This window comes from Rutidosis leptorrhynchoides, chromosome 1 (genome assembly GCF_046630445.1).
Source record: "Rutidosis leptorrhynchoides isolate AG116_Rl617_1_P2 chromosome 1, CSIRO_AGI_Rlap_v1, whole genome shotgun sequence".
Lineage (NCBI taxonomy): Eukaryota > Viridiplantae > Streptophyta > Magnoliopsida > Asterales > Asteraceae > Rutidosis > Rutidosis leptorrhynchoides.
Window position 1 is genome coordinate 551,561,156 of NC_092333.1, and position 72,089 is coordinate 551,633,244.

At 32.0% G+C, this 72,089-nt stretch overlaps 3 protein-coding genes across 4 annotated transcripts; 2 read left to right on the forward strand and 1 right to left on the reverse strand.

The window, feature by feature from the left end:
* Positions 1–17,062: 17,062 nt before the first annotated feature.
* On the forward strand, positions 17,063–18,027 carry LOC139843555 (uncharacterized). The gene is made up of 3 exons (XM_071833666.1): positions 17,063–17,245; positions 17,354–17,576; positions 17,744–18,027. Exons 1-3 carry the CDS (start codon positions 17,063–17,065, stop codon positions 18,025–18,027), a joined length of 690 nt encoding a protein of 229 aa, XP_071689767.1.
* Positions 18,028–22,434: 4,407 nt separating this feature from the next.
* LOC139879561 (nuclear transport factor 2-like) lies at positions 22,435–28,250 on the forward strand. Of its 2 annotated transcripts, none has more exons than XM_071865430.1 (11): positions 22,435–22,576; positions 22,682–22,758; positions 23,429–23,566; positions 24,834–25,101; positions 25,202–25,431; positions 26,116–26,293; positions 26,429–26,550; positions 26,625–26,684; positions 26,826–26,892; positions 27,416–27,775; positions 27,899–28,250. In XM_071865430.1, the coding sequence occupies exons 2-10, from the start codon at positions 22,702–22,704 to the stop codon at positions 27,700–27,702; spliced, it is 1,407 nt and encodes a 468-aa protein (XP_071721531.1). In that variant the 5' UTR covers positions 22,435–22,576; positions 22,682–22,701; the 3' UTR covers positions 27,703–27,775; positions 27,899–28,250. The 2 variants fall into 2 exon arrangements, with proteins under 2 accessions (XP_071721531.1, XP_071721532.1); XM_071865431.1 differs by having other exon boundaries at positions 27,416–27,771.
* Positions 28,251–29,715: 1,465 nt separating this feature from the next.
* On the reverse strand, positions 29,716–32,065 carry LOC139879587 (galacturonosyltransferase 8-like). Its single transcript, XM_071865432.1, has 3 exons — positions 31,773–32,065; positions 30,405–31,658; positions 29,716–30,314 (listed from the first exon to the last, which is right to left on the reverse strand). The coding sequence occupies exons 1-3, from the start codon at positions 31,947–31,949 to the stop codon at positions 30,039–30,041; spliced, it is 1,707 nt and encodes a 568-aa protein (XP_071721533.1). The 5' UTR covers positions 31,950–32,065; the 3' UTR covers positions 29,716–30,038.
* Positions 32,066–72,089: the final 40,024 nt, after the last annotated feature.

The window sequence follows — 72,089 nt, forward strand, 5'->3', positions numbered from 1 at the left end:
CTTCTTTATGTTGCATGTTAGCCGCTTTTTCTAAATCACGAAGTCCTATATTCGGATATACTGAGTCAAAATAATTTCTTAACCCGTTGCGTAAAATAGCATTTGGGTTCCCCGCAATATATGCGTCAAAATAAACACATCTTAACTTATGGATTTCCCAATGTGATATCCCCCATCTTTCGAACGAAAGCCTTTTATAAACCAAGGCATTCTTGGAACGTTCTTCGAATGTCTTACAAACTGATCTCGCCTTAAATAGTTGTGCCGAGGAATTTTGACCGACTCTAGACAAGATTTCATCAATCATGTCTCCGGGTAGGTCTCTTAAAATATTGGGTTGTCTATCCATTTTGTGTTTTTATACTGTAAAATAGACAAGAGTTAGATTCATAAAAAAAATACTTATTAATACAAGCAATTTTTACATATATCATAAAGCATAAGCACACTATATTACATATATTACACCACACAAATACAACTATCTTATTCTGACTCGCTCGTTTCTTCTTGTTCGGTTTTGGTTCGTTTTGCCAAGTTTCTAGGGATATATGATGTTCCCCTAATACGAGCCGTCGTTGTCCACATTGGTTTAGAAAAACCTGGTGGTTTAGAGGTTCCCGGGTCATTGTTACAACTTAAGGACTTCGGGGGTTGACGATACATATAAAGTTCATCGGGGTTGGAATTAGATTTCTCTATTTTTATGCCCTTTCCCTTATTATTTTCTTTTCCCTTTTTAAATTCAGTTGGGGTAATTTCTATAACATCATCGGAATTCTTGTCAGAATCCGATTCATCGGAGAATTGGTAATCCTCCCAATATTTTGCTTCCTTGGCAGAAATACCATTGACCATAATTAACCTTGGTCGGTTGGTTGAGGATTCTCTTTTACTTAACCGTTTTATTATTTCCCCCACCGGTTCTATTTCTTCTTCCGGTTCCGATTCTTCTTCCGGTTCCGATTCTTCTTCCGGTTTCGACTCTTCTTCCGGTTCCGATTCTTCTTCCGGTTTCGACTCTTCTTCCGGTTCTGACTCTTCTTCCGGTTCCTCTTCGGGAACTTGTGAATCAGTCCACGAATCATTCCAATTTACATTTGACTCTTCATTATTATTAGGTGAGTCAATGGGACTTGTTCTAGAGGTAGACATCTATCACATAATATTAAACACGTTAAGAGATTAATATATCACATAATATTCATATGTTAAAAATATATAGTTTCCAACAAAAATGTTAAGCAATCATTTTTAAAGAAAACACGGTCGAAGTCCAGACTCACTAATGCATCCTAACAAACTCGATAAGACACACTAATGCAAATTTTCTGGTTCTCTAAGACCAACGCTCGGATACCAACTGAAATGTCCCGTTCTTATTGATTAAAAACGTTCCATATTAATTGATTTCGTTGCGAGGTTTTGACCTCTATATGAGACGTTTTTCAAAGACTGCATTCATTTTTAAAACAAACCATAACCTTTATTTCATAAATAAAGGTTTAAAAAGCTTTACGTAGATTATCAAATAATGATAATCTAAAATATCCTGTTTACACACGACCATTACATAATGGTTTACAATACAAATATGTTACATCGAAATCAGTTTCTTGAATGCAGTTTTTACACAATATCATACAAACATGGACTCCAAATCTTGTCCTTATTTTAGTATGCAACAGCGGAAGCTCTTAGTATTCACCTGAGAATAAACATGCTTTAAACGTCAACAAAAATGTTGGTGAGTTATAGGTTTAACCTATATATATCAAATCGTAACAATAGACCACAAGATTTCTTATTTCAATACACATCCCATACATAGAGATAAAAATCATTCATATGGTGAACACCTGGTAACCGACATTAACAAGATGCATATATATATAAGAATATCCCCATCATTCCGGGACACCCTTCGGATATGATATAAATTTCGAAGTACTAAAGCATCCGGTACTTTGGATGGGGTTTGTTAGGCTCAATAGATCTATCTTTAGGATTCGCGTCAATTAGGGTGTCTGTTCCCTAATTCTTAGATTACCAGACTTAATAAAAAGGGGCATATTCGATTTCGATAATTCAACCATAGAATGTAGTTTCACGTACTTGTGTCTATTTTGTAAATCATTTATAAAACCTGCATGTATTCTCATCCCAAAAATATTAGATTTTAAAAGTGGGACTATAACTCACTTTCACAGATTTTTACTTCGTCAGGAAGTAAGACTTGGCCACTGGTTGATTCATGAACCTATAACAATATATACATATATATCAAAGTATGTTTAAAATATATTTACAACACTTTTAATATATTTTGATGTTTTAAGTTTATTAAGTCAGCTGTCCTCGTTAGTAACCTACAACTAGTTGTCCACAGTTAGATGTACAGAAATAAATCGATAAATATTATCTTGAATCAATCCACGACCCAGTGTATACGTATCTCAGTATTGATCACAACTCAAACTATATATATTTTGGAATCAACCTCAACCCTGTATAGCTAACTCCAACATTCACATATAGAGTGTCTATGGTTGTTCCGAAATATATATAGATGTGTCGACATGATAGGTCGAAACATTGTATATGTGTCTATGGTATCTCAAGATTACATAATATACAATACAAGTTGATTAAGTTATGGTTGGAATAGATTTGTTACCAATTTTCACGTAGCTAAAATGAGAAAAATTATCCAATCTTGTTTTACCCATAACTTCTTCATTTTAAATCCGTTTTGAGTGAATCAAATTGCTATGGTTTCATATTGAACTCTATTTTATGAATCTAAATATAAAAATTATAGGTTTATAGTCGGAAAAATAAGTTACAAGTCGTTTTTGTAAAGGTAGTCATTTCAGTCGAAAGAACGACGTCTAGATGACCATTTTAGAAAACATACTTCCACTTTGAGTTTAACCATAATTTTTGGATATAGTTTCATGTTCATAATAAAAATCATTTTCTCAGAATAACAACTTTTAAATCAAAGTTTATCATAGTTTTTAATTAACTAACCCAAAACAGCCCGCGGTGTTACTACGACGGCGTAAATCCGGTTTTACGGTGTTTTTCGTGTTTCCAGGTTTTAAATCATTAAGTTAGCATATCATATAGATATAGAACATGTGTGTAGTTAATTTTAAAAGTCAAGTTAGAAGGATTAACTTTTGTTTGCGAACAAGTTTAGAATTAACTAAACTATGTTCTAATGATTACGAGTTTAAACCTTCGAATAAGATAGTTTTATATATATGAATCGAATGATGTTATGAACATCATTACTACCTCAAGTTTAGTAGGTAAACCTACTGGAAGTGACAAGAAATGATCTAGCTTCAAAGGATCTTGGATGGCTTGAAAGTTCTTGAAGTAGGATCATGACACAAAAACAAGTTCAAGTAAGATTTTTACTCGAATTAAGATAGTTTATAGTTATAGAAATTGAATCAAAGTTTGAATATGAATATTACCTTGAATAAGAAAGATAACCTACTGTATATAACAAAGGTTTCTTGATCTTAGATGATTACTTGGAATGGATTAGAAAGCTTGGAAGTAAATTAGTAAACTTGAAGGGATTTTTAAAGTGTTCTTGAAGTGTTCTTCCTATGATGATTATAGCTTGATTCTTGAAGTGATTTTTGATGAAGATGATGATTAACTACTGGAAAAATATGTTCATAATAGTGTGTGTGTATGTGTTGAGAGAGAATTAGAAAGAGAATTGGAAGTGAAATGGAGTGAATGATGAGTGGTAATTGGTGAGTGGTGAGTGGGGTTAAAAGGAGTTCTAGTTAGTTGACTAGCTCATGGTAGAAGTTAAAATTGATTAGTTATACATGACATAATCAAGAGTGGAATCCCATGCTAGTTACTATTGGTATATACTCATAGTAAGTACGTTTTGAAGCTGTGTATAATACGGGTAAGAATACGACTAGAATTCTTGATGAAAGAAAAGAATGGAAAAGTAACTGTAACCATTTTCATTAAGTATGAGTGTTTTGATATATGTCTTGAAGTCTTCCAAAAGTATTTTAATACATCTAAATACACTACATGTATATACATTTTAACTGAGTCGTTAAGTCATCGTTAGTCGTTACATGTAAGTGTTGTTTTGAAACCTTTAAGTTAACGATCTCAATTAATGTTGTTAACCCATTGTTTATTATATCTAATGAGATGTTAAATTATTATATTATCATGATATTATGATATATTAATATATCTTAATATGATATATATATACATTTAAATGTGGTTACAACGATAATCGTTACATATATGTCTCGTTTCGAAATCCTTAAGTTAGTAGTCTTGTTTATATGTATATAACTCACTATTAATATACTTATGGAGATACTTACTTATCATAATCTCATGTTAACCATATGTATATCCATATATATATATCGTCATGTCATTTTTACAAGTTTTAACGTTCGTGAATCGCCGGTCAACTTGGGTGGTCAATTGTCTATATGAAACATATTTCAATTAATCAAGTCTTAACAAGTTTGATTGCTTAACATGTTGGAAACATTTAATCATGTAAATATCAATCTCAATTAATATATATAAACATGGAAAAGTTCGGGTCACTACAACATTTGGTTACATTGCGAGGTATTTGACCTCTATATGATACATTTTACAAACATTGCATTCGTTTTTAAAAGACAAACTTTCATTACATCGAAAGTTGACAGGCATGCATACCATTTCATAACATATCAAACTATCAATGACTTAATAATATTCTTGATAAACTCAATGACTCGAATGCAACGTCTTTTGAAATATGTCATGAATGACTCCAAGTATTATCTCTAAAATGAGCAAATGCACAGCGGAAGATTTCTTTCATACCTGAGAATAAACATGCTTTCAAGTGTCAACCAAGAGGTTGGTGAATTCATTAGTTTATCATAAATAATCATTTCCATAATTTTAATAGACCACAAGATTTCATTTTTCATAAACATCATTCTCATATCAGGCATTTCGCAAACTGCATAGAGATAAAAATCATTCATATGGTGAACACCTGGTAACCGACCTTAACTAGATGCATATAGAATATCCCCATCATTCCGGGACAACCTTCGGACATGATAAATTCGAAGTACTAAAGCATCCGGTACTTTGGATGGGGCTTGTTCGGCCCAATAGATCTATCTTTAGGATTTGCGACAATTAGGGTGTCTGTTCCCTAATTCTTAGATTACCAGATTAAAAAGGGGCATATTCGGTTTAATAATCCAGCCATAGAATGTAGTTTTAAGTACTTGTGTCTATTTCGTCAAACATTTATAAAAGCAGCGCATGTATTCTCAGTCCCAAAAATATATATTGCAAAAGCATTTAAAAAGGGAGCAAATGAAACTCACGATACGATAATTTGTAGTAAAAATATGCATACGACGGAACTGCACAATGCAGGGTTGGCCTCGGATTCACGAACCTATATCATGTATATATATTAACATATATCACATTTAATCAACTGAGTTTATTTATATTATATAATGTATTAAGATTAATATCTTTATATATATATATATATATATATATATATATATATATATATATATATATATATATATATATATATATATATATATATATATATATATATATATATATATATATATATATATATATATATAGGGGCAGGATCAATGGGAAAGTAACTAATCGGGGGGAAGCGGGGGTAAGCAAAAAAAGTTTTTTTCGTTTTTTTTTTGAATTTTTTTTTCCGGCATCAAGATAACACGAAAATATGAACATTTAGAAAAGACACTTCATGATGAATGTTATTATTTAGGCGGAAAAACGATCGACAAAAATAACATTCAAGATAATATTGTTTGTGAAGAATATGAATGTTTTTTTTCTTCATGTTTTGTGAAGTAAAATTTAGCCCGATTTAGAGTTTAGAGTTTAGGGTTTAGGGTTTAGGGTTTAGGGTTTGGTGTTTTGGGTTTATTCCATAAACCCAAAACACCAAACCCTAAACTCTAAACCGTTTGTGTTAAAAACTCAATATAAATCCTAAATCTAAACCCTAAATCTAAACCCTAAACCCTAAATTTCTAAACCCTAATATAAACCCTATAAACCCTAATATCTAAACCCTAATATCTAAACCCCAATAGCTAAAACTTCAAAATACGCTCGAAAAACACGATAATTGTTATATATTACTTCTTCGAGCGTTTTCCCGCCAAAATAAAAACATTTATCGCAAAGTGTCTATACTAAATGTTCATATTTTCATCTCATCTATAATGTTCGTGAACAAAGTTTTTTCAAAAAACGAAAAAAAAAAGTTTTTGCTTCCCCCCGAATGGTTACTTTCCTATTGATCCTACCACTATATATATATATATATATATATATATATATATATATATATATATATATATATATATATATATGATTATATTAAGATATGTTTTTATATAACTACTACTTTATTTGGTAAAATAATATTTATAATAGAAAGTTGTAATATTTTTATAATAATAATAATAATACTAATAATAATAATAATAAATAATAGTAGTGATAGTAAAAATAATGATAATAATATATAAAAATCTTGATAATGATAATATTAATAATAATAATAATAAGTTATTTTATTTTTATAATAATATTGATAATAATACCTAATACTAATACTGAGTAATAATAATACTAATTATGATAATAATGATAAAAGTAATAATTTTACTAATAATTTTAATCTTAATAAAATGACAATTTTAGTTAATAATAATGATAATAATAATACTTACATTCCTAATAATGATATGATAATAATAATAATAATAATAATAATAATAATAATAATAATAATAATAATAATAATAATAATAATAATAATAATAATAATAATAATAATAATAGTAATAGTAGTAATAATAATAATAATAATAATAATAATAATAATAATAATAATAATAATAATAATAATAATAATAATAATAATAATAATAATAATAATAATAATAATAATAATAATAATAATAATAAGAATAAGAATAAGAATAATAATGCTACCTTATAGTAACACGGTAAAAAAAATAAACGCCAATGCTTGGGCTCGAACCCGCGACCTCTCGGTTAAACACAAACACCCTGAACCAATGAACCACTAATGTTTTACTGTATTAACTTGCATTACCAACTATAATATATATCTCGATTCAAGTGGCCCAATTCTAAAAGCCTATTAAATCCACTAAGCCCAATACTATCCTAGGTATCTTTAATCACCACGGCCCAAATGAAAATAAAATCTCGGCCCACAACAAAAAAGGGATTTCGATCTTTTTCTTCCTCTCCTTTTTAACCGACAGAAGCAGGAAAAATTACGCAATCATCATCCTCTTGTCATCAATACCACATCTTCCATTAACATAATCATAATAAAAACAGCTCACGGCAATTTAAATAACATTACTTTGTGTGAATAATTAAGTATGATCACGAGTATCACTTTCAATTATATTTATCATCATCGTTAAATAACAGAAACAGACCGATTGGATAGCCGCACCGGTTGGTTGTGGTTCGAGAGTTATTCAAATAAACAAAACGAAGGTAGTAGCTGTTCTGGGGTGTTGATCGAAGTATAAATCGAAATGGAACAGTAACAGAGATGGAGACTTGTGGTGGCGGTGATCGATGAGGATGGTGAGGGTTTGGGTTTCAAATAGAAAGTTGTAACAATGATGTTTGGATTGCTTTAAGTCTTCGGTAACAGAAACCACAACGTGCAGCACTAATATGGCAGCTTCAAACGTACCAGGTAATGGCTCTATGTGATTGAACAATAACAGCAGTAACAAAGCTTATTTTAATGGTGTTTTGGGTGGTCTTAATGTCTAAACAGAAACAAGGTGTAACTGTAGTATGATGAATGAAGTGAGGGTGTTTGGCAACAGGTTACATCACAGAAGAGAGAACTAGATGAGATAGAGAGAAAGGAAGGTTCATGGTGGATGTTGGGTTAGTGATGATTGTTTTGAGTTGTTGTTAGTTGCTGCAAATACAAGTAGTTGTGATCGATTTCAAGTCTTTTGCGGACAAATCAATTGATTCGATTCTAATGTTCATCGAGCAATAGCAGTTAGCGATGAAAAGGATACTCGCATGATGAAGAACTGATTGAAGAACAAATTCAGATATTATAGTTGCAACTGAATGAATGAATTTGCACACCTTGATTCTTCGAACACTGTTTGGAGTGATTGTTCTTTATTCGGACGCACAAACAGTTGCACATTCACAGTGACATGAGTAGGAAAAATAATATAAACGAAGATGATAATGATGAGGTGACAGTTTGGTTGGGTTCTTCAAATAGGAGGAGAAGGGTGGCGGATGGTTAATGGTTGCTGGTGGTTAGTTGTGGTGTTTTGTGGTGGGTTTACTAGTTGGTCTTTGTGGAAACAGAAACACAAACAGAAGTGGGTTTCGATAGGTACATGGTGGTGTGAAAGTGATGGTGGCTCGAATGATGAAGGTGGTGGTTATAGGTGGCTAGGTGGTGGATGATTGGTGGCGGGTGGAGGTGTTGTGGTGGTGAAAGATGGTTAACCGAGTGGTGACCGTTAATGGGGGTGTATGGTGACTCCGGTGATGTGGGTTTGATGGTTGATTGAAACATAGAAGTCGATACCGCAGCAAAAAAATTAGTTTGAAGGTGATGGGTTTAAATGAGTTTACAATGGTTATGGTGGTCGATCATGGTGGCTGTGAAACTTAGGTGGTGAAGAGAGATTGATCATATGTTAGTGTATGTGTGTATGTAAATGTATGCATATGCATATGTTAATAATAGATATAAATCAATGAATGGACAAAAGAAAAATAGTGGCTTACTTTCATAATTCACGGGCATATTACTGTCACTCTGCCGACAGTTTATCACAGATTAGATTTCGTACTCCATTGGTAATTAGTGGCAAATAAAAGTCTTCAGAAAAATTTCATATTTTTAAATTAAATACCTTTAATTATTTTGGTCATTATGGTATAAATTTGGTCATTAATTTATTAAATAAAAATTACATCAAATGTCTCTCTCATTTCTGGATAAAATATAAAAAGTGTTAAAACTTAACAAATAGTTCCTAAATACATTTTTAATAAGCCTAAAATTTATAGAACTCATTTTCGTATCACCGTTTATTTTAAAATTACATAAGTTTGAATTTAACTTGCTTAATATCAATCGAAACATCAAACCAATTAGCCATCATCAATTAATATTTATTTTTAATATACATTATTTATATATAGATATATATTTTAAATAATAATTATTATAATATTCTATTTTTATTTTATTAATTTTTAATAATAACAACATATAATACTTCAAATTATATTTCGAATTATTATTTATATATACATACACACATATCTATTTACAATTAATTGTTCGTGAATCGTCGAGAGCAGTCGAAGGTCAATTGAATATATGAACATCGTTCCAAAATTTTCTAGACTCCACTTTACATACTTTACTTATCGTATCGAAATCATATAAAGATTAAGTTTAAATTTGGTCAGAAATTTCCGGTTCGTCACAATTAAGTCTTTTCGTGATGAGTTTCTTACAATGCCAAAAATGACTATTAGTGAAATCATTGATGCAACAAAGGTATCAATGGCAAATAAAATCTATATACATTGTTAGTTTTTACTATATAAGTTTAGTAATAATGTTTAAAAATGTAAAATTTTGTAGCCTATTACTTGTGTTGTGCTTGCTACCATAACATGTGTGGAGCGGATGTGTGGTTGGTCGTATATTGCCTGTAGAAAGTGTAAGAAGAAAGTGATTAAGAAGTCTGAACATATTGTTCTAGAAAACAAAGAGGATAGTGTGGGAAATTTTTTTGAAAACGATGGTAAATTGTATTGTCCTAAGTGTGAATGTTACGCATCATCAGTATTTCCAAGGTAAATGATACAGAATATAATTAATTGTGAGCACAATAATTAAATTAGAAATTAAATATACACATTTGTTTTTTACCAGTTTCAAAATTCAAGCTCGAGTTCGGGATGGTTCTGGTAATGCATCATTTGTAATGTTTGAAAGAGAAGTTACTAAGTTACTTAGAACGACTGCTGCTGAAGTTCATGAAAAGCAAGTATTTCACAGATGAATTCAAGTACCTTTATACAATTTTTATAGAGATTATATGTGTACTGATAACTTTACTTCTTTACAAAACTAAGTTACAAGATGAAGATTTTGTTGTGTTAATTGATTTTGAAAAAATAAATTACTTGAAAGGTATACTATACATAAATTTAATGAATAAACTGTTTTTAGTTATATGCACATACAATTGATGTTACTAAATATCAACTTTTGATGATTGTTTGTTTTCACAGTTGCAACAAATTGTCCAATCGAGGATGCTTTCTTTGGTACAAAACTATTTAGTGATCAACAGTTGCCTCAAGTTATGGATTTTAAAGAATTTTTTACTTTGAGGATTACTCCTGCTAAATCTTTCCAAGATGCACGTAGTCTTCCATCCAAGATTAAATCTTTAGTAAAACTTTTGGACACCCACAATTGTTCATAACTGTCATCGTCAATTCAAATTGGCCTACAATACCCTTTTTCTTAAAAAATAAGATTATAGGAAGCAAGGACAAAAAGAGATCTTATTTAGGCTTTTTAAAGTGAAGCTAAATAGCCTCATAAAAGACTTAAAAGAAAAACATGTATTGGGTGAGCTTGAAACAAGTACTAATAATACTTCTTTTCATACTTATATACATTTAAATATTTAAATATTTAATATCTATTTGCTATTTGTCTTAACTTTTTAAATTGTCAATTTTAATTAATTTGTACATTTTCATTGCAGTTGTTTACACAATGGAATATCAAAAAAGAAGCCTCCCACATGCACACATTTGTATGTTTCTGAAAATTTTGTAGAAGTTTCAAATCGGTGATCTTCACAAGTAATGAGCTTCCTACTACAAAGAGGATTTGATGATTTTTAGAAGTAATGAATTATTAACATCCTTTTCAAGTTGTTTGTTAATGTTTTGTAACTTAAACACTATGCTTTTGGATTTCTCTTTTTAATTGTCGTTCTAGCAAGTATTTCTTTAAACAATGTTGTTTTCTATCTAATATTACTTGATGAATTTTGTTAGTTTATCTGCACGTTGCTTATATAACGTATCATTAAAAAAATTCTTAAAAATCCCGTGAATCCACGGGTCTTTACCCTAGTTATGACATATTACCCCTCTAGTTGACCCACATATATTGCCATCACTAGGTTTTTTTTAACGGTCTTGCCATCACTAGCTAAACTAGCATATATTAGATGTATCCCATATTTTGGATTTTTACAATTGAATTTAAAGTTTTCTACTTTCAAGTGAACCCCTAAATGATTTTGTTGATGATATTGTCATGAGAAGCATTGGAAGTATTCTTTCAGGACTTAATTTTTTTTATTTATTATATCCCATGTTTGATTGAGAGTCGTCGTATAACGCACATGCTCTTAATAATAATATACACCCTTTATACTAAATGTATGTGATACCATTTTAATTGTCGTACTACTTTGAAACTACATCCATCTTTCCATAGTGAAGATGTGTTTATAAACATATTAGGTGAACGGTGGACCGTACATGTGTGAGATATATGGTTAATGACAACAACTTTTAAAAAGGTTAAAAAATGAAATAATAAATCATTCAATTTGTGGTCTAAAGGTAGAGATGAGAGAGAGAGAGGAGTGAGGGAGAGCGGAAAACGACGGCAACAGGAGGAGCACGGTGGCGGTGCATGACGGCTACAATGATGGCTACTACTGATTGGATTCAAAGACGAGAAGACAGCAAGTTACATCCTTCCTGTTCTATAATTATCCTACTTCATGGGATGTTCCAGATCTGTGGAGATTTTTCAAAAGACATGGTAAGCTAAACGAAATTTACATGGCCAAACGAATTAGTTTTAATATTATATAAAGTATGTATATAAAATAAATAAAAACTTATATTTTAAAAAAATACTTATTAGTTTTAATTTTTAACAAAAGAAAAACAAAAATATAAACTTTTTAATTTAAATAGAAATATATTTTTCTTTTATATTTTTGTATTTTAAAACTTATATAAAATTATATTTTTACAAAAATAGCTTAAAAACTAATTTTTTTTTTAATAGCGTTTCGCTTTCGGCGTTGATGAATTCCCCGGCAGCGGCGCCAAAAATACTTGATGTTAAAGCGAATGGGTACAAAATACTATTAATTTTTACTACGAAATACTATTAAATACGATACAATTTTACACAAGTTATTTATTTATTTATAGAGTGGATATACCTAAACCTTGCTACAACACTATAGGTAGTGTACCTAATCGTACAGTAGTGTAGTTTTTAGTAAGTCTAGTTCGTTCCACAGGGAGCTAGCCAAGTTTAACACTATATTTTTAAAACTATATTTATATATATATAAATATATATATATATATATATATATATATATATATATATATATATATATATATATATATATATATAAGTAGTATTAATATTATAAAAGGGGGTTTTACCGTTTAATGACCGGTTTGTCGATTTTAAAACTTTAGTCGCAATGTAAAATATTAAAAATAAATATAACTTAATTTAAAGCGTAAAGTAAATGACAATAATTAAAGTGCGATAAATTAAAGTGCGATAAATAAAATGACGATAAATAAAATTGCGATAATTAAAAAGTACATTAATTAAAAAGTGCGATAAATAAAATGACAGTAAATAAAAGTACGATGAGATATAAAATAAAGGAATTATGCTTATTTAAACTTCCGTAATCATGATGTTTGACGTGTTGATTTTAGTTTATTACCATGGGTTAATTGTCCTTTGTCCTGGATTATTCGATATGTCCATTTGGTTTTTGTCCATAACAGTCCATCAGTCATAAATATAAAGTGCGAGTGTCCTCGTCAAATTATCCTTATATCCGAAGTCAAATATTCCAACTAATTGGGGACTTAAACTGTAATAAGGTTTTAATACTTTATTATCAATTACACCAAGTATCCTTGCATGTAATCCACCCCTGTTTTAATGAGTCCATTGACTATTAATCCATTCCCGTGTCCGGTCAAATGAACGATTATTAGTACTTATAAATATCCCGCCCATCGTGTCCGATTGAGTGTATGTGGTTATTTATAATTACGTCCAATTGTAAATCTTTATATTAAATTAATGAACTATCATTCAATTAAACAAATATAAAGTCCATTAATAGCCCATAGTCTAATTTCCACAAGTGTCATTCTTTTGTCCAAACCCTAATTATGGTACAAAGCCCAATTACCCCGTCTTTAATATTTAGCCCAACATCACGATTACTTCGATTTAAATAAGCATAATAATAACTTAGCTACGAGACATTAATTTAAAAAGGTTAAACATAACTTACAATGATTAATAATAGCGTAGCGTTACACGGACAGAATTTCGACTTACACACTTACAATATTCGCTAACATAACCTTATTATTATTAATCTTAAATTAAAATTAAAATTATAAATTATATATATATATATATATACATATATATATATACATATATATATATACATATATATATATATATATATATATATACATATATACACATATATATATACATATATATATATATATATACACATATATATATATACATATATATATATATATATACACATATATATATATATATATATACATATATATATATATACAGATATATATATATATATACATATATATATATATACATATATATATATATACAGATATATATATATATACATATATATATATATATATATATATATACAGATATATATATATATATATATATATATATATATATATATATATATATATACATATATATATATATATATATATATATATATATATATATATATATATATATATATCGTAGAGAGTGAGAGATTGAATTATGTGTGTAAAATTCGGCCAAAACATGCGAAATTTATAGGACCTGACCTAACTTTTGGGGCCATGCGATTGCATGGGTTTTGTTCTTCCAGGCCATGCGATCGCATGGCCAGCTGGATCCAGCCCAAATGCTTTTGTTTTCTTGTTTGTCGACGGTTTTAATATATAATATAATATATATATAATTTTAAGAATTAATTATATATTATATTATATTCATGTGCATAGTTGACTTGTAATTTTTAGTCCGTTGCGTCGCGCGTTGAGAGTTGACTCTGGTCCCGGTTCCGAATTTTCGAACGTCCTTGCGTACAATTTAATATCTTGTACTTTACGTTTTGCGGCTCGTACTCTTGTAATTTCTAGATGTTTCTCATCAATAATTTGAACCACTTTGATTGTACCTTGTACTTTTTAGCTTTTTGGTCATTTGCGCCTTCAAATCATCGAATCTGTCTTTTGTCTTCACCTTTTATTATTTAAACGAATATCACTTGTAAATAGAACAATTGCAACTAAAAGCTTGTCTTTCTCGAGGGATAATGCTATGAAATATATGTTCGCTTTTAGCATTATCAGTAAGGAAGGTGAAAAGGCAAATGATGAAAATAGCGCAAGAGTTCAACATCATGCCAGTCGGCAACCACCACCACAGCACCCCTTCAACCATTATGAGTTTCCACCCCTTAACAAAACTTCTAACCATCCACAACACTATCATCACACTCACGGCAACCTCCACACTCATGGTAACCCCTACCCTAAAACGTCAAACCCTACACACAACCACATTCACCTAAACCATCACAACCATACCAAACCTCCTTACACGCCCTTCCGGCAGCAACCACAACCACCACACCCTCACAGAAGGCAACCACAATAACAACAACAACCACCACCACCTAATAATACAACCAACCACTTCAACTCACGCCAAACCCCATACCGACAACCTAAACCACCTCAAACACCTCGAAACCATCACCAACATCACAACCTAAATCCCCCAAATGTTACAATCCCACCGAAAACAAACACCAACATACCCAAAGAGAGAGTTGTACAGTTGGTTGATGTAAACACAACCAACCCATTTGACTCAAAAACCCTAGTTGGGGAAACGACCAATGTTGACACCCTGGAACACATTCATGACCTTTGTTTAGAAGAGCATCTTTCAAACTTCGTGATCAGATATCTTGGTAGACTCACTATTATGCTCACATTTGAGAATGATACAACGGTGCAAAATATCCTTGATGAAGAAGCACATGGTATTAGAAGATGGATTCCAAACATATCCAGATGGAACCCAAACCGACCAAACCTTGGTAGGTTGACATGGTTGAGTATTGTTGGCGTACCACCACCTCATTGGAATGAACAGAACTTTGATAAGATAGCTTCTTGGTATGGTAGAATATTGAAATTCGAAAATTGTTCACTAAAAAATCAAAATCAAAACCTGATCTCTGGTAAAGTCCTGGTAAATGTTCGGGGAAACTTAACTATCCATGAAGTTGTCAATGTGAAAACAGAAAATGGTATCTTTTATGTCCATGTCTCAGAATTGGTAAGAGATATTTGTCAATTGGATTTTGATGGGGATGAGTGCAATGATGAGTGGCAGACAGAGAGCAACTCACAATTAGATATGAGCTCCGACGACGAATCGGTACCGGAAACGAATATTCCGGTGAGATCAAACAGGAAAATGGCGGAAGACAGATCATCAAAGTGCATGGGGACTAATGAACACTTTAGCAGCCATAATAATGAGGGTACAACACACGAGGGAGATGTTAACCTAGGAAACTGTAATAGGGTTCATGAAGAGTCGCCAAATCAAGTTAAAAATCCTATAGGGCCCACCAATTCCATTTCTCCAGGTAATAATTCTTCGTATCCCTTTTCGAAAACCAATGCTACCCTGTTGCATACCAAAAGACCTAAACCAAAAACCATCACACCTAATAGCCCAATTTCGCCCACTACCCATATCCCAAGCCCACTAAGCCCAAAACCTATGAATCCATCACCTAAAAACACCATCCCAATACATCTTCCAAACAAACAAAAATCTTCTTCCCCTATAACACGCTCAAGCCCAATTCTTCCCAATATGGAAAACACAATTGACCCCAAGCCCAATTCTGTGCCAAGCCCAATACCTAAATCCACACTAAAAGCTACTAACCCATCAACCTCCCATCTCAGTCCAATTCGCACAATCAATTTACAAGAAGAATTGTTAGTTGATTCTACAGCAACCAAACTTGACCATAACCTGCAACCTAAATCTATCCCTTCAGAGCCAAGAATAATCAACTCCAAAGTAATTGTTGATGTCCAATCGAGTCCCGAAATTTGCACTAACCAAAATCCTAACAAACATCGAAATCCCAAAACCCATTCCAACCCCATTCCCCAACCTTCCAAACCTTCATCCATTCACACGAAAACATTCCCTACCTCCACCTCCAATCCAAAACTGTCAGGATCTAAAACGTGCTCTATACCAAAAAATAAATCACGAGTAGAGGTTTGGAACACCATTGGTAGTTGGAAAACATCATCCCGATTCCTCCAACTTAAAATATTAGCAAGACACCCTCCGAAAAACAAAAAATCCACTTCCACACAACAGCAGAGTAAACCCCTCTCCAATCAAAACACCATGCCAAACCACCCCAATGCCACTGCTAACCAGTTACCTCCACTGAACCCATCCACCTCAAACCAACCCAGACGCCCACTTAAACCAACTAAACATCTAATGCAATCGAAGAATACCTCCCACGAATCATCGGCCAGTGTAGGACTCAAATATTTTGGTGAAAGATTAGGGTTACGTTGGGAAGAAATTTCCCAATGAACACATAGTTGTCACTCACTCGCTCCCTCTTATTATTTAATGAAGATCATGTCATTAAACATTCGTGGATTCGGGAAAAGGAAACCCAGATTAAATAAAGTTGATTGGTTTCGAAAAATGAGAATTGATGAAGCTTTGAACATTGTGGCATTACAAGAAACTAAACGAAACTTAGTTGACGATAGTTGGGTTGAATCGATATGGGGCTCCTCTGAATTCCAATACATCCAAAAACCGAAAGTTGGCAAGGCTGGTGGTATGCTATTAATCTGGGATCCTCTTGTGTTCGAAGTGAACGAGGCAATCGAAAAATAATTCTTCCTAGCTATTAAAGGTAAATGGAGAGGAAAAACAAAAGAATCAATAATTGTCAACGTATATGGCCCTCACAATGATGATGTCAAAAAGAAATTTTGGGAAAGCCTCGAAGGACTGTTCTCTTACAAAGACGCAGAATGGGTCATTGGGGGTGATTTTAACGAAGTGAGAGAGGAAGATGAAAGACAGAATTGTGAATTTGTTATTAGGCGAGCCAATATGTTCAATAGTTTCATAAACAACTACAACTTGATTGAAGTTCCGTTGATAGCTAAACGTTTCACAAGAGTAAGTGACGATGGTGCAAAGCTTAGTAAGCTTGACCGTTTCCTCGTGTCGGAAGAATTCTTTTGAATAGTTGGGGTGATGTTTCCACCATATGCTTAAACAGATTCACATCGGACCACTGGCCGATAATACTCCGGGACAAAAATAATGACTTCGGCCCAAAACCCTTCAAGATCTTCAATGTTTGGCTAGAATCTATTGAGGTAGAAGCGATAATAACTGAGGCATGGAGTAAAGATAGCACATCGAATAGGCCTGACTGTATATTTAGAGACAAATTAAAAAGTGTTAAAGAAGGGCTGCGGTTATGGAGTAGGCATAAATATGGTAACATCGATGGAGAAATTGAGGAATGGAAAAATATAGTCACGGCAATGGAAAGCAAGGCAGATTTAGGTCCAATCACTGAAGAAGAAAGATTAAGCTGGGTTGATGCTCGGGCTAAATGGCTGCAAAAGGAATGCGATAAATCATAGATGTTGAGACAAAAAGCACGACTCAAGTGGGTTTCCGAAGGGGATGCTAATACTTCCTTCTTTCACTCGTCAATCCGCAGGCGTAACAACAGAACTAACATCAGAGGCTTAAATGTGAATGGATCTTGGAACGAAAATCCGGATATAATCAAATCTACAATTCTTGATTATTACAGGAAGAAGTTTGAGCTTACGGGTGACACTAGGGCAGATTATGAATGTCTATCCAACTTAACCCTTAATCGAATCAGCGATAATGATAGAACCTCTCTTGAGGAACCGGAACCGTTCACTGAAGAAGAAATTTGGATCGCAATCAAAAACTGTGACTCCTCAAAAGCACCGGGCCCGGATGGTTTTAATATGGCGTTTTACAAAAAAAAAAAAAATTGGTTAATAAAGGAAGATTTAAAGCGTGCAATCGATTGGTTTTGGGCTAACGGTAACATCTCGCATGGATGCAATGCCTCCTTTTTTACCTTGATTCCTAATAAACGTGATCCGATAAATTTGGGGGATTATAGACCAATAAGCCTAATAGGAAGTTACTACAAGGTGATCTCGAAAATCCTCACAAATAGAATGCAAAGAGTTGTGCACAAGTTAATTGGAATCGAACAAAGTACCTTTCTAAAAGGTCGCTATATCCTTGATGGCATTCTTGTGGCTAACGAGGCAATTTGGGAACTCAAGCAACAAAAAAGGAAAGGACTTGTTTTTAAAGCCGATTTCGAAAAGGCTTTTGATAGCCTCAATTAGGACTACCTAATCAAAATAATAGAGCTAATGGGGTTTGGAGATAAATGGTGTTCATGGATAAATTTGTGTCTTCGGTCCGCCTCAATCTCTATTTTTGTTAATGGTTCACCCACCAAAGAATTCATGCTTCAACGGGGGGTATGTCAAGGAGACCCGATATCCCCGTACTTATTCATAATTGAGGTAGAAGGTCTCAATGCACTAATGAAACAAGGAATTACCACCAAGTTGTTCAAAGGGTTAGAAGTGGGGTCAGATAAGATAGTTTTGTCGCATCTTCAATACGCCGACGATACAATACTCTTTGGAGAATGGAGCAAACGGAATGCGGGGAACCTCTTCAAGATCCTAAAATGCTTCGAAATTTTCTCCGGTTTGAAAGTAAATTTCTCAAAGAGCTTTCTTTACGGTATTGGGGTTCACATGAATCGGGTGGTAGAATTTGCAAACCATATAGGATCCCAAGTGGGTACACTACCATTCACCTATCTCGGGCTACCAATTGGAAGGAAAATGAAAAAGACTAGCGAGTGGTCGAGTGTGATAGAAAAAATGCAACACAAACTAGCCGATTGGAAATCGAAAATGATGTCTTTCGGGGGTCGTCTCACTTTGATAAAATTGGTTCTTAGTAGCCTACCGTTGTACGCTTTCTCCCTATTCCGTGCACCATCCAATGTCATTAATTCGCTTGAAGGTATGAGAAGAAAATTCTTTTGGGGCAGGACGGGTGATAATTCCAAAATCGCATGGGTTAAATGGGAAAAACTTCTTTTACCTTATGAAATGGGTGGGTTAAATGTGGGTACTCGCAAAGCAAAAAATCTTTCACTATTAGGCAAATGGTGGTGGCGAGTGAAAACCGAACCCAACGCATATTGGGTAAAAATTATCAAAAGCATATATGGGTGGGAAGGGGGGTTGGGAACTCACGATTTATCTAATTTTTGGAACAGGGGTTCAACTTGGGATGGCATTCGAGAAGCAGGATTGACAATCAACAACTTGGGCATCAACCTCACTGATTCGTTTGTGAGGTCTGTCAACAATGGAACACACACGCGACTATGGGATGATATTTGGATCTCAAACGTTCGTCTTGCAGACCAATTCCCCAGGCTGTACAGGCTCGAATGCAATCCGCATTGCTTGATTAGTGATCGACGTAATATTAATGCGAATATGGATCCTAACGGATCCTTCAGGTGGTGCTGGATTAGAACTCCAACTGGGTGAACGACAACTGAACTCAACGAACTAGACAACCTCCTTCAGATAATCACTTTTTGGGATGATATCGATGATGGTTGGAAGTGGAAACTAAGCCCAAATGACCAATTTTGCTCATCTGAGCTCACAAAACTCATCAATAGCAAAATCCTATCAAGCGAAAACAATTCGGGAACCACGTTATTGAACAAGCTCGTTCCAAAAAAGATTGAAATATTTGTTTGGCGCGCAAGGCAATCCCGATTACCGACACTTTGTGAACTGGATAAACGGGGTATTGACTTGGATTCACTCCTATGTCCGGTTTGTGGAAATGTAATCGAATCACTAGAACATGCTCTTTTTAAGTGTGAGATATCGGAACAAATTTGGAGGTGTATCTTTCAATGGTGCAATGAAACAATGCCAAGAGATCTTAACCTTCAGTCCATGCTACAAGGAAAATGACTTGGATCGAATCCGAATGATACTTCGAACACCTGGAAAGCAATAGAGTGGACAACCGCACATGCAATCTGGCGTAACTGAAACCATGTTGTCTTCAAAAAGACAAAGTGCTTCGCTACAACGATCATAAACGAAATTCAAGTTAAATCCTTTGAATGGATTTTCAATCGCGGATCAGGGACTAAACCTATTTGGTCACAATGGCTCATAAATCCAAATGTTTATTTCTAGCAAATGTTTTGATAATGCCATAGTATTTTCGTGTAGTTAGGATTGATCTCAATTCCTTTGTACGTCATCCTCTCATGCCAAATGTAATTGTTCGAGTTGTTTAATAAAGTGTTGCTTTTCTAAAAAAAAACATTTATAAACATATTAGTTGGACACACATGTTTCACATTCTACAGTTCATTACAATATTTGTAATATCTTTTATAATATTTACATTTTGCATGTAGCTTCTATATCATAAGTTACAAACAAAAGATATTAAATTGAGTACTTAATGTATAACACATACAATATGTATTAATATTAACGTATTACTATACCAAGATTTTAAGCCACTTGTTACACACATACTATTAATTTAATTTATGAGTTTATAATAAAGGAAAAATATAGAGATTTTCCGATAATCATAAATCAAATGAGTGAATTACAACTTGCATTTTGTAATTTTATATTTATAAGACTTAATTACACGAATGATCACTGTGGTTTGTCAAATTTTGCAAATTTAGTCACTATGATTTTTTTTCTTGCAAGTTTAGTCACTAGGGTTTCAAAAAATTACAAGTTTAATCACTCAAACTGACTGACGTTAATTTTGTTCGTTTAAACAGATCATGTGCAGCTCACATGAGGGGTAAAATCGTCATTTACTGCTCCATCCTTTTTTTCACCTAATAAATCAGAAGATCAATTCAAACATTTATTTCTCCATCCATCTTTTTTCCTCAGTAACTTCTAATTTCATCACCTGTAACTTAAATCCACAAAAGTCACAACAAAATCCACAAAGTATGTACTCTTTAGTTTACTTATATTCTTAAATTGAAAATCAAAGTTACCTCTGTAACTTCTAGTAAGAATTCTTCACAACAAAAAACTTCACAACAAAACTCATGAAAGCTAACAAAGGTCTGCAACGATTTCTGATGCAAAGATGTACTAGTTGTGCCTCACAAATCAAATAAGAAATTTACAAAAAATAATAGCAGCAAATTCGCCTGAATCATGGGATAGATCTTGACGGCGACGTGGGTGGTCATCTCTGGCCAGATCTGGTGTCGTAATTTCAGTTATGGTGCAGGCGGTAATTTCAGATCTAAACAAGAAAATACACTAGTTAATTAATAAAGGCTAGAAGCGGTGGCGGAGAGAACTAATTAGACGGTTGTAGAGGGCTGTGGTGGTACCGGAAAGCCTGGTACGGATCTCGCCAGAAAGCTAACGGTGGTGCAGAGGGACAAATTTGACGGTGGTAGAGGGTTATATTATGATAAGAATGTGATTTTAAATTTATGATAAATGAATTTTTGATTTGATTTGATTTGATTTATATTATTATTATTATTATATTATATTATTATATTATTTTGAGTTTTAAGTTGAAGAATGATGAAAAAAATTAGGGTTTTGCTAGAGAAGTAGGTGAAGAAAGTATGAAGCAGGTAAGGAAGAAGATTAAATGACGATTTTACCCCTCATGTGAGTTGCACATGATATGTTTAAACGGACTAAATTAAAGTCAGTCAGCTTGAGTGACTAAACATGTAAATGTTTGAAATCCTAGTGACTAAACTTGCAAAAAAATAACCATAGTGACTAAACTTATAAAATTTTACAAATCACAGTGACTATTCTTGTAATTAATTCTATTTATAATCAAAGATCTAACAAACTGATTTACTTAAAAAAAAAGTGTTTTGTTATTAGTCGACAATCCTTACTATATAAACCCCTAAAAACCTGAAATTCTTTTGACACAGACTACTCATTCTATTCACCAACAAACCCTAAATCAAAAGAAGTAGAGAGAGATTAAGAAACAGGATCATACATATTTAAATTCTCTCTCACTTAATACACACCTCGATCCGTGATTCCGGTACGTATTAATTAATTTTTTTGTGAACATATACTTACATAGAATATAATAGATACAGATGTATTGCTTTGTTTTAATGCTAGCGTTTTATTTTCGTCTGGTTAGGGTTTTGATATCGATCTATAATGGCGGATCAGGCAGTACCAGCGGCACCGGCACCGGCACCTGTATCCGCTCAAGTTGTATGTATCGACTTCTGTATATTATTTGCTTGTTTTAAATTTGCACTTTCAAATTAGTTTATATATGTAGTATTATCTTAACTGTTTTTGAGTAGGATGTCTCGATTTTACAATTTTAATCATGAACTTCAGTAACGCTGAAGGAATAATTTGTTGTTGAACATGTATTAATATTAATTATTAATAATTATAAAGAAATTGTGAGCCTTAATTATTTTTAATGCGGTTCGAGGTGTTGCCAGAACTTTTGTACTAAACTACTGAGAAACAGGAATCTGATTTTTGAAGATTTATTTGCTTTATAATGTACCATTACCTGCAGAGGTGTCCTCGAGCATAGGCATAGGCAGGCAACCGACTAGGGCCCAAAATTTTGAATATGTAAATATTATCCTCAATATATTGAATTAAATCAAATAAAAAATTGTCAATTAAAGTTAAAATACCTTGTTTTTAATAGTTAAATACAATGTAAGTAAATAGATAAATTGTAGTATTATTTTTTTATGCGTAGTAAAAAAATTTAACGTATATGTGGGCCAATTAATATTTTCGTCTAGGGCCTTTAAATTGTTGAGACGGCCTTGATTACCTGATTGTAAGCATTATCTTTAGTTTATCCATTCTGATTAACATTTTAATGTATAATGTATGTATTGTGAATAAACAGGTTGGGGATGCATTTGTTCAGCAGTATTATCATATACTGCACAAGTCCCCTGGGTTGGTTCACCGATTTTATCAGGACACCAGTAAACTTGGTCGTCCCGAAGAGGATGGTTCTATGAGCATAACCACTTCCATGGAGGTATGCTTGCTTTCCTAGTTTTTTAATCAATAACAACGTGAGAGACTTATATATATATATATATATATATATATATATATATATATATATATATATATATATATATATATATATATATATATATAGGGGTAGGATCAATGGGGAAGTAACCAATCGGGGGGAAGCGGGGGGAAGCAAAATTTTTTTTTTTTTTTCCGTTTTTTTTGAAAATTTTGTTTTCCGGCATCAAGATCACACGAAAATATGAACATTTAGAAAAGACACTTCGTGATGAATGTTATTATTTAGGCGGGAAAACGATCGACAAAAATAACATTCAAGATAATATTGTTCGTGAAGAATATGAACGTTTTTTTTTCTTCATGTTTTGTGAAGTAAAATTTAGCCCGATTTAGAGTTTAGAGTTTAGGGTTTAGGGTTTAGGGTTTAGGGTTTAGGGTTTAGGGTTTGGTGTTTTGGGTTTATTCCATAAATCCAAAACACCAAACCCTAAACCCTAAACCCTAAACTCTAAACCGTTCGTGTTAAAAACTCATCTAAATCCTAAATCTAAACCCTAAACCCTAAATTTCTAAACCCTAATATCTAAACCCTATAAACCCTAATATCTAAACCCCAATAGCTAAAACCTCAAAATACGCTCGAAAAACACGATAATTGTTATATATTACTTCTTCGAGCGTTTTCCCGCCAATATAAAAACATTTATCACAAAGTGTCTCTACTAAATGTTCATATTTTCATCTCATCTATAATGTTCGTGAACAAAGTTTTTTCAAAAAACGAAAAAAAAAAGTTTTTGCTTCCCCCCGCTTCCCCCAATGGTTACTTCCCTCTTGATCCTACCAATATATATATATATATATATATATATATATATATATATATATATATATATATATATATATATATATATATATATATATATATATATTGGTTTGTTTATTGCTTCATGAGTTTCTTTTTGATGTGGGTAATGTATACCCAATAACTTTTCTTCTTATTAAATTTGAAAGCTGTCATTAAACTGTTTACAATCTGCTTCAAACTATAGACCTTTAAAGAACGGATTTTATGTTCTTTGTTTGCTTGTTTCTTTTATTTTCTTTTCAGCTTCATACTTGGTTAGAATTTCATCAATGTAGTTACCTAGGTACGAACTTAGTAAAATATATGCGGGATTAGTATAAACGACTACTGATTATATATCTATGAAAGTGATTTGGAATTATTTTATGTTTGTCATAATGTTGGTTCTTGCGTGCAGGCAATCAATGCTAAGATATTGTCTCTTAACTATGTGAATTCCAAAGCTGAGATCATATCTGTTGATGCACTAGACTCGTTGAACGGTGGAGTCAATGTTCTAGTGACCGGGTATTGGACTGGTCACGACAATTTTGCACAGAATTTTACTCAATCTTTCTTCCTTGCACCTCAAGACAGGGGTTACTTTGTGTTAAATGACATCTTTCGTTACATAGGAGACCATGTTCCCACTGAGAATGTGGTGGCTCCTGTAACTTCTGAGCAAGGTGACGAAAAAAAATACGTTTTTAGCTATGATTGATGTTTGATACTAACTTGGAAACTGTAGAAGTTCTTATATATTTCTACAAATTGATTTATTTGTAGAACCTGAAATTGCTCCAGTGGAGAGGAATTATATTCCCGAGCAAGCTGTTGTATCCACAGAGGAATCTCAAATAGAAAAAGTTGTTCCTGTGGAGAATGGAGAAGTGACCACTGTAGAAGATGTGGACCCGGTTCCTGAGGTGGTTGATGACGTTCAGGATTCATCACAGGTGGCTGTTGAGACGAACACTAAAATTGAGGATTTGCCAAAGAAGTCTTATGCATATATTGTAAGCACACCTTAGAGCACTTTCCTATGGATATATTGTCGTAGCTAAGGCTGTAAATGATCCAAGCCGAGCTCGAATTCGGCTCGTTTAAATTTTAAAGAGCTCGAGCTCGGCTCGTTACAATTTTTAAAAGCTCGAGGTCGGCTCGTTTAGGCTTGTTAAGTTTATGATTATAAATTTTGTTGTTAATATATACTATAACAATAATAGATTAGTATTATTTTTTATATACTTTTATCGTGTATAATATAATATAATTTACTTATATTATAAAAATATAAATATAAATTTATTGTATTTAAATGAAAAATTTCGTTTAGGCTCGCGAACATGTTCGAGCTCGATATTGAAAGCTTGAGCTCGAGCAACGATCTTTGAAATGTGTTCAAGCTCGGGCTCGAGCTCGTTTAGGCTTGGCTCGAATCGAGCTTCTAACGATTCGAGCTCGAGTAGCTCGGCTCATTTACAGCCCTAGTTGTAGCACATAACACGCTGATTGTTCTGTGGGAATATGGAGAATGATAAGTATACGTTTACAATGTACTTGAGTAAACTAGAGGGCTGTTCAGTAAAGTCCTCTGGTTTGATCTAATTTGGTTGATGAGTTTTATGCATTACTTGAAACAGATCACATAAGCAAAGGCTATTTGCTGTTGTTAATGATATGTTGTGTTGTTGCTTAAGGTAATGGATCTGAAGCAGAATGGTGTGCCTTTTTCATCTGGGGCACCTGCAGCAAGGAAACCTCAACCAAGGAAACAGGAACAACAACTGATTAATGCTGTTAAGGCTACTACTATAGTTGCTGAAACAGCAGCTGCCAATGTGGATGCTGTTGAAAATGGCATCCAAGAAGAAGAATGTATGTTTCGTTAGTCATTGAAATTGGATGTTGCTAGTTCTTTCTAAAATTAGATGTTTACATTAGATATGGATTTAAAGTCTGTTTAGTATTCATGTGTAAATCGTGTATAATATCGTATTTCTGTCTGTACAGCTGAAGGTTACTCCATTTATATCAAGGGTCTCCCAATGAGTGCAACACCTGCAGTGTTGCAGGAGGAGTTCAAGAAGTTTGGACCTATTAAGCCTAATGGAATTCAAGTTCGAAACAATAAAGTATGTTATAACTTATTCTTTCAGTTCAATTTCAATTTTTTTGACTCCCCGAAACTCACTTATAGCAGCAACAGGGTTTTTGTTTTGGTTTTGTCGAATTCGAGGTGCCTGAAGCCGTTCAAAACGCTATTAAGGTATGTTAGTTGGTAATGCGATGTTCTCTTTTACTTTGCCGATTATAAATAAATGTATGTACCGTATGTATTTCTTTCTTGTGTAATTGTTATGCAAATATATTTAGTTTATTTCATAGAACGTGTATTTATGATATCCAGGCTTCGCCAGTTACAATCGGTGATCGCAACGTTGTTGTTGAAGAAAAACGATCTACATACTCCAGAGGCATGTATTATATATTTATATAGAGTGGTTCATTTTTTTTAAAATCAGTTATTGACTTTTATTTGTCTTAACAAAAGTTATAGTAAAAAATAACTCTGTTAGAAAAGGATCTTAGTTTTAATTTTACCAACTAATATTCGAAAGCAAAATTAAGTCTTACTGTATTTTTTTAATGTGGAGTATTTCTTTTGGTCTCTTAAAGACCCTCCTTTAGTATCCCATATTTAAGGGTATTGTATTGAACTTCTCTTCTTCAGTATAAATTTCGAGATTAAGTGCGTACTTATCTACTACTAGTATAAATCAGTGGTTCTGATAACATTGTTTGTTTTTGTTTCAAAACTGGAATAATTGCTTAACTAAAGTGAAACTTTCTAGATCGTGATATGAATTGTTAATTGTTAATCTTCTTATGCAAGTGAAATAATACTCATTATCACCTATTTCTCAACGAGTTAATTAAACTGATTAATGTTTTGTATTTGAATCTCGTATCTTAATGACTTGCAACTAAAATATACAGGAGGAAGCCGGGGACGATTTGTAGGTGGAAGAGGACCTGGATTGATGAGGAACGACAGCATGAGAGGAGGTCGTGGTGGTTACGGCGGTGGCAGGGGTTACAATCGAAGCAGTGATATTGGCGGTAACAGGAATGATTATGGTTACCGAGGTAGCAGCAGCAGCCGTGGAGGAGCAGCTGCAAACCGTGGTGGTGGTGGCGATGAGGGATATCAAAGAGATAACAATGGTGTGCGTGTGAACCGAGGGGTTGATGTTAATAGAGCTGCAAGAAATACACCACAGTGAGTACAACGGCAAGATGGGATTTAGTGGATTATGAATAGCTGGTTCTCGAATTCACATGTTAAAGTTCCGGTAGGTGAGTAACATTATTAGGCTGTTTATTTAAAGTTCCGGTAGGTGAGTAACATTATTAGGCTGTTTATTTGCTGACTTATTTTAGGATTTTTTTAACCATTTGTTTTTTTAATTCTCCCTGTAGGTGATAATGGAGAGACGGTTAGATGGAGGTTTTTCATTTATTTTTTGATTATTTTTATGGTATTTTAGTATTAGATGTAGTCGCGATTTATCTTGTTCTCTTTTGGAGATTGGTATTCGGTCGAGTAATTTTTACCAACAATTGTCATTGGTTTTTATGAGGGATTTGTGAAAAGTCGATCATGATAATATGTTATGTGCAGACGTTGAGTGTTTGTTAGTTAATGATGATGAAAAAATTATGGATTTGTACCAGTTGTACCCTATTTGGAAGAGTATGTTTTAATGTGCTATTGGATAGTTTTTTTGTTTCAACTCAGAAGTTGGCAAATATCTGATTTGGCCATGGCCATCCCTCAAGTTCTTTTGCACAATTGTAGTCTCATTTGTGATAAATAATGATTTGAACAAAGCCGTGATCTTGCTATAGTGGATTCTCATAATGTTTATAGGCTTTTTTTTCAGATTTGATTATGGTAGTTATGATCCATGTTTGTTAATCTGATTTCGAAAATTGTTTCTCGTGGTCATCTACTTTCCAGCAAAAAGTTTCTGTATATAAATCTGAGTTTACCTATAGAAGTTGGTGGTGTGAAAACAGATCAAGGATTTTCTGTATAAGAGGATTGCACAGTTTTGGTAAAGCACTAAAATTGTACGTTTGTAACTCAAAGACATTAGGCGTGATGGTTGGTCCAAAAATTCTGATTTGGATTATGACCCTGTTTGAGACACCAAATTTTCATAGTTAGTGGAAAATTTCCAACTACATGATCGTTGTATGAAAACTGTGGCCATAACCGGAAATGTGCCATCGAGTGGCCTCTCCCATCTTCCTTTCTTTCTTTACCAGCTATATAAAGAAGTGCACAAGTCATTAGATGCGAGGTGGTCTTAATAAGTTTCACTTTTCGCTATATTTTATCGTCAATAAAAAACACACAAATATGTAAAAAAAAAAATTTTAATAAAAAAAAAGTTATTTTCTTTCGTTGTTGTGAATGTAAAACTTTTTAAAAGTATCTTTTCCACTTATTTTCTTTTCAACTAGGTACTCCTTCCTTCATACCGAGTACCATTTTATTCTATTTTCTACCTTTCCGAAAACCAAAAACAGAACAAACACCAATTGGTATTTATTAGATTGATAAATGAGGTGACACTTTATGCTATCTTCATAGTTTGTTTTACCCTACTACAGTTGTATCAACTAAGCTATATATAAATTACGTGGAACTCCATTACGTTTTAAGAATTGGCATTACCATTAAAAAAAAAAATACTGTATAAAAAAACATGAATTGTCTTGTTACAATTAGAAGCATTTGACTAATTAAGTTATTACTTCACTGTCAACTGCCCAATTTTTTAAAAGGCAAACTCACACAACCTATATGAAAATTTCCAGGAATAATGGAATATATACATGTCCATCACTGACTTGAACCACAACCATGGGTTTACCTCAATACCACTAAGCCAATTACCCTATGGTCAAGTGATGACCCATTTTAAAATTTAGTGGACTTGAACCGGAACCCTCGGGGTTACCTCAATACCACTTGGCCAATTGACCAATAGTCAAGTGATGACCCATTTTGAGATTTAAGATAGACTCATAGACCAGAATCATAATCATCAGTCTTAGACGACACCATGACTATAACATAAATTCAGCTATGAACATTTGCCAAAAAGAAAAGAATTGCATGGTGATATACGAATCATCACAAAATAGAAATGGCCTCAACTTTATATCAATTAGCAGCCTAGGAGGCAACTCTTAATAAACCGTCTTCTATAATTATGCTTAGTGGGTATTGAAAACATTAACCAAGATTAATAGTATATAAATATATATTGTTCTAATGTTATTAATTTAATCAACAAATAACAAGATAAATTAACTCTGAAACTATAAACACTTTTCAGGTATACATATCAAAACTAAGACAGGAAAGGATCATGCCATACTTGGATTTAGAACCATCTGAACTCAACAGCTTCAGATAAATCGTCAGCTTACGTGTAAAAGTAATCACAAAGAATATCCTCCAAGTAGAATGATTATTGTTGAGTAGTACGGAGTATTTTGCAAAAACTTAAACCATCGCCTACTATTTCGCCATGACTTAATTTGTTCAGTGACCAAAATTGCAGGCCTGGACAAACTCCATATCGTAGTCAACATATTTGGTCCAAAGTGGGCGAAACTGATTCATAGCAATGTCAAGCCATGGTTTCATATTACCATTAAAATGAACAACTGCAGCATTATTGATCTCTTCCATGCTTATGCTTGGATTATAACCAAGTCCCAACACATGCCAAGACTTCTCTAATGGTTTAGTTGTGGAATAAAATGTAATCAGACCAGGTGGCAGTGTCCCCAGTTTCCACAAAGTCCGGTTTTCATTCTGCAAAAACAGAAGTTTAAAGAAAAATTGACAGCATATACAATTATACGCAACATTCAGTAATTTATTTACTATATGAAGCTATCTTACCAGATTTTGCCAGTAATGATACTCCTCAGTACACTTCTCCCTCCTCCAAGCATCTAAATCAAAGAAGTTCATTCCATAAGCCCATGCACAGGCTTTGGGATTAAACTTCTCTTTGATCAGTGGGTGAGAAAAATTCATGTATTGGGAATATCGATGAAATGATCCAAAACAAGTCTCAACGGCTCCATTCACCTTCCCATCCATGTCTATCTTCCAAAGCCCGGTCAAATCCTTCTGAACAATTATATCATCATCCAAGAACAGAACCCTGTGCAGGGTCGGATACATCTCTGGCAGATAAAACCTCAAATGATTCAATATGGAAAGATACTTAGGGTTCCTAAACTTCATATTGGTTGTATCCTTTGTTGCATTTTCAAGCTTATTCTCAAAGTAAAACCTTTGCAGATTTGTTGATTCTAGCTGTTTCAATACAGGAACGTACGACGAGTTCAAAAACTTATAATCCTCCACCGCCTTAATTTCAATATGAGCACCATTATATTCTTTCATCTTAAACATAACTTGCATTGCTCCTAGATTCATCTTATCAGTCACAACATGAAAAACATGCTTCCATGGCTCTTTAGTATTCTTAACAGCCGAATTAACCACAACAGAAGCAGCAATCACGTTATCAGAAAATATAGCATAGTGATAAAGCTTTGGATCATCAAATTCAACCGGCCGCTCCTTTCCTTCATCTGAATACTTATCCGGATGTGCAATTCTCTCTTCCATTAACCTCATTGTGAGGCAATGCAAACTTTTAGGTATCGATTTCGCAGCAATTAAACTTGAAAACGCACCTTGTTTCTTCGCTTTTGTTAACTGCTCATTAACCGAGAATATTGAGTCCTTCAGCTTCTGAATCTTAAGCTGATTATCAAACGACTCTTTCGCCTCAGCAATCACTTGTCTGGTCACCTTAATCCGCTCCTTGACCTCCTTCTCAAACAGCCGCAGTGTCGATTCGTCAATTGAACTTGCATCAGATGTATATAATGCTTTGTAAGTAGGTTTAGATAACAGATCTGTATAGTTTCGCGATAGATCAGCGAAAATCCTAACTAGTTTCGAGTTTTCGAGCTTCAGTTTTCGAGCATAAGCAGCGTAAGCTAAAGCAAGCGATCTATGATCATCCGCTTGCTTCCGGATCTGATCAAATCTAGGTTTTAAAGGATCTGATTTCAATGCAAGTACGGATCTCCGATACGATCCAGCCACATTCTTACTAAATGAAACACCTAATTTCTACAATACACACATCAATGAATCCAGTATTATATAGGCTGTCAATAATTTAAAAGAATTTACAGTACAGAATTAGGTCTGAGGATAATTCATAAGAATATATGTAGTACTTACATTGATGTGATCGAATGAAACGTCGTCGGATGATGAGGTGAATAGGAATGAGACTGTGAAGAAGATGAAGACAGCGACGGAGAGAGCATATGCGAATTGTTTGAATGTAAGGGCGACCGGTGGACGTGTTAACGAACGGTGAGTTCGAGAGCTCCGGAAACTACCGGAGATCGCCATATGTAGCAGAAACAGATAAGATATCCGGCGAAAGAAAGCGTGTTGTTTGGTGTATACTGTATACTAACACTGAAATATAATGTAAGTGGAAGAAGGGAGGCTGGGTGTGAACGTGATTGGGATAGCTAGATGTGCGAGATGTGACGGTGGAATAGAAACGGCATGATGCCAGTTTTTATTATTTAATTATTTATTGATTCGTTAGTTAATTGTAGGATGTGATACTCACACACCTATTTTTGATCCATACACACCTTTTATCACAAAATTTACAATTATGCCCTTAAGTTTATTTAGAGAATTGAACCTCTATTATTGTAAGTAAGGACATAATAGTAAATTAGATGTGTAGATTAAAAACTAGTATGTGAATATCACCTCCCCTAATTGTATGTGTTTTTAACACCAGTTTAGGATTACCCATAACTACTAAACCACTCAGGCGAGCTTAATTAGTTATTGACTTATTGTATATTTGTATGTATACTCTTTTCCGTCTCACTACAAGTGCCACATCTTGATTTTTTAAAGTCTTAAATTGTCAACTTTAACTTTAAAACATTTTAATTGTGATATATAATATTTAAGAAAAAATTATATGAATAAATTGAATTTTAAATGTGTTTTCATATATATATTTTGATCAAATATTATATAATATAAATAAAAATATTTATGGTCAAATTAGATAAAGAATAACTTTAAAAAAATTAACACGAGATACTTGTAGTGAGACAAATAAAATATATGTTATCAATACCTTAAGACGCGGGTATTCGTGCCCCAAAACAAACGGGTAGAAATTCAAATAACTTGGGTAAAATTTTGTCAATACGGAGTATGTCATACTTTCTACGGGTGAATTCAACATGTGTGTTTGTCATACATGTTTAAGTAAATTGCGAGTATACCCATTAATCGGCATGCATATACGTATCTAGTTACACAATAATACACACTTATATTTTAACGTAACCCTATAATAATGTGCGGGTTACCCGCATGTCATGGGTATTTGTGTGCACAATATTTGATATGTAATTTTTCTAAATCTGTGGGTTTGTTCACGGGTCATGGGAGTTGGGTCACGGGCACGAATGAAAAGATTAATCGTTGACAGGTAGACGCGCTCGGACAAATAGAAAATATTGACGAAAAAGTCACGAGTATAAGAAATTACTATATTAACTATTAGACAAAAATGATGAATAGTAACAGGGGCATTTTCGTCATTTCTACCTTTTTTTTAAATTCCATTTCACAAAAAGCCTCCCCACACTTTGTTCAAAAATTAAAATCCCCCCCTCCAAAACAGGGGGTAAAGTGTCAAATCAACATTTTCATAAAAAAAAATCTTAAATAAACTCCACTCAAATATTCAACGGGTCATATCTTCTCGCTCGCAACGAGTTAAATTTTTCCGGCACCATCGTTAAACTCGAAATAATTTTACGAACACAATGTCACTAACTATACGCAAAACGGATTCTTTTTAAGAAACGCTAAATATTTGGGGTACTTTTCATACATGTTGATTTTTCACTCGCAGGCTCCGTAACTATTTTTATCTATTAACAACAAACACATATGGGTCTTATTATTATTTTTTAATTATTTAGTGATTTTTTGGATATATCTCAGTAAATCTTATACTCTTAAATCATACGAATTGTTAATATAAGATAACGGCTTAATTGCGTTAAATTTTTAAAAGTCAACAATCTCATAGCGAAACGCGGAGATACACATATATTGTTAATTTAAAATAACATTTAAATCTTTGACGGGTTACACCTTTTAGTTCGACTCAAGTTGCGCTTCAACGACATCATCGTTAACCACGAAATAATTTTACATACTAAACGCAATAAAATATATTGAAAACCGAACCCGACGCGAAGCGATGGTTCGAAAACTATTATCTAATAGACATTTAATGAACTTGGAACATTAATGATGAACATTTAATGATCTTGGAACATTCAATTTCCGAATCATCAAACTTCATTTATGAATTTGGAACATTAATGATGAACATTTGATGATCATTCGACGAGAATTTAGTTGTTGTAAATGATGGATTTGATTGATAATATGTGTTTAGTTGTATTCCTTATTAAAATACCTTTTCAACGATGTATGGTATGCGTTTTGAGTATTTTCGGTTCATAAGTTGTGTTTGAAAGAAGTTTGGTTCGTGCACTTGAAAATTTCAGCACTTCAGCACCTGAAACCAGGGGCCTCGCTATAGCGAGCCCTGGTGTGCACAACATCTCGCTATAGCGAGAATATCTCTGTCCCAATTTTTTTTGTGTTTTTCACAATTTCGTTCCCGCTTACTCGCAACTCCGATTAACATGAAACTTGGCCAACATGCTTATATATGACTACTTATTGATGAATAATAGTCGGATACCCGACTCGACCCCGTTGACTTTGACTTTGACCATGTTTGACTTTTAGTCAAACTTAGCCAAAGACTTATGTAATCATTCTAACCTTCTTTTATACTTATATCTTGCATGAAACTTGACAACTTGACTCACATGCTATATAATCGAGTCGTAACGAGCCATAGGACTAATTGAACAACTTTGACCGACCTCGTATTTTACCGATAATGATATAACTTACTTGTTTAGGTCAAGACTAAACAACTTTCATTGCACAACGTTTAAAATGAAGTACTTTGGCGTGCAACTACGGTGAGATCATAGTCCCACCTTTTCAACAACTTTTACTCTTTAAATTATGGGATGAGAAACATATACGTTTTATACTTTTATGCTTTGAACACAAGTACGAAAACAAACATTCCACATACGAGTTAGAACAAAAAGCCTCAATTCAATTCAATTATCATTAGTTACACTTGCAGGGTGTAATCAAGAACTTATGTTGTGTGGATCCATACGGGCTTGACGAACCCTCATTCAGACGGTTCGCTACTGTTGGCGAATGAAATATATTTTCGGGTATAGCGTATGTTCTAACACTATGATGCAGAGGTTCGTATACAGTTAAGTCTTGATAATTGGGTGCTCGTGATACAAACAACAACTTTTGGAATGTAAACGATTTGGATTATCAACATTATGTGTGACGATCGCTCCAAATCCATATGGACGAACACGTCATTCATTGATCTCATTGCGAGGTATTTGACCTCTATATGATACGTTTTGTAAACATTGCATTCTTTTGAAAAGGCACACAATAAATGTATATTTAAATCAAAGGTTTTCGACATCTGATGATTTCTACATATAGACAATCACCGTATATAATAGTTTACAATAGTACTTCCGTTGACAATGCAGTCAAAATAAGATACATGGTGATGAATTGGTGAATGCAACGTTTTCTTGAAAAATATGCCATGTAAGACTCCATGCACATAGCTTGTATATCATATAAGCAAACAACGGAAGGCTTCTAGTAACCTGAGAATAAACATGCTAACAAGTGTCAACACAAAGGTTGGTGAGTTCATAGTTTTATTGTTGCGCATAATCTGTATATAAAGATGGATCACAAAATTTCAGTTGTTTCATCCAGAAACGTTTATCAAAATATTCTACAAGATTGAGCACCCTGGTAACTAAACTTTAACGTATATCTAATAAGTACCCCTGTTTTAACATACATGCAATCAACATGTACAATACACGCAAACCAACGTGTACTAAACTCAAATAGCATACGTCTATTTTATAGTTCAGGCTAGGGTTTCTATACCTGGAACAGACGGGGATGTCAAGCCCTATGGATCCATATACCACTATTCGCGCCCACCAGTTCTTATAACCGGCAGTTACTAGTTACCAAAGCTAAGGGATTTTCGGTTCAAACTCGGTGTAGAATTTAGTATGTACTTGTATCCATTGCGTTTAAAATAAAGTGCATGTATTCTCAGCCCAAAAATATAGATTTCAAAAGCATTTAAAAAGGGAGCAAATGAAACTCAACTTAGCAGCATATAAAGTCGTTCACCGAAATGTGATCAATACTTGTATTATCAAATAACCGTAGATCTCAACCTAAAGAACGTATGTTGGTCAATAAATGTCTATCAAGCTAGGTCAGGTCATAATGTATCACAATCCTAATGCTCGAGATTGACATACAAAAGTTATCCAAAGTCGTTTTAAAAAGTCAATTTTGATAATAGTTCAACAAAACGAGACGTACCTTATTTAAGAATTCATTTACTCGGTTAGTAGTATTTAAAAACCCAATTTGTTAATCTTGTAAACAAGTTGTTTAAATATCAATTGCAGATTCAAAAGCAATTTCAATTAATGTCAATCATAATTCAGTTGACCATATCTTTTGATTCGTTCCTTGAAACTATTCGATATCTAAATGAAAAGTTATTGATTTTTTGCTAGCTTTCTAAAAACATGTATATCATATACCTTTTACCAGTAATATATGTATTTAATTCGTGATTCATTATAATTTGTTTAATGACAAAATTTAGCATACAAGCATGTATAAATATATACACTCGAGCACTAGTATGTATACACTATTAATTTATAAAATATAAAATATAAATGCTTACTTATTATTATTGTGATTCAATATTTCAGAAAAGTACGTAGATGTAACAGAGATGATAAACACTAGGTTTGACTTATGAATATTACCCACGAATATTACCCCTAACCTCCATAGCTATAACCCATAGTTTCCTTAGCTTTATCCCGCTCGAAAAACTTGTTTTGAAGTGACACGCTCATGACCTCGTCGTAGTATTTTATGTATAATATTAATTAATAATAATACTACTAATAGTATTAAAATTAATTATAATATTAATTAATAATAATAATAATAATAATAATAATAATAATAATAATATATAAATATATATTGCAGAGGGAGATAGATGGATTGGTGTGTGTGTGTCTCGAAGCAAAACGAATTCAATTTATAAACTTTTCCTGAAATCTGACCCCATGCGATCGCATGGGTTTTATGCCTATTTTCCATGCGATCGCATGGCTCCAAAATCCAGCTCACATTTTTTTGTATTTTTGTTTGTCGACATAATTATTAATAATATATATAATATATTTAATTTATATAATTAATTATATATTATATTAAATTCACATGCATAGTTAACTTGTAATTTTTGTTCTGATAAGTCGTACGTTGTTACGCGACTTATGTCCCGATTTCGGTTTTTCGAGTGTCCCTTCGTACGCTGAGAAAACTTGTAATTTACATTATGGGACACGTATCTTTGTCAAAATATAGCCTTAAATTATCCCTAAATTATACCACCCAAAGTATATCTTAAACTTTCGAGTATTTTGGTCATTTACTTCTATAAATCATTGTCTCGTTATTTATTAATATAATAGTATTTATCAAACGTTTCATAACCAAGTTAATATCCATTCTCAATATTTATAAACACGTTTTAAAATACGTATCGCAAGTTATTCATATAATTAATTCTTAACAGTTAATATTCCTTATTATTGTATGTGTCCAAATTACGTTATTTAAACAAATAATTCACCATTTATTCCGAATACCGTTAAAAATGAATGATTTCTCAAATCAACGTGGACCTCTCAACAGAGACACGTAATAATATCATAATTCTTAAGAGACTCAGTAAATATCTTTTACTTGAATCGTTTGGCATAATCTTTTAACTCTGTAGTTAAATATATCAATCAAATAATCAAACCAATAAATTTAATGCACATTATCATATCATCAACACTTTGTTACGTTTTCAAGTTATAGTATATGTATCTATATATAATTGTTCGCGTTTCGTTGAGAATAATCGAAGGTTAATTGAACAGTTCAAAATTTTGAGATTTAACTTCATAGACTTTGTTTATCGTGTCGGAAACGTTAATCATACAAGATTAAGTTTAAATTTGGTCAGAATTTTCCGGGTCATCACAATACCTACCCGTTAAAGAAATTTTGTCCCGAAATTTGAGTGAGGTTGTCATGGCTAACAATAAAAATGTTTTTATGACGAATATGAGTCGATAAATAGAGTTTTATCACCGTTGAATAATATGGATAAAACAATCTAATTACTTGAAGCGTATGAGGGAAGTTATCATAACAAAGTGAAATAGAGAATAGAGATGCGTCTTATCTCTTGACGTAGTAACGATTGATTTCCAGAATTTAAGGAATAGAAAGTCTTCATAATCTAAATAAGATTTGATTCTTCGAGAATTAAGGAGATTAAGGTCTTCTTTAATTATTTGCGGTCATCTGTCTTGATTGCTCTGTCTATTATTTCGCTATAAATTGACCTCTTCCGTTTCATTATTTTCACCACTCCTACATCTTCTTCTTCATTTCATACTTCTAAAAGATTGTGAAATGCTTTATCCAGTTCTGATTCTTGATATACTCCTAACTTTTATATCTGTCATTCTTCTTTTTCATCTGCCACCAGAGGAAGTTACTTTCTTTTATCATTACCTTGGGGTTATAGTGTTTTTCATTCTCCCGTGTCTTTATATTGCTATACGCATTGATATACACGGTTTGTAAATTTCGGAGTTGTTATCGGGCTTATATTCTCCTTTTTATTTCAGAGCTCCATGCTTTCGATTTCTCTTCCCGACCTTATGTCAAGCGGATAATGGTCCAGAATTTGTAGGTATGAATTTCGGATGAACATAATTAATGTTCTAAGAAAAAAATTGTAATGGCATGATCTTGATTTGTCAAATTACCAGAATATCTGGAAAAGACCGAATTATCAAGAAGTATATTTTCTTGATATATTTAGAGATTATATAGAATGAAAGAGTTAGGTAACATGGTTCATGATGAGGGTGTGATCTGTGAACCTTTATCACTTTCCATTAGAAACTCAGCATGACTTACTGTAATATATTCACGTTGATCAAGTGTCATTATATTATACTAATTCATGCTTCAGTTCCCAATACTACTTCAAAACATTCATATTTTAAATTCGAAATTTTTTTCATAATTTAGAAACTAACACAGTCTCTGTTATGATGTAGCACAGATAGCGTGAAGGAATGAATAATTTCAGATAGTCACGAAATTATCCTCAGAAATATTGAGGATATTTGTAATGGTAGATATGATGATATCTTAGAATATTTAAGATAATGATGATGATGAAGAATATTGTCCGTAAAGGTTTTAGAGTAAGGAGTAAGGTATTTGCTAAAGACTTCATCAGAAACAGAATTATCAGGATTCTTTAAATACAGAGTTTGGTTCTTGTATTTATCCTTGGTCTCCTTTATGGTCTGCTCAACCCGTTTTCCAGTTCCAAACCTTCTCTTTTTCTCAGCTTTACCACCATACCTTTCTTTATCATCAAACTTTTGACTGTTAAAGTCGTTTACTGTTTTTGCTGCTTTATCAGCATTTCGAGAACTAGTTCGCAGTTCAGGGTATTTTTCAGAAACTTCACATTCGAAGTATGTAAGTCCAGGAGGTAGACGTTATATGTACTCATATAACTGTTGGCGTAGACGTGCTGCAAGATTTCAAAATACTGATTGCTAATTCCCGATAATTCGTATGACCATTATTGTTACTAGATGTGGATGAGTACATGATAGGGTTTCAATGAGTATAAGGATTTTTCGAAAGGTCAACGATAAATGAAATTGTTGGTAAATTTACTACTAATGTGGTGGAACATGAAAGGTTCCCCAGTAACAAGAACGTATATGTCAAGGTTACAATAAGGCTAATCTGAAAAATCAAAGTTGACTAGTTGAAGTCAAAATATAGCTTTGAAAGATGTAGAGATCTAAGAATGATGTTTACTGGTTCAGAGTTATGACTTGGATTCTGATTCATCAATATCAGAATATGTAATTGAACTTGTATGAAAACGATTGTATATCGTTGTGAAGATAGTGAGTATAGTTAATGATTTTTGAATCAAAATTGAAGAATGTACAATGTAACATATTAATTGTGAACTTATATATTTTCCGAGTGTTACCTACCCGTTAAAGATTTCACAATTAATATTTTGTACAAAAGAATTTTCATTACAGTCTTTATGAAAATATCTGTATGTATATTTTCTTCGGATGTAATTCGGATTTAATGAATTAATATCATATTAAGCTCATTTGATTTTTGGCTTGACTTAGAAATGAATAATCTCTAAAATATTAAAGATTACATAATCTTCGCGGAGTAGTAATGAAATCAATACTTCATTATTTATTCTTATTCCTTGGTGAAGGATGTTGGCGCTCGTGGAGTTTTTGTAAACCATACAAGGCACAGATGATGTTTTCTGGAAAGTTTCGAGTACATCGAAAATGAAAGTGTAAAATCAAACATTTATTTGAATATTACACTTGATTTATAATGAAATGAAATTCATTGAATTGAAACAGAGATTGTAGTTAACGATGGTTAAGTTGTTAATGAAGAATGTACATTAAGCATATTAGTAATATGAATTAACCGAGTAGTTAAGTTCCATAATAGCTTAGTACGAAAAGATTTATGATAGTTTTTAAAATTTATATATATAAGATATACGTATAAATTCTTCAGAGAAATTGAGTTAATACTTCATAACTCATTGATACAATATACTCATTGTTGACTCGTAATGATTTCCACGGTGCTTTCTTGAACTGGCGGAGCTTGTGATGTTAGAGGTGCTGCTGATTCTAACGATGTTGACAGCACTGACTGTGTTGGTGAGGCTAAGGGTACTGTTGATGTTGTGATATAACAAGTCTAACTTGTAAATCATACCTTATTCCGATCAAGTTTTCTACACTATCTGATTTATGGTTAAGGCTAGAATAGATAATCTCTAAACTTTAGAAATTACATAATCGCCGTAGAATGTTTCTCCGATGAAGTTATGAATCCATACTGCATTGTTTGTTGTTGTTGATACTCCTTGGTATCTATGGTGCGTATGATGTTGATATCCGAGGTACAGATTGTGATATTGAGGCGTGTGATGCTGATGTGGTTGTTGGTGGTGGTAATGATATTGTTGGTGTTGATGATGGTGGTACTGGTTATGCTGCTGGTGCTGCTGCTGGTGTTTGTAACCTTCACACCATATTCTCTAAAGCCACTACCCGAGCGCGAAGCTCGTTGACTTCTTCTATTATACCGGGATGATTGGTGGTTCGGACGATTGGGTAAATAAGATCTGAAATTCGAGATAGTATATAGTCATGACGAGAAACTCTGGAAATGAGAGAGAAAATGGTATTACGAACAGGTTCACTGGTAAGTGCTTCAAGTTCTTCGCCAAGAGGGAAATTTGGTGGATGGAAAGGATCACCTTCTTCTTCTCTCCAATGATTTAGTAGACTACAAACCCATCCCCAATTCATCCAGAATAGATGATGGCTAATTGGTTGATCCATTCCGGTTACGCTGTTTCCGGAGCTTGAGTGGAAATCCATATCGGAATAGCTGCCGGCATCTGAGGAATTCGAACTAGATGCGGAATTCATCTTACACGGTTTGGATAAAGGATTTTTGATATGAAATGATTTTTGGATATAGGATGATATTCTAATTAAATAGAATACCTATATATAATACAAGGGGTCCGTAAATTACGGAGGAACTTTTCGAAAGCTGTCAGGCAAAGTTTACAGTAACATATACGCTGAGATATAAATTAGCAGATACGCTAAGATATGAATTTTGTCCCTATATACTATTCATGCAATCAATGCAGTAAAACGTGTCTTTGACTAGAAATGATAAGCAGGTAATTTCCAACAAGAAATGATAAGTAATACTTATGACATGCAGACACAGTCGAAGTCCAGACTTACGAATGCATCCTAACATCTATCAGTTAGACACATTAATACAAGACCTGATCCGCTACGACAAACGCTCTGATACCAACTGTGACGATTGCTCCAAATCCATATGGACGAACACGTCATTCATTGATTTCATTACGAGGTATTTGACCTCTATATGATACGTTTTGTAAACATTGCATTCTTTTGAAAAGGCACACCATAAATGTATATTTAAATCAAAGGTTTTCGACATCTGATGATTTCTACATATAGACAATCACCGTATAAAATAGTTTATAATAGTACTTCCGTTGACAATGCAGTCAAAATAAGGTACATGGTGATGAATTGGTGAATGCAATGTTTTCTTGAAAAATATGCCATGTAAGACTCCATGCACATAGCTTGTATATCATATAAGCAAACAGTGGAAGGCTTCTAGTAGCCTGAGAATAAACATGCTAACAAGTGTCAACACAAAGGTTGGTAAGTTCATAGTTTTATTGTTGCGCATAATCTGTATATAAAGATGGATCACAAGATTTCAGTTGTTTCATCCAGAAACGTTTATCAAAATATTCTACAAGATTGAGCACCCTGGTAACTAAACTTTAACGTATATCTAATAAGTACCCCTGTTTTAACATACATGCAACCAACATGTACAATACACGCAAACCAACGTGTACTAAACTCAAATAGCATACGTCTGTTTTATAGTTCAGGCTAGGGTTTCTATACCTGGAACAGACGGGGATGTCAAGCCCTATGGATCTATATACCACTATTCGCGCCCACCCGTTCTTATAACCGGCAGTTACTAGTTACCAAAGCTAAGGGATTTTTGGTTCAAACTCGGTGTAGAATTTAGTATGTACTTGTATCCATTGCGTTTAAAATAAAGTGCATGTATTCTCAGCCCAAAAATATAGATTGAAAAAGCATTTAAAAAGGGAGCAAATGAAACTCACCTTAGCAGCATATAAAGTCGTTCACCGAAATGTGATCGAAACTTGTATTATCAAATAACCGTAGATCTCAACCTAGAGAACATATGTTGGTCAATAAATGTCTAACAAGCTAGGTCATGTGACAACCCGGAAATTTCCAATCAAATTTAAACTTTATCTTTATATTATTCCGACACGATAAGCAAAGTTTGTTAAGTTAAATCTCAAGAATTTTAAATTGTGTTCATACATTCATTATAACCTCGACCAAATTCTGACGATTCACGAACAGTTATATATAAATAAATATGTATATATATGTATATATATATTATAACTTGAGAATATTAATAAAGTATTAAACGTATAATACTTTACATGATCATATTTGTTTCAATATGTTTATCGATGGAATTAGAAGATAATATCAAATTATTGATTTATCAGATACATTATGATATGATTACGGGTCTATGTTATGAGGTCCACTGTGATTTAAGAAATCTATTCTTTTTGACAACATTCGGAAAATGGTAAAGTGATTTATAAGTAAGAACGTGAAGTGTAAATAACTTAGATGTTGGGATATCGACAAGTTAAGTAACTCGACATTTTTCATTAAGATGATTTCATACGTTTATTTAACCTTTGAACTTTATCCCATGCTTCACCAACAAACTGTAATTTAAAAACTTGAAACCTATTATGAATATATATGATTCTATTTTTTTAAAACATTTTATGATATAACGATTTCCATTATTTTAACCTTTAAACAAAATGATTCTGAAAAATATATTTGGTTTTGGAAAACAAAATTATTATATTTATTTGATTTAGTTTCAAACGTACAAAAAAACGTTTTCAGTTTAAAAAGAACTTTATTATTAAAACGTATATAACTTTTATAAATATCTAGAACCACTTTTGACAACTCATTACTTAACCAGTATGATAAAGATAACGATATTTATATTTTATTTTATTAAATATATATAACGATTTAAATTAATAATATATATATATTTATACGTGTATTATACGTACATAGTTTTATACTTTTACTATACTTAAATTTTACCTTTACTTTATTTTTACTTTACTTTAACTTTAATAATTCACTTTAATAATTCATACTTTAATAATTCACTTTAATAATTCATACTTTAATAATTCATACTTTAATAATTCACTTTAATAATTCATACTTTAATAATTCACTTTAATAATTCATACTTTAATAATTTACTTTAATAATTCAAAAATCTATTATAAATAGAATTCAATAGGTTTCATTATTTCATAGAAACTTGAAAATATTTTTCTCTAAACTCTCTCAATCGATTTACATATATATATTTACTCCGTATTATTTCAAGATATTATTAGTATACATAAAATATTACGTCAGAGTGCTGTCCGAGTGATTTCGAAATTGTTTTTCGAGTGGGATTGGATTAAGGAAATTATGGGTTATAGCTATGGAGGTGATTGGTATGGTTCGTGGGTATGCTCGTGAGGTCAATATAGTGTTTATCATCTCCGTTGCGTCTACGTACCTTTCCTGCAATATTGAATCTCAATATTGATACGTGAGTACTCATAATTTAACTTTTACATACTAATAGTGTATCCCTGACTAGTGCTCGAGTATATAGGATTATGCATGTTTGTACTTTTGATATTGCCTTTAGTTAGGTTATGTTGAATCCTGAATTAGTTATATATGCGACTGAGATAAGGTATAAGATATGCATGTCGTTGGAAAGCTAGCGAAAAATTAAGAACTTTTCATTTAGATATCGAATGATTTCGATGAACGGATTTGAAGTTATAGTCCATCGAATTTTTGTATTATTATTAAAAATGATTATTATTATCATCGTTATTATCGTCGTTCTAGTTTTATCTTATTATTATTATTCTTATCTTTATCAATAAAAGGATTTATCATTAAAAATTGTTATTTTTTTTATTATTACTATCGTTAAAAGTTATAATTAGTATTATTATTATCCAATTATTATTATTATTATTATTATTATTATTATTATTATTATTATTATTATTATTATTATTATTATTATTATTATTATTATTATTATTATTATTATTATTATTATTATTATTATTATTATTATTATTGGTATTATTATTATTATTATCATTATTAATATATATATCATTATTTAAAAATGGTTATTGTTATTGTTATTATTATTATTACTATATTATCATTAAGATAATTATTAGTATTATCGTTAATAATGTTATAGTAACTATCATTATTAATATTAGTGTAATTAAAACAAATATTTGTAACACCTAATTATTTTGATTACTATTATTATCATTATTACGAACACGATATAAAAGACGATTAAAAGCTATTAAACGAAACGATTAGGAAATAATGGGTAAGAGTATCATGATGAAATTAAAATATTATAAGATATTGATTTAGATAAAATTATCGTTCTTATTATTTCTATCATTACTATTATTATTAAAATTATCGTTAGTATTAAAACTATCATTTTAACAAAAATTATCATTTTAATAGAAATGTCATTGTTACTATAAAATATCATTATTATTATTATTTTAAATAGAATTATTATTTTAAAGATAATATTAAAAATTATCGTAAATATTAAAGTTATCATAATTAGAATTATCGTTTTATCATAATGTCATCTTAGCAATTATAAATATTGATATTTTTATAATAATAATTATTATTACAAAATAATACAACTTTTACTTACTATCATTATAGATATTATTTTATCAAATAAATATTTGATACAAACATATTTTACTACGTGTAATAACTTACTTTAATAATACGTATCATATTATCTTTATAATATTAAATGAACCCTATAAATTTTATTACTTAATATATATATAAGTATATTTTATTATATAAATATAATATAAAATTTTATTTATTAATAAATAAATTATATTATTTACTCTAATAAATCTTTTAAAAATATTTAAAAATATAAAACGACGATATTTAAACTATATATTAATCATGTATAAATTTTTGGAAATTATTTTGAGTCAAATTTACTTTTGTTGACTTTTGCATATTAGTCTCGAGCATTAGGATTGTGGTACACTATGACTTGACCTAATTTGTTAGACAAATATTGACCAACACATAAATATATATAATTAATTTAGGTTCGTGAATCCGACGCCAACCTTGCACTTGTTCAATGACGTTATATGTATTTTTACTACGAAATACAGTATGGTGAGTTTCATTTGCCTTTTTACCCTTTATATTTTTGGGACTGAGAATACATGCGCTTTTATAAATGTTTGACGAAATAGACACAAGTAATTGAAACTACATTCTATGGTTGAATTATCGAAATCGAATATGCCCCTTTTTATTAAAGTCTGGTAATCTAAGAATTAGGGAACAGACACCCTAATTGACGCGAATCCTAAAGATAGATCTATTGGGCCTAACAAACCCCATCCAAAGTACCGGATGCTTTAATACTTCGAAATTATATCATGTCCGAAGGAGGATCCCGGAATGATAGGGGATATTCTTATATGTATCTAGTTAATGTCGGTTACCAGGTGTTCACCATATGAATGATTATTTTTTGTCTCTATGCATGGGACGTATATTTATGAGAACTGGAAATGAAATTCTTGTGGTCTATTAAAATGATGGAAATAAATGATTATGATAAACTAATGAACTCACCAACCTTTTGGTTGACACTTTAAAGCATGTTTATTCTCAGGTGTTAAAGAAATCTTCCGCTGTGCATTTGCTCATTTTAAAGATATTACTTGGAGTCTTTCATAGCATACTTCGAAGAACGTTGCATTCGAGTCATTGAGTTCATCAAAGATTATTATTAAATAAATTTATAGTTGGATAGTGGATATTATGAAATGGTATGCATGCCTGTCAATTTTTGATGTAAAGAAAGATTGTCTTTTAAAAACGAATGCAATGTTTGTAAAATATATCATATAGAGGTCAAATACCTCGCAATGTAATCAACTATTGTGAATCGTTTATAATGTATATGAACGGGTCCTTTCAGTTGGTATCAGAGCGGTGGTCTTAGCGAACCAGGTCTGCATTAGTGTGTCTAACTGATAAGTCATTAGGATGCATTAGTGAGTCTGGACTTCGACCGTGTCTGCATGTCAAAAGTTTTGCTTATCATTTCTAGTCGGAAATCATCTGCTTATCATCCATAGGAAATTACCTGCTTATCATTATTAGTCTAGACACGTCTTGCTACATTAATTGCATGAGTAGTGTATAGACAAACTTCATATCTTAGCGTATCTGCTAAATCATATCTTATCGTATCTGTTACTTTAAACTTTACCTGACATACCCCGCAAATTCCTCCGTAATCTATGAAATCTTTTGATCTCTATATATAGATATCCTATGTAAATAGAATACCACTCGATAGCCGAAAAATCATTTTTATATCGAAAATCCTTTATCCAATCGTACGAAATGGAATTTGTCATCAGTTCAAGTCACTCGGATTCTGAAATGGAATCTCACTCAAGCTCCGAAAGCAGTGTGACCGGAATGGATCAACCAATCAGTCATCACCTATTCTGGATGAATTGGGGATGGGTTCGTAGCCTCCTCAATCATTGGAAACAAGAAGAAGGCGATCCTTTCCATCCACCACATTGCCCTCTTGGCGAAGAACCTGAAGCACTTACCGGCGAACCTGTTCGAGACACCATTTTCTCTCTCATTGCCAGGGTATCTCGTCACGATTATATACTACATCAAATTCTAGATTTTATTTATCCGTTCGTTTCGACCGACAATCATCCTGGAATAATAGAAGAAGTCAACGAACTTCGCGCTCGGGTAGTGGCTTTGGAGAATATGGTGCAGAGATTACAAACACCAGCAGACAGCACCAGCAGCATAACCAGTACCACTATCATCAACGCCAACAGTACCATTACCACCTCCAACCACAACCGCGTTGTAAACCTCAACTTCACAATCTGTCCCACGAGCATCAACGTCATACGCACCATAGATACCAAGGAGTACCAACAACAATAACTGACGAAGTATTAATTCATAACTTCATTGGAGAAACATTCCGCGGCGATTATATAATCTCTAAAGTCTTAGAGATTATCTAATCTAGCCCTAACCATAAATCAGTTAAGCGAACCAAAATGATAGAAGGAAGAGTAGAAACCCTGACAAAAATGGTGTGTGATTAACAAGTTAAACTTGTTTTACCAACAGCATCAACAGTACTGTCAACGTCACCAGCATCGTCTGTACAGTCAACATCAGAATCAACAACACCTATAACATCACAAACTCCGTCAGTTCAAGAATCACTGTGGACATCATTACGAATCAATAACGTGTATATTGTATCAACAGGTTATGAAGAATTAACTCATTCCCTCTGAAGAAATTATATATATATATATATATATATATATATATATATATATATATATATATATATATATATATATATATATATATATATATATATATATATATATATATTTTGAAATAAAAAAATAAATCTTTCCGTGCTAAGCTATTGTGTGTGAATCTTAACTACTCAGTTAATTCATATTACAAATATGCAATAATGTACGTCCCTCACCCGCGACTTAACCATCGTTAACTACAATCTCTGTCTCAATTCAACAAATTCCAATTCCTAATAAATCAAGTATATATTTGATTTTACACTTCATCATTGATGTAACCGAAACTTTTCAGATAACATCATTCGTACTTTGCGAAGTTCACAAGAATTTAACGAAAACCAACATCACATCTCAACAAATAACGAAGTATTGATTCATAATTTCAATATTATTGAAGAAATACTTATGTAACCTCTAAACCTTCATGGAATTATTCAATTCTAGTTCCAACCGTAAATCGAATGAGTTTAATTTAGTATTAACTCATTAAAATCTATGTTACATCTGAGGAGAATATATACATATATATTTTCATAAAGACTGTAATAAAATTCTTATGTACAAAATATTAATTGTGAAAATTTTTTAACGGGTAGGTAATACCCGAGAGATATATATAAATTCACAATTAATATGTTACATTCTTCGAATCAGATTAAGCAAATTATCAATTATACTTCCTACTTTCACAATAATATACATTCTTTCATAGAAATCAAAACAACCATACTCATTCAAACCCAATTACGTATTCTGATTTTAAAATCTCAGAATTCAATTCGAGATATAACCGGTACCATTACTTTTAGATTCCTACATCTTTCAAAGCTATACTTTGACTTCAAAAGTGTGTTAGAACATCAAATGTATACAAACGATTACAATCTATGTTCAAACCCTTCGAAAATCGCTGAAGACACTTCAAATAATGAGCAATCGAGATGATGATCCAACCACATATTACCCACAGTTATGTACTTAAAAAGCTCTCGAAACCAAAGTCATAATTCAACACATATCTGTGTCAGATCTTTTGGCATTTATTAGCAAAAATAACCTTGCAATTCCTTTGCAAAGTAGCAAATTATATCACAGCTCCAGCAAGACAACTTCGATTTTTTCATTCGGAGTAGCCTTATCATAATTTTGATATATGTGATTACCCTTTTGTTACCGGAGAACCTTTCATATTCCACCACATTAGCAATAAGCTTACCAACAACTTCACTGATCTTGGGCATTCTGAAGAATCTTTATATTTATCGAAACCTCATCATTTACTCATCTGCCTCTTGTAACGAGAATTGTCATACGAATCATTGGGAGTTAGCAATCAGTATTTTGAAATCTCATAGCATGTTGACACCAACAGTTATACATAACGTCTATTTCCAAGGCTTACATACTTCGAATGTGAAGTTTCTGAAAAACACTCTGAACCGCGAACTAGTTCTCGAAATGCTGATGAAGCAACAAAAAAAATGTAAACGACCTTAGCAGTAAAAATTTTGATGATAAAGATTAGTGTATTAACAATGCTCAGAAATAGAGAAGTTTTGGAACTGGAAAACGGATTGAGCAAAGTATGAAGGAGGCTGTAGACAAATCACAAAGACTGAACCTGCCTTCAAAGAATCCAAATGATTCAGTGTCTGCTGAAGTCATTAACGAATACCTTGCTCCTGACACTAAACCCTTACAGACAATATTCTTCATCATCCTCTGATATTAGAAATTCTAAGATATCATCGTATCTTTCATTATAAATATCCTCCATATTTCTGAAGATATTTTCATAACTATTCTTATCTGGAATCATTTATCTCTTTGCGCTATCTGTATTACATCAAAAAGGAAACTGTTTAGTTCCTATACTCTGTAAACCTTTGAGTTTAAAATATGAATGTTTTTGAAGTAGTGTTGGAAACTGAAGCATGAGTTAGTATAATATAATGACACTTGATCAACGTGATTATATTACAGTAATTCATGCTGAGTTTCTAAATGGAACGTGATGATTCACAGATCATAACATCATCATGTGCCATGTTATACAACTCTTGTATTCTATTTAACCTCTAAAATATCAAGAAAATATTTCTTGATGATTCGGCCTTTTCCAAGGTATTCTAGTAATTTGACAAGTCAAGATCGTGCCATCACAATTTCCTTCCTAGAACATTAACAATGTTCATTCCGAAAATCATATTTGTGAATTCTGGACCATTACAAGCGGTGCTTAATCGCAAGAAGAAGAAACGAAAGGACAAAACTCCGAAATAGAAATTGGGGTATAAATTGCAGCAAATAAAAGAGAGCATTAACTATGGATGACAATGATTATAGAAGATAGAAACAGAGACTTTGAAATATAAGGGAAGATATAAAGCCCAACGACAAACCAAAAATTATAAACCATATATATCGATGCATATAGCAATATAAAGACACGGGAGAACTAGAAACACTATAAACCCAAGAGTATAGTAGAAGTAAATAGATTCTTCCGGCGGTAGATGAAAAAGAAGAATGACCGATATGAAAGTTATAAGTATATCGAGAATCAGAACTGGATGGAGCATATTGATGAATACTTTAAAAAATGAGTTGAGGGGGAAAGAATAGAAGGTGATGAAACATGACTAGGAACTTAGAAATCAACATATTTAACTCACACAATGACAGAATAAGTGAATCAAACCCTCTAGTGAATAGGTTAAGCTTTTTGTGATTAATTTAGTCATACCACAACTAAATCAAGTGTGATTAGATCAACACCTAGAGCTATTATTCACCACCTGGGTGATTTGGGTTGAGAGAAAATCGGAGGAGCTCACCAGATCTGAGTGTGTGTAACAAATGAGAGGCTTAACCTAAAAATGAAGAACATAAGACTTTATATACCCCTGCTGTTGACTCACCCGTACGATTCATCCATCACACATACGAGTTGGCTTCATCAGCCGTACGGGTGATCACTCACTCGTGTCTTCTCGTTTAGGTTGTAATTGTGACTTAGCTCAGCATCAACCGTGCGTATGAGCCTGTCAGCCGTACGAGTGAGGCTTCACTCGGACGTCTGACTAAGTCTAACATAGTCAAACATCCACATCTCGTTCCTGCAGTTGCTGTAACCACATACAAACACGGATAGGATAATAACGAACGATCATGGTGGCCTGTAAACTGTTGTACCTGCAATGGACGTGGGTAGATGTCTAGGGACTTGCATAAAATGCATCAACAGAAGGTGTGAGTTGTAAGAAAAGGAAGGAGGTGAATTTATAAGAAAATCTCCGACAGAACAATTAAAATGGACGATCGCATTTAAAGCGGATCCTAATTCTTTTTGTTACCGGAGAATCAAATCTTATTACAAAGATTTTCTTCAAATCCCTTGAAATCTGGAAATCAATCATATCTACGTCAAATGATAAGATGAATCTACACTTACTCATTTCACTCTTCTATGTTAGCTTCATTCGTACTCTTCATATAAATGGATTGTTTATCCAAATTATTCGCTGATAATAAAACTCTAATTTTCAGCCTGTATGCATTATGAAAACATACTTATTATCATTCACGACCTTTCCACTCAAATTTCGGGACGAAATTTCTTTAACGGGTAGGTACTGTGACAACCCGGAAATTTCCAATCAAATTTAAACTTTATCTTTATATTATTCCGACACGATAAGCAAAGTTTGTTAAGTTAAATCTCAAGAATTTTAAATTGTGTTCATACATTCATTATAACCTCGACCAAATTCTGACGATTCACGAACAATTATATATAAATAAATATGTATATATATGTATATATATATATTATAACTTGAGAATATTAATAAAGTATTAAACGTATAATACTTTACATGATCATATTTGTTTCAATATGTTTATCGATGGAATTAGAAGATAATATCAAATTATTGATTTATCAGATACATTATGATATGATTACGGGTCTATGTTATGAGGTCCACTGTGATTTAAGAAATCTATTCTTTTTGACAACATTCGGAAAATGGTAAAGTGATTTATAAGTAAGAACGTGAAGTGTAAATAACTTAGATGTTGGGATATCGACAAGTTAAGTAACTCGACATTTTTCATTAAGATGATTTCATACGTTTATTTAACCTTTGAACTTTATCCCATGCTTCACCAACAAACTGTAATTTAAAAACTTGAAACCTATTATGAATATATATGATTCTATTTTTTTAAAACATTTTATGATATAACGATTTCCATTATTTTAACCTTTAAACAAAATGATTCTGAAAAATATATTTGGTTTTGGAAAACAAAATTATTATATTTATTTGATTTAGTTTCAAACGTACAAAAAAACGTTTTCAGTTTAAAAAGAACTTTATTATTAAAACGTATATAACTTTTATAAATATCTAGAACCACTTTTGACAACTCATTACTTAACCAGTATGATAAAGATAATGATATTTATATTTTATTTTATTAAATATATATAACGATTTAAATTAATATTATATATATATATTTATACGCGTATTATACGTACATAGTTTTATACTTTTACTATACTTAAACTTTACCTTTACTTTATTTTTACTTTACTTTAACTTTAATAATTCACTTTAATAATTCATACTTTAATAATTCACTTTAATAATTCATACTTTAATAATTCACTTTAATAATTCATACTTTAATAATTCACTTTAATAATTCATACTTTAATAATTCACTTTAATAATTCATACTTTAATAATTCACTTTAATAATTCAAAAATCTATTATAAATAGAATTCAATAGGTCTCATTATTTCATAGAAACTTGAAAATATTTTTCTCTAAACTCTCTCAATCGATTTACATATATATATTTACTCCGTATTATTTCAAGATATTATTAGTATACATAAAATATTACGTCAGAGTGCTGTCCGAGTGATTTCGAAATTGTTTTTTGAGTGGGATTGGATTAAGGAAATTATGGGTTATAGCTATGGAGGTGATTGGTATGGTTCGTGGGTATGCTCGTGAGGTCAATATAGTGTTTATCATCTCCGTTGCGTCTACGTACCTTTCCTGCAATATTGAATCTCAATATTGATACGTGAGTACTCATAATTTAACTTTTACATACTAATAGTGTATCCCTGACTAGTGCTCGAGTATATAGGATTATGCATGTTTGTACTTTTGATATTGCCTTTAGTTAGGTTATGTTGAATCCTGAATTAGTTATATATGCGACTGAGATAAGGTATAAGATATGCATGTCGTTGGAAAGCTAGCGAAAAATTAAGAACTTTTCATTTAGATATCGAATGATTTCGATGAACGGATTTGAAGTTATAGTCCATCGAATTTTTGTATTATTATTAAAAATGATTATTATTATCATCGTTATTATCGTCGTTCTAGTTTTATCTTATTATTATTATTCTTATCTTTATCAATAAAAGGATTTATCATTAAAAATTGTTATTTTTTTTTATTATTACTATCGTTAAAAGTTATAATTAGTATTATTATTATCCAATTATTATTATTATTATTATTATTATTATTATTATTATTATTATTATTATTATTATTATTATTATTATTATTATTATTATTATTATTATTATTATTATTATTATTGGTATTATTATTATTATTATCATTATTAATATATATATCATTATTTAAAAATGGTTATTGTTATTGTTATTATTATTATTACTATATTATCATTAAGATAATTATTAGTATTATCGTTAATAATGTTATAGTAACTATCATTATTAATATTAGTGTAATTAAAACAAATATTTGTAACACCTAATTATTTTGATTACTATTATTATCATTATTACGAACACGATATAAAAGACGATTAAAAGCTATTAAACGAAACGATTAGGAAATAATGGGTAAGAGTATCATGATGAAATTAAAATATTATAAGATATTGATTTAGATAAAATTATCGTTCTTATTATTTTTATCATTACTATTATTATTAAAATTATCGTTAGTATTAAAACTATCATTTTAACAAAAATTATCATTTTAATAGAAATGTCATTGTTACTATAAAATATCATTATTATTATTATTTTAAATAGAATTATTATTTTAAAGATAATATTAAAAATTATCGTAAATATTAAAGTTATCATAATTAGAATTATCGTTTTATCATAATGTCATCTTAGCAATTATAAATATTGATATTTTTATAATAATAATTATTATTACAAAATAATACAACTTTTACTTACTATCATTATAGATATTATTTTATCAAATAAATATTTGATACAAACATATTTTACTACGTGTAATAACTTACTTTAATAATACGTATCATATTATCTTTATAATATTAAATGAACCCTATAAATTTTATTACTTAATATATATATATAAGTATATTTTATTATATAAATATAATATAAAATTTTATTTATTAATAAATAAATTATATTATTTACTCTAATAAATCTTTTAAAAATATTTAAAAATATAAAACGACGATATTTAAACTATATATTAATCATGTATAAATTTTTGGAAATTATTTTGAGTCAAATTTACTTTTGTTGACTTTTGCATATTAGTCTCGAGCATTAGGATTGTGGTACACTATGACTTGACCTAATTTGTTAGACAAATATTGACCAACACATAAATATATATAATTAATTTAGGTTCGTGAATCCGAGGCCAACCTTGCACTTGTTCAATGATGTTATATGTATTTTTACTACGAAATACAGTATGGTGAGTTTCATTTGCCTTTTTACCCTTTATATTTTTGGGACTGAGAATACATGCGCTTTTATAAATGTTTGACGAAATAGACACAAGTAATTGAAACTACATTCTATGGTTGAATTATCGAAATCGAATATGCCCCTTTTTATTAAAGTCTGGTAATCTAAGAATTAGGGAACAGACACCCTAATTGACGCGAATCCTAAAGATAGATCTATTGGGCCTAACAAACCCCATCCAAAGTACCGGATGCTTTAGTACTTCGAAATTATATCATGTCCGAAGGAGGATCCCGGAATGATAGGGGATATTCTTATATGTATCTAGTTAATGTCGGTTACCAGGTGTTCACCATATGAATGATTATTTTTTGTCTCTATGCATGGGACGTATATTTATGAGAACTGGAAATGAAATTCTTGTGGTCTATTAAAATGATGGAAATAAATGATTATGATAAACTAATGAACTCACCAACCTTTTGGTTGACACTTTAAAGCATGTTTATTCTCAGGTGTTAAAGAAATCTTCCGCTGTGCATTTGCTCATTTTAAAGATATTACTTGGAGTCTTTCATAGCATACTTCGAAGAACGTTGCATTCGAGTCATTGAGTTCATCAAAGATTATTATTAAATAAATTTATAGTTGGATAGTGGATATTATGAAATGGTATGCATGCCTGTCAATTTTTGATGTAAAGAAAGATTGTCTTTTAAAAACGAATGCAATGTTTGTAAAATATATCATATAGAGGTCAAATACCTCGCAATGTAATCAACTATTGTGAATCGTTTATAATGTATATGAACGGGTCCTTTCAGGTCAGGTCATAGTGTATCACAATCCTAATGCTCGAGATTGACATACAAAAGTTATCCAAAGTCGTTTCAAAAAGTCAATTTTGATAATAGTTCAACAAAACGAGACGTACCTTATTTAAGAATTCATTTACTCGGTTAGTAGTATTTAAAAACCCAATTTGTTAATCTTGTAAACAAGTTGTTTAAATATCAATTGCAGATTCAAAAGCAATTTCAATTAATGTCAATCATAATTCAGTTGACCATATCTTTTGATTCGTTCCTCGAAACTATTCGATATCTAAATGAAAAGTTATTGATTTTTTGCTAGCTTTCTAAAAACATGTATATCATATACCTTTTACCAGTAATATATGTATTTAATTCGTGATTCATTATAATTTGTTTAACGACAAAATTTAGCATACAAGCATGTATAAATATATACACTCGAGCACTAGTATGTATACACTATTAATTTATAAAATATAAAATATAAATGCTTACTTATTATTATTGTGATTCAATATTTCAGAAAAGTACGTAGATGTAACAGAGATGATAAACACTAGGTTTGACTTGTGAATATTACCCACGAATATTACCCCTAACCTCCATAGCTATAACCCATAGTTTCCTTAGCTTTATCCCGCTCAAAAAACTTGTTTTGAAGTGACACGCTCATGACCTCGTCGTAGTATTTTATGTATAATATTAATTAATAATAATACTACTAATAGTATTAAAATTAATTATAATATTAATTAATAATAATAATAATAATAATAATAATAATAATAATAATAATAATAATAATAATAATAATAATATATAAATATATATTGCAGAGGGAGATAGATGGATTGGTGTATGTGTGTCTTGAAGCAAAACGAATTCAATTTATAAACTTTTCCTGAAATCTGACCCCATGCGATCGCATGGGTTTTATGCCTATTTTCCATGCGATCGCATGGCCCCAAAATTCAGCTCACATTTTTTTGTATTTTTGTTTGTCGACATAATTATTAATAATATATATAATATATTTAATTTATATAATTAATTATATATTATAATAAATTCACATGCATAGTTAACTTGTAATTTTTGTTCCGATAAGTCGTACGTTGTTACGCGACTTATGTCCCGGTTCCGGTTTTTCGAGCGTCCCTTCGTACGCTGAGAAAACTTGTAATTTACATTCTGGGACACGTACCTTTGTCAAAATATAGCCTTAAATTATCTCTAAATTATACCACCCAAAGTATATCTTAAACTTTCGAGTATTTTGGTCATTTACTTCTATAAATCATTGTCTCGTTATTTATTAATATAATAGTATTTATCAAACGTTTCATAACCAAGTTAATATCTATTCTCAATATTTATAAACATGTTTTAAAATACGTATCGCAAGTTATTCATATAATTAATTCTTAACAGTTAATATTCCTTATTATTGTATGTGTCCAAATTACGTTATTTAAACAAATAATTCACCATTTATTCCGAATACCGTTAAAAATGAATGATTTCTCAAATCAACGTGGACCTCTCAACAGAGACACGTAATAATATCATAATTCTTAAGAGACTCAGTAAATATCTTTTACTTGAATCGTTTGGCATAATCTTTTAACTCTGTAGTTAAATATATCAATCAAATAATCAAACCAATAAATTTAATGCACAGTATCATATCATCAACACTTTGTTACGTTTTCAAGTTATAGTATATGTATCTATATATAATTGTTCACATTTCGTTGAGAACAATCGAAGGTTAATTGAACAGTTCAAAGTTTTGAGATTTAACTTCATAGACTTTGTTTATCGTGTCGGAAACGTTAATCATACAAGATTAAGTTTAAATTTGGTCAGAATTTTCCGGGTCATCACATTATGGAAATACTAAATATTGTGGTTCAAAAACAACGTTTACAAATACACCTATGATTTCACCAACGTTTTTCGTTGACAGTTTTCTATATGTTTATCAGGTTCTTGATTGGCTACTTAATACATGCTTCCGCGTACACTTTGATTTCTTGCTTGGGGTCAAGCATACATGCATACGCTATCGATAGCATCTGTGATTTTCAACATATATTATGTCGCAAATTATTTCATTTATACTTATTAACTTTTGTAAACTTAAATTTGTTGTCGAATCGTTTGGTAAACTTAAAACTTTGCAAGTCCTACACGTTTAAAATGAATGCGACATAATTTTGGTCAAACGCGTCTCATTTAGGGATTATGACCACGTAACAGGACCTAAGTTAATGGCGCCATCAATGGCTATTTTGGTGGGTCGTTACAGCTGGTATCAGAGCGTTGGTTGTAGGGATCTAGGATATGCATTAATGTCTCTGACAGAGTCGTTAGGATGCATTAGTGAGTCTAGACTACAACCCGATAGTTAACCATTGCATTCTGACTTGCATTTGCTATAGGTAGCACTTACTTGACTACTTGTGCATTTATACTTAAATCTTTCTTAGGTGAACTTCTTAATTGTACCTAACTCTCGTCATGCGAACTCGTACTCTACCACTTTCTGGTAACACACGTAAATTCAAGATTCATACGCGTAAGGATGACGACGACTTCATCAGTTACACTGGTTCGGGAACTCTGTCTCCCAGGTTGTTATTCACCACCGTCCCAGCTTACTATCCACAAGCGCTGTAAAGTTTCCACCACTATGGCAATCACTAACCACTACCGATGTTACACCGGTGTTCTTCACTATCCACCACTTCTTGTTACTACCACCACTACTCTAGGTGAGTATCGTCATCACTACTTATCACTACGGTTACGTACTACTCGTTATCATAATTCGTTACTCTTTTCGTACCTAAAGACATTATTGTTTGACTTGAACCGCATTGACGTGAACAACCAGTTATACACTTCCCTCGGGAAACGAATCTTCAGAGTTGCACTAATTCCTTCGATTAAATATGAGTCACGTTAGAGATGTCGTTACACTTTGTTCATTTTAAATCTTCACGATTACATGAACTTAATTCTATGGAGTGATGTGGGAATGGAGGTATGAGTTAGTGTAATATAACGACACTCGATTAATGTGGTTATATTATGGTAAGTCATACCAAAGTTCTAATGACTCGTGATGGTGATTGGACTCGATCAACCTAGTCACCACCATGTGCTATGTACATGACTTTATTTTTCTTTATTGTGTAACGACCCCAAATCCGTTTACCAAAAACGGAGCACATTTTTTTTTTATAAGTTAGGTCCCATTAAACATCCACTTTACATAAACCATTCCAAATAGTTTTAACCGAATACGCATTATCATAATGACACATTTAACATTTTAAAATGACTCTTGGTATACAAATGACATATTACAAAAACATTTGCAATAATGACTCAATCACAAGAATTACGGGTTAATACTCAATAACCCAACAAGATATCAAGAGCATAATCCCTGTGACTACCAAATCCCCGATCCGCGTCCAATCATCCAAAAGCTATCCCATCGAGCCCAAGCGCTCCTACGCATCTAGTCTAACAACTATGTTGGTTGAATGTTGGTTAATGAACTAAACGATAAACTTAAGTATGATGATTAACCAAAGAATATGTTTTGATGATGACACACACATATGCATAAGTGATGACTGACATCTTAACATAAAACACGCAAGGTCACTAATCCATACTTTATCTTGCAAACGACCAAGTCAAACATAGGTTAAAGAATGAAATTATAAATACACGGTCGAGGTATGGTCGACCGCATAGTCAACCGTGAAACCCCAAACTGAATTGTAACGCAGTTTTATGAAAACAAGTTGCACGGTCGCCACCACGGTCAACAGCAGTGCGATCGCAGTTTTCTCTGTTACCGATTTTGACCAAATAAAATTTGACTCGTTCCCGACATCTATAATTCATGAAACCTTTCTCAACATGCTTAGAATAGATGCCTTCTACATACTCAATTGAGTTTTGGTCATAAAAACACTAATTATGATTAATTATGCCTAATGACATCTTAATGACAAATTAACCAAGATTAGGCATAACACATAGGTGTTAATCAACAACTTATGATCTTAATTCTTATCTTGATATCCTAAATATGATCATCAAGTACCAACACACTTAAGCCAATGTCACTAGAACAATAATTACTATTAAAAATGACTTAGTGATTAATTAAGGCTAAATGAGGAACAATGCTCTCAAGTATAACTAAGTAATGACTTGCAATCCTCAAATACACTTAGATACATTTAGGATGGTCACCAAGTCCCAACTAGAGATTTCTCTTCCCTTGTGCATGTGTTGGACATTAATGTGTGCTTACATATTAATCAAGCAATATGTTATATTGCACTTAAGCTTGAGTCATAAGTTGTACGAGTATCTATATGATTGATCCTAGAATAACTATCTCTTGCTATATGTGAGTATTACTTGCTCCTTGTCAATATGCTTAATACTCATAAACTTGTCAACTTGATTAATATGTTTGCTATGTGCTTACTAGTTAGGATTCAAGTAACTAACATACTCCAATAGATTAAGTGTAAAATAGTTCACAATGAAATTATAGTCAATTGTCTATTTGGTCTAGTCTAAGTAACTAAGTGTGATTGCTTGTTCAAGTATGACTTAACTTTGATGTCTTCACATACTTCATGATTATCTTATAAATACATCATTCAATTAATCTCTACCTAAACCCAAATGGAACATGACTTGTGATTAATTGAAACTAGGAAGTTAATGACATAGTGACTAGTCTTTAGAATTGAACCAAAGGCATTAATGTGACTAACTAAGTCTTGATCAAACTGAGCTTTCCCAATATATCTATCAAGACACTTCTCCAAGAATGTTGGGTTTGCCACTTTTGGAATGTTAAGCCACTTTCATGCAATAAGACCAAATCTCACACACTTAATGCGTGTAGTACTTATATAGGATGTTTGGTTTCTTTTGCAGGTGCTAGAAGGAGTTAAGGTGCCAAAATATGGTGTTCAAATTTGAGTCAAACGGCTATACAACGGATACTAAATTTGGACTGGAGCATATATGGTCGAACCACGTTCGACCGTGATGGCAACCGTGTGTTAACGGCTACTTTTTGAATCCCACTATAAAAGGCAAACATTAAGGAGCATTTGAAGCTGACCCTCTTGCATATTTCAAAGGCATATTTCCAGAGATCACAAGGGCTCCAATTACTACTCAAATGTGATCAAGCAAGAGAAGATTCTATGATCTTATAGATATAGAATTTGGTTGTTGTAAACTTACTAATCAAAATCATTAATCTTGTGAGTTTACTTAGTGTAATGGATGTCCTAGTATTGTCTTAGGATCATCATTACAAAGTGTATAAGTCTTGTAACTTCAATTAGTAGAAGCATAGGCTAGCTTAGTGATCTACATCCTTAAAGGGACTTAGGAAGTTGATTAATCTCATTTGGAGATTAATACTTGTCCAAGGTGAAGACAAGTTGATCTAGGTTGGAGTTGATCTTTCAAAGGGATAGAAAGATTAGGTTTGTTTTCTACCAAAGAAGTTGAAGACTTGTAAATCGGATCTCCACCGGGTTTGGAGAAAAGTGCTTAGTGAAGCAACAAATCTCGATTAGTGTAATCGGGGAGTAGATTAAGATGGATTAGTTAACATCCACCCGAACCACTATAAATCCTTGTGTCTATATTCTTTACATTACTTCATTTATCATTTTGAACATATACACTACACACATCAAGTTTGAGTTGAATTGGTTGATCAAAGTTAATCGAATTTGGTGATTAATCGAAAAAATGTTAAAAACGTATTAAGTAACTATTCACCCCCTCCCCTCTAGTTACTTACAAACTAGCTAGCTTCACAATCATAATACCTGTAAAAAGGTAAACAACGAGAGGGGTAAGCTAAAGCTTAGTGAGTAGAATAAATATATACATGCATATACAATTTACCTACTCGCATCCACGACATCACATAATGCATATAATCGCATATCATCTCATAACAAAAGCTAGTATCGTCAAATCGTACAACTAGCAACATCATTAGCATAATAATCATAATAATAATGAAATGCTAAACAACAACAAGTATAAACCATGGTTAACCAAAATCACAAGGGAATGACCTCGCGAACAAGTCATCGGTGTTCATAACAACCGTTAGCGCCCAAAAATGGCTATGGTATTTTAACCCCCGAGGTGTTCCAAAATGGCTATGGCATCACCCCCCCCCCAAGTGTTCCAAAACGGCTATGGCATCACTTGATCACGTGTGAGAAAGAACCGGCTATTCGGTTAGCGCCCAAAACGGCTATGGTATGATAACCCCGAGGTATCCCAAAACGGCTATGGTATTACCCCAAAGTGTTCCAAAACGGCTATGGCATCACTTAATAATGGCTATTACTCACAACCATGTGCACAAAACGGCTATGTGAACAATTAATACAGGCAAATAAATCATATACATGCATACATAAATATTCCACTCACCTTGGAATGCCCGCACAAGTCATGCACAACATGACCTCCGTCCCCAAATCCGAGCAAGTAACCACCTATAATACACATAGGTACAATATGCACATAAGTAGCCATTCTCTAAAAGAGAACCTGACACAAACGTCCCTTAGCCGAGGGATCACACCTTGCTCGCCAAAACCCGCCCATTTAACACCTAATGGACACAAACCAATTACCACTTCGGGTGGTAATTCAAACCCACTCTACAAAGTACAATTTAACCCAATTTATACATTACACCAATTAGACCAACCTAGGTCTTAACACTAAATTACTACTTAGGTAGTAATCATTTCAAACGTCATTTACACCAAAACCCCAACACGTGCAATGTTGACCCATAATGCTTTTAACCATCTTTGACTTATGTTAAAATATCACTTTAACCCAAAATTACTTCTCGCGAGTAATTACATCCAAAAAGATCATTTAACACTTAACAAAAGCATTTAACATCCATTTAATCCCAATTAGTGTCATCCTCAATTTTGACCCAATTCAAATTACCCATTTTGACCAAAGTCATAAAAACGCCCCATAATCACTAACGGCTAGTGATTATATTTCCAAAACACCAATTAACAACTAAATCAAGTATTTACATACTTGATTCACCAAAACTTGACTCAAAACTCATTTTGCCACCAAACCAAGTCAACACCCATTTTGACTAGCAAACTTTGTTCTTAAGAACATCAAAACCACCAATACACTTACAAACTAGTGACTAACACCCAAATCCATGAAAAATACTTCCAAATTCATCATCAAACCCTAAACCCACAATAATCGGGTTTACTTACACAATACATACAACAAAACCCCCAATTTCGTGAGAAATTGGGTTTATAACCCTAACCTAAACAAGAATCAAACAATGAAAATCGGAGTTAGAACTTACCACCACTACCATAACATAGCCGTGAATGAGGAGAACAACTTTAACTCTGGAGACCCGACCCGAATCACTCTTCTTCTTCCCTAAATCTCCAATTCCCTCTCTAGAACCTCTCTCTCTCTCTCTCTCTCTAGGGTTTGATGTGTTTGTGTGGATAAGAAATGAGGATAAGAATGAGATTGGATCAGTTTTAGTGGCTCAAAATCGACTCCCGAGTGAAAAGACTCAAATACCCCTCAAAAACCCCAAATTTAAGGTTAAATTCGTAACCTGCCAGCACCAATATTGCGGCCGTAATCCACAAAATTGCGGCTGTAATCCCCAATATTTTGGCCGTAATCCCCGATATTGCGGCCGTAACTTTGGCTGTTTTCAGAAACATGTCTCCCTGTTCAAAAGTTGCGGCAATAAGGCCATATATTGCGGTAGTAAGTTTTGGTTTTCAGGCCCTTTTTCATTTTATGACTAGATTAAACAAACTTGACTAAAGTCAAACATAATAAAGATCGAATACGCACCTTCGGACTTCATACGTCGACCAAAATAACATGCCAAAGGAAAAACGGGGTGTTACAACTCTCCCCCACTTATAATGGATCACGTCCCCGTGATCCTCATCGTTTACCAAGAGGTAAATACTACATTGCCTTAACCCTTACATACAATAGGGACCACGCCAAACGATCCTACAAAACACAACCAGGCTCGACATCCATAATATCTTCTGTTAATCTAAAAATTTCACCACATGCTAATAATCACTAGCGTGCATTACCGCAACCAGCGGTATCTCGTACACTCAACGTCAAAATACGGAAAACACCATTATCCCTTCAAGTTCTCTCGACTAAAACTCACAACAAGCTGCATCCATAACTATACCACTCAACGCGATCTACTAGGTCCACTACGCCGTGAACCAAGTCTTGCCTTAATCCAAATCGAGAGGGATCCATGCCTCATTAAAACTCCGTACTTCATCTGCTCGTAAACCAAACAATCAAGAATGTTCTCTGAATCAAGAACCAATTTTCCCCGTCTCCATCACCGGGTCATTCCTTCAACGAAGAAATTTCGGTATCACCAAAAAAAATCACACTAGGGACACAGACTTTCCCATCAATCGATACGCACAAGACCATCAGTCTCTGGATTAATCCAGGGCGACAATAAATACACCCCGTGCTGAACAATACCTCAACACTCGATGCACGGTTCCTCCTCTAAACCCTACAACACAACCACACAAGATGGTTTCTTAGTACTAGCATGGAAACTATTCGTATAATAGAATCCCGTCAATAGCGAATTATCATCACAAAATTTCGCAATTCGCCACATGACCCACAAAAATATCCACTACGCCTGGGGAATCCTCCTACCTATACCGTCTGTTAAGGAGGGCCTCGACATTTAGATGCAACTAACAAGTCACATCACTAGGGTACACACTCACGCAAACAAACAACAACCGCGTGTCCCTATGTGAGACAATCGGAACCGGCACTCCCCGCTTCACAATCATTCATAAAGTGGAATAATCTGTAAAGACCCGTCCTAATCCATAAGAACGAATACAATAACATATGATTACATTGCGAGGTGTTTGACCTCTGTATGATACATTTTACAAACATTGCATTCGTTTTAAAAGACAAATTTTCATTACATCAAAAGTTGACAGGCATGCATACTCTTTCATAATATATCCAAACTATAAATGACTTAATAGTAATCTTGTTGAACTCAACGACTCGAATGCAACGTCTTTTGAAATATGTCATGAATGACTCCAAGTAATATCTCTAAATGAGCAAATGCACAGCGAAAGATTTCTTTCAAACCTGAGAATAAACATGCTTTCAAGTATCAACCAAAAGGTTGGTGAGTTCATTAGTTTATCATAAACATTTATTTCCATCATTTTAATAGACCACAAGATTTCAGATATTTAATTGTACACGTAACCCGAGTACATAATAACACGTGTAACCCGCGAATTAAAAATCATTCGTATGGTGAACGCTTGATAACCGACTTAACTTTAATGCATAGAATATCCCCAAACAGAACCTCTCATCTGTATAATAATAATAATAATCTCGAAGTACTAAAGCATCCGTACCTCGGATGGGACTTGTCGAGGTCCATAGATCTATCTTTAGGATTCGCGTCAATTAGGGGTCATACCCGTTTCCTAATTATTAGGTTACCAAGCTAAAAAGGGGTGATATTCAATATTCATAATCCAGCCATAAAATGTAGTTTTTGATCACTTGCGTCTATTTCGTAAAATATTAGTAAAATCAGCGCATGTATTCTCAGTCCCAAAAATATATATAAAAAGGGAGTAATGAAACTCACAATACTGTATTTTGTAGTAAAAATACATATGACGAAACTGAACAATGCAGGGTTGGCCTCAGATTCACGAACCTATATCAGTCATATATATATTAAAACATATAATTATTATGTAATAATAATCAAATCCGTTTATATATATTAATTATATAATGTATTACTTATTATAATGTATTTGTTATTTCAAATGTTATATATATCTATATATGTTTCTTTTATATTAAAATAGTAAATTAGATATACTTATGATATACGTAATAATTATATTTTTATATAAATATCTCTTATTTGTTAAAATAATAAATATGATAATAATAAAATAATGATAATGATACTAATAATGATATTGATAATAATAATTTTTATAGTAATAATAATAATAATAGTTGTGATAAAAATAATAATAATGTCTCTAAAAATAATATAATTGATGATAATAATAGTAATTAAGATGATAATTTTAATAAAAGTGTTATTTTTAATAATAATGATAATAATAATTTTAATAAAATAATACTTTTGCTAAAATGATACTTTTCATAATAATGCTAATAATAATAGTAGTAATAATAATAGTGTTATTAATAATAATAATAATAATAATAATAATAATAATAATAAAATGATCATTTTTATAAAAATGATACTTTTCGTAATAGTCGTAGATTTTAAATGATAAGTTTAATAATAATAATAATAATAATAATAATAATAATAATAATAATAATAATAATAATAATAATAATAATAATAAGAGTAATAATAATAATAATAATAATAAAAAGTAAAACTACCTTAAAGAGTATAATCTCCAAAACTAAATATAAAACTGTCTCTGCAAGGACTCGATCCCACGACCTTTCGCTAATCCCACAATACTCTTAACAAATCATCCATCCTTACTTTTCTTCTCAATACCGCGACTTATTTACATTTAATCCGTATTATTTCTGATTTCTTCTTCTTCCTAAATTGCTAGTGATCCGGCCCAATAACCTTATTTCAAGCCCAACGATATGATTCTCGCCCAACAATTTATTCCTAGTTTGATTTAAAGCCCGATTGAATGAAGCCTACTTATCATAAAGCCCAACAATTTTTTGTATTCTCGGCCCAACATAACTATTTTGTATCCTCGACCCAACATAACTATTTTGTATCCTCGGCCCAACCACACAATGGGAACATGGCCCAGCAGCAACTTTTATCACTAAAAAGAAAATTAATGTCGTGGCCTAGTTTCGAACCTAGGACCTCTCTCTCACCCAACACAGCACCAAACCATTACTCTACTTGTGCTTTTCTGATTTATATTTAACCAAAAACTATATAACCCCTACTTTCCTGTTTTCATCATCTTCCTTTTAAACTACCAAGTTATCATCACCTACCTCTTCTTCAACATCATCATCGTTATCATCATAATTTCATCACCATCATATTGTGTATTACCATTTACATCATCATCAACGTCATCATTGATTATCATCATCATATTCATCATCGTTTTCACTCACCATCGTCACTGTATCAACACATTTAAACATCGTCATCATCTTCATTAACCCGTATCAATTTCTTCGAATCACCATCATCTATTTTAGGTATCATCATCATTCTTATCGTTCGTAACAGTAGCAGTCACAAAAAAAAATGTAACAGTAGTAACTAGTAACCATGGTGATGGTTTTATATGTGGGTTCATGAAGAGTTGCAAAAGTCAAGTAGTAGCAGTACGCGAGCAGCAAAGCAACTAAGTTGCAGGTTTGATAGATGTGGTGTACTCTCTGATTAAAACAGAAAAATGGGTGACGAGTTGGTGATGGCTATATGGTGTTGGGTGGCGATGAAAGAGATAAGAGAGATATGAAGATGGTGGTCCGTATGGTGGTCATGGGTGATCAAGGTGATCTTCGGTGATGGTCCATAGTGACCGGAGCAAGAAGAGAGAAAGAAAAAAATGAAGTTGAATTGTCGAGTTGTTGAAGGAAGTAAAACCAAGGTGATGGTCGTGTGGGTTTAAGGTGCTCAATGGTGGTTTGAGGTTGAGATCAACGAGGGTGATGATAACTGATGGTGGTGGTTGACGAGTGGCATGGTGGTGAGGTGGGTTGTTGTTACAGTGGTGGCCGATTGTAGGGTGACGAGGTTGTGACGACCCGAAAATTTTCGATCAAATTTAAACTTAATCTTTATATGAGTTCGACAAGATAAGCAAAGTCTGTAATGATAAGTCTCAAAAAGTTTGAACTATTTCATATATTCAATTGACCTTCGACCATTCCCGACGATTCACGAACAACTAATTTGTAAATAGATATATATAATTTTATTTGAAATAATATATGATTTAATTGTTGGAAATAAATATATAAAATAATATCAGTATATTTAATATTATTAATTTAATATATAATATATAGATATGCATATAATTAAATATATATATATATATATATATATATATATATAAATATATATGTATATTATAAAATGAAATATTATATATTGTAATTGTTATAATCAATGTTGAAAAATAATAATAATATATAATAATTATTATTTAAAGAGTATATATATACATATAAATAAAGTATATAGAATATATATTTTGTGATTTCGAAGTTGTTTAATAAACGACGGTAACACTCAATTGTCATTCGATAGATAGTAAACGAGTTAAAAAGGAACTTATGTGATTTTAAAATAAACGGTGATATGAAAATGAGTTCAATAAATTTTAGGCTTATTAAAAATGTATTTAGGAACTATTCGTTAAATTTTAAAACTTTTCATATTTTACTTAGAGTTGAGAATGGATAATTAATGTAAATTTTATTTAATAGTTAATGATCGAATTTTATACCATAATGACTAAAATAAATAAATATAGTTAATTTAAAAATATGAGATTTTTCTGAACACTTTTATTTGCCACTGATTTCGCACGATACGCAGTCCGTGAAAACTGTCGGTAGAAGATTACAAATCTATCGATGACTTCACTATTCGCTTTACTATTTAGCACGATCAATAATTATATTGTGTGTTTTTCGTCCACTATCAATTTTATATACATATTTCTTTTTGAACCATAACCATCATGTTTCATTTATATTTAACACCGAGCAATTGGGATCAAATCCAAAATTTACACAATTCATAATTCTAAAATTTATTAATCATCAAAAGTCACATAAATCTAAAACTTTCACCTTCCAAAAACAAATCACAACAGACGATTTAAACAACAAATCTAAGAGTTAGTAAACTTGGTAACATCCTTGTTCCTTCATACAAGCATGTTTAGCCAATTCTCCAGGAAACACAAGTCTCACTACCACCAAGAACAACCAATAACCACCACTACTTTCGGTCATCATCACAACCATCCTCCATAGAGACTATCACTATCATACATCGTATCTTCCCTTTTTCTGACCGAGAACATCTCATGAACATTCACCACCACCTACGGTTAACCATCACCGTGAACACCACCTTGAAAAGCACCTTCATTGCCACATCACCGGTCATCCTTCATCGACCCACTTCAACCATTAAACTTGAAACCTATCACCACCAATTGGGAACCACCTGCAAGTGTTCCAACATTTCTCTAATTATTCATCGTGTACCAAGCTGAACCACACAAACATCAAACACCCATTTAATCCCTACAGCCTGTCTATGAATGATTCGAACAGCAGACTGCTGTTTCTTTCTGTTTTGAACAGCTCATCGAATTGCTACTGCTGTACTTCTACTTCGATAACCAAACCAAACATCCTCATCTCTCTCATCCTTTCTCTCCCTTTTTTCTTTCTTTTGTTGCACGACACCATGCCACCACCATCAATATCTACACAACCATCATCAACCACCTTATAACTATCGTGAGACCACCTCAAACCCATTTAAAACACCACCACCTATACTGTAAATCACTGTTGCAGCTGGGTTTGAGCTTCCTATTTGAATAAACCATTTAAAGTGCCACCATTTATAGCAGCTCCTATCGTTTCCTTTCTGTTTCTAGTTCGATAAACAACTAGTCAAAAAGTAGAAGCTGGGTTGCTTTTGTTATTTATTTTTGTGGCCCAAACATCCCCTCTTTGTTGTGTACTTGCTATCACCTTGCTGCGTTTTTTTTTCTTTTTCGGTTTAGTCACAAAACCCACGAAAAAAACGATGTATAGTATTTATGGTGATAAGATGATGAGCATATTTGATGATTACGTAAGATGAGGATAACGATACAGAGATGGTGATGATAATAAAACCGTGAGATGATGATTTGGATGATAAATGAGTAAATATGAAGAAGAAGAAGAAGAAGAAAGCAAAATAACGAATAAAAGGAATTAAATCCATAATATAATAGATATAAAATAGCGGAGCAATGGTTAGAGTGTTTGTGGTTAACCGAGAGGTCATGGGTTCGAATCTAGGCTAATACAAATTTTTTTATAATAGAAGATGTTGTGACAGGAAATAAAAGAAATCATTTTGTTATTTGTTACTAGTTGGGCTCATTTATATCACTATAACGGGTTTCAATATAATTAAAGGTTGGGCTGTGTAAATGACTACACTGTTGGGCTGTGGAATTGATTTCATTGCTGGGCCGAGTCCCATGATATACTTTATAAATTGGGCTGAATACAGATATATAGACTTGGGTATGAATTAAATCATAAATGAGAAGTAGAGCAGATGGTTGGGCATTTGGACGGGGAATGAGAGTTCTCGGGTTCGATCCTTGCTTGGTGCAACTATTTTTTTTAAGGGGCTTCTAAGGTAGTTTTTAATACCAAAAAAAATTATTATTATTATTATTGTTGTTAATATTATTATTGTTATTATTAGTTATTATTAATACTACTAGTATTATAATTATTAAAAGTATTATAATTAGTAATGATAACATAAGTTATAAGCATTATTATTATTATTATTATTATTATTATTATTATTATTATTATTATTATTATTATTATTATTATTATTATTATTATTATTATTATTATTATTATTATTATTATTATTATTATTATTATTATTATTATTATTATTAATTATTGTTATTATTACTAATATTACAATCATTATCATTATTAGTATTATCACTACATATTATTGTTATTATCGATATTATTAATTTTATAAGACTACTATTAATAAAAGTATTACTATTATTATTATGGTTAGGATTACAAATTGATGTTATAGAAACTTTAGTCACTAGTTTAGAAATTAAATGCGAAGATTATGATTATTATTATGAATATAAAAATTTTAATGATATTGTTAAGGTTATAATTATAGAAATCTTTAATATAAATATTTTTATGAAAAGGATTAAGTTAAAAATTAATTAGATTATGATTTAAAGAAATTATTAAAATTATTATAATCATTGATATCTTTGTTAATATAATACAATATAGTATAAAAATCATTATTTAAAAATCATTATTACTTCTAATAACATTATTAATATATCACTTTTATCATTATATATATAGTATCACTATTATTTCTAATATTAGTAATGTCATAATTATTAGTAATATCATAATTAGTACTATTGTTATCATCATTTTTATTATTACTAAGTATCATTATTATTATTAAAAATAACTATCAGCTATATAAAACTATATGTAATACATATAACATAACCAAATTAAATATTGTTATATACAAGAAGAATATATGAGACATATATATTATTAATATAAAAATGATATTATTAACAAATTATAAATATAAACTTATTCGATTACGATTACATGTATTAATATATATACAAATGATATAGGTTCGTGAATCCAAGGCCAACCCTGCATTGTTCAATGTCGTCATATGTATTTTTACTACAAAATACAGTATCGCGAGTTTCATTACTCCCTTTTTAAATGCTTTTGCAATATATATTTTTGGGACTGAGAATACATGCGCTTTTATAACTGTTTTACGAAATAGACACAAGTAATCGAAACTACATTATATGGTTGGATGATCGAAGCCGAATGTGCCCCTTTTTGCTTGGTAGCCTAAGAATTAGGGAACATCACTAATTTTGAGAATTAGTGCACCCCTAATTGACGCGAATCCTAAAGATAGATCTATTGGGCCTAACAAACCCCATCCAAAGTACCTGATGCTTTAGTACTTCGATGTTGTTTTTATCATGTCCGATGGATGTCCCGGAATGATAGAGGATATTCTTATATGCATCTTGTTAATGTCGGTTACCAGGTGTTCAATCCATATGAATGATTTTTGTCTCTATGCATGGGATGTATATTTATGAGAAATGGAAATGAAAATCTTGTGGTCTATTAAAATGATAAAAATGAATGATTATGATAAACTAATGAACTCACCAACTTTTTGGTTGACATTTGAAAGCATGTTTATTCTCAGGTATGAAAGAAATCTTCCGTTGTGCATTTACTCATATTAGAGATATTACTTGGAGTCATTCATGACATATTTCAAAAGACGTTGCAT

What these genes read in the sequence shown, in the direction of transcription:
- LOC139843555 (XM_071833666.1), top strand. Translation starts at nt 17,063, where the DNA reads ATGAGAATTGATGAAGCTTTGAACATTGTGGCATTACAAGAAACTAAA. An exon ending in TTGTGTTCGAAGTGAACGAG is followed by an intron (nt 17,246 to 17,353) that starts GCAATCGAAAAA and finishes GATGTCAAAAAG; the next exon opens with AAATTTTGGGAAAGCCTCGA. An exon ending in TGACGATGGTGCAAAGCTTA is followed by an intron (nt 17,577 to 17,743) that starts GTAAGCTTGACC and finishes ATGTTTGGCTAG; the next exon opens with AATCTATTGAGGTAGAAGCG.
- LOC139879561 (XM_071865430.1), top strand. Translation starts at nt 22,702, where the DNA reads ATGGCGGATCAGGCAGTACCAGCGGCACCGGCACCGGCACCTGTATCC. An exon ending in GCATAACCACTTCCATGGAG is followed by an intron (nt 23,567 to 24,833) that starts GTATGCTTGCTT and finishes TCTTGCGTGCAG; the next exon opens with GCAATCAATGCTAAGATATT. An exon ending in CCGTTCAAAACGCTATTAAG is followed by an intron (nt 26,685 to 26,825) that starts GTATGTTAGTTG and finishes TATGATATCCAG; the next exon opens with GCTTCGCCAGTTACAATCGG.
- LOC139879587 (XM_071865432.1), bottom strand. Translation starts at nt 31,949, where the DNA reads ATGGCGATCTCCGGTAGTTTCCGGAGCTCTCGAACTCACCGTTCGTTA. An exon ending in TTTCATTCGATCACATCAAT is followed by an intron (nt 31,659 to 31,772) that starts GTAAGTACTACA and finishes TGTGTATTGTAG; the next exon opens with AAATTAGGTGTTTCATTTAG. An exon ending in ATCATTACTGGCAAAATCTG is followed by an intron (nt 30,315 to 30,404) that starts GTAAGATAGCTT and finishes CTGTTTTTGCAG; the next exon opens with AATGAAAACCGGACTTTGTG.